At 40.6% G+C, this 72,089-nt stretch overlaps 4 protein-coding genes and 1 non-coding gene across 12 annotated transcripts; 3 read left to right on the top strand and 2 right to left on the bottom strand.

Annotated features, from left to right (window-relative positions):
* Nucleotides 1–1,314: 1,314 nt before the first annotated feature.
* On the top strand, nucleotides 1,315–13,259 carry LOC124111609 (growth/differentiation factor 8). Its single transcript, XM_046471377.2, has 3 exons — nucleotides 1,315–2,406; nucleotides 8,310–8,849; nucleotides 10,982–13,259. The coding sequence occupies exons 1-3, from the start codon at nucleotides 1,686–1,688 to the stop codon at nucleotides 11,188–11,190; spliced, it is 1,470 nt and encodes a 489-aa protein (XP_046327333.2). The 5' UTR covers nucleotides 1,315–1,685; the 3' UTR covers nucleotides 11,191–13,259.
* A 3,175-nt stretch (nucleotides 13,260–16,434) lies between these two features.
* Nucleotides 16,435–24,566, bottom strand: LOC124111608 (actin-binding protein IPP-like). Its single transcript, XM_046471376.2, has 7 exons — nucleotides 24,453–24,566; nucleotides 23,184–23,587; nucleotides 22,740–22,868; nucleotides 22,015–22,190; nucleotides 20,251–20,959; nucleotides 18,992–19,215; nucleotides 16,435–17,796 (listed from the first exon to the last, which is right to left on the bottom strand). Exons 2-7 carry the CDS (start codon nucleotides 23,527–23,529, stop codon nucleotides 17,572–17,574), a joined length of 1,809 nt encoding a protein of 602 aa, XP_046327332.2. The 5' UTR covers nucleotides 23,530–23,587; nucleotides 24,453–24,566; the 3' UTR covers nucleotides 16,435–17,571.
* Nucleotides 24,567–25,491: 925 nt separating this feature from the next.
* On the top strand, nucleotides 25,492–30,216 carry LOC124111607 (scavenger receptor class F member 1-like). Of its 2 annotated transcripts, none has more exons than XM_046471374.2 (6): nucleotides 25,492–25,588; nucleotides 25,838–25,999; nucleotides 26,436–26,573; nucleotides 27,215–27,352; nucleotides 28,117–28,248; nucleotides 29,693–30,216. In XM_046471374.2, exons 1-6 carry the CDS (start codon nucleotides 25,522–25,524, stop codon nucleotides 29,833–29,835), a joined length of 780 nt encoding a protein of 259 aa, XP_046327330.2. In that variant the 5' UTR covers nucleotides 25,492–25,521; the 3' UTR covers nucleotides 29,836–30,216. The 2 variants fall into 2 exon arrangements, with proteins under 2 accessions (XP_046327330.2, XP_046327331.2); XM_046471375.2 differs by having other exon boundaries at nucleotides 25,506–25,582.
* Nucleotides 30,217–32,375: 2,159 nt separating this feature from the next.
* LOC124111620 lies at nucleotides 32,376–32,514 on the top strand. Its single transcript, XR_006857501.1, has one exon. It is a non-coding gene; the product is annotated as a U4 spliceosomal RNA (small nuclear RNA).
* Nucleotides 32,515–39,594: 7,080 nt separating this feature from the next.
* Nucleotides 39,595–64,633, bottom strand: LOC124111606. Of its 7 annotated transcripts, none has more exons than XM_046471373.2 (3): nucleotides 64,538–64,633; nucleotides 41,083–41,335; nucleotides 39,595–40,202 (listed from the first exon to the last, which is right to left on the bottom strand). In XM_046471373.2, exons 2-3 carry the CDS (start codon nucleotides 41,296–41,298, stop codon nucleotides 39,882–39,884), a joined length of 537 nt encoding a protein of 178 aa, XP_046327329.2. In that variant the 5' UTR covers nucleotides 41,299–41,335; nucleotides 64,538–64,633; the 3' UTR covers nucleotides 39,595–39,881. The 7 variants fall into 7 exon arrangements, with proteins under 7 accessions (XP_046327329.2, XP_046327327.2, XP_046327328.2 ...); XM_046471371.2 differs by lacking the exon at nucleotides 64,538–64,633 and adding an exon at nucleotides 64,354–64,527; XM_046471372.2 differs by lacking the exon at nucleotides 64,538–64,633 and adding an exon at nucleotides 64,288–64,527.
* Nucleotides 64,634–72,089: the final 7,456 nt, after the last annotated feature.

The raw sequence follows: 72,089 nt of genomic DNA on the forward strand, positions 1-72,089 counted from the left end.
ATTGTCTGGTCCAGACTCGATTATATACAGGTCGCCGTCATATGGCTGGAATAATGCTGTGTACGGCGTTAAACAACAAACAAACAATAATTACCGAAACCTCAACCCACTGTGTGAACGTCACCCGTGTTGGTAAATACAAGCGCTATTGTGTTTTATCGGGCAAGGTGAGCTATAGAGCCATTGGTTGTGTTTCGGTATGTTGTTATGATCGACAGTCTATCGGATTTCACAAGTTGTAGAGCTGCGCAGCAATGAGTTCAGACTTGCGATTCATCAGCACTACACACGGTGACCCAGCATGATGACATCTGGATCATTACATAGTTCTGCGTTCTCGTTTGTGTCTTGTCTTTTCATCGAGTTTCTTGCTTTTTTGGTCGATAGAAAATCATGAATGGCGTCACAAATAAAAAGTTTCAGATATTAAGATGTCACTTTTGCGAACAACCAAAGACAGCAATTCACGCTTGACTGTCAGCTTTCAGCACGATGGGTATGAACATCGGGGTGACAATGAAGGCAGCTCCGGTGAAAGATTAAGACACCACAACAAAGGTTTTCAATGAACAACCATATGTTTGCCAAATATCATTAGTTCAAGAGGATGAAAAGAATTTGTCCTTGGAAACTGAATGGACCCCTAAAATAGAGTTGCATCATAGAAATGGGTGTGACCCAAAATCTGAAACAAGATTGGACGGTTCAAAATCCCACGGTGAATACGAGCAATACCCCAGGTCTCTGTTCTATTTTCACATCATCGTGTGTGTATTGGTTCAATGGGTAATACGTGACATTGACGGACCTTTAGGTAACTTAAAAGCACATGCGACCTATCAGTTGGTTGTGAAATATTACAGGGCTACAAACACTGCTTTGGTCTTGTATAGATACTGGCAAGCTATATAATTGTTTAGGAGAAATGAAAACATGCTGTCCTATTACATACGATTTATTTTGATTGGTTGTTAATGCTCCTTCAGCTAAAACACTAGCACAGCGTTTTGAAATCTAGTATATTATAACAGTAATATTTTGTGGTAACTGCCGAGAATTATGATTGAAGAACTTTCATAATTGGGGTAGCTTACACTCTTTCCTGAAATTGTGTTGTATCTATATACATTAGTTAACACGTCAAACAAATATGCTGAAACAACACTTTCAATTTATTTTTATAACATCTTATTACTGTCAGATTCTGATAGCCAAGTCTAATCTAATCAGGCGTCATGTTTTAAACTGTTCTAATCATGCAAACACATGCTTAACGATAAGCGCCGTTCACCCTGCAAAGGCCTTTTTTGTACTTTTCCCTTAAAAACATTTCTAATGACTGACTCTTGTCAATAATAATGCTTCCTCTGACGCTTATAAATCTTGTTTTGAGGGCTAATAGCCTGGGTCACACCCTGAGTGTGTCTACTCCATTCAACACGCTGCGTTCAATAGGGACAACTGTGTGAGTCACAAGTGTTGCCGACGTATATTGTGCTCTGTACATTCCTATTGGTCAGGTGCGTAGCAAACTTGGAGTTTGAACCCAAAGGTCCTACTTTTTACGCTCCGTGAACCCGGACCTAATCCGCTCCAACTGCAGTGAAGCACGGAGTGGAAAAGATACAGGTTTACCGGTACCGCCGGCCAGACTGTTAAGTATAGTGTATTGGCAAGTCGTGAAAATGCTGTGTGTGTATTTCATCGTTGTAGCAACGATAGGCATCTCTGCAGAAACCGAAGATGACAGAACGCCACCCCTCAACGTCAACACATCAGCGTTTACACAGCAGATTCGGACCGTTTCTGAACAGAACATTTCAAGCACTTCAGAAGCTGCTATAGAAATGTCAACGTCAGCAACGCCAACAGCTGCCACGAACACGGCACCGACTGACGATTACCGCAAAACTAAAAAACCTTTAAGTAAAGGCATTGACTGGAAGGATGATCTCGGTTCAGATTTGTTTAATACAAACTCGAAATCAAAACGGAAAATGATTAAGAAGCTAACAAGAGAAAGGGAACGTGAGGATCGAAGGCAAAAACGGAAACAAAAGGCGGAAGATAAACGCCTGTATATGGCCAGAAAAAGGCTTAAACATGTTTCTAAAGAAGCGGAGAGCAAGTATGCCATAAGAGACAGAACAATGGATTCTAACAGGCCAATCAAGAAAACATGTGTTGAGTGTGAAAAGAGGTTGAAGAGAGAAAAACTTGAACAGATGAGACGAGAGTCTTTAAAGAAGCAGATTACAGAGAAACTTCGACTTGACCTCAGTCGACCTGTACAAGTACCAGTTCTGAGTCGGGAGATTCTTCGCCATGGAATCATGGATGACGAATCTGTTAAGGACGATGACATATACGCCACGACAACCGACATCATCATCTTCGGGGTTGACAGTAAGTTGAATGTTTCTTCGTTTGTAGATTTATACTCTGTTGGATCACACATATTGCAAGGGGTTCGGCGGAACACTAACTACCGTGCCGTCACCAATAGCATTTCTGAAAGCATTGAATGCGGAAATATCAAGCAGGACTCGTCCGGCCCGGTATAAGTAAGACAGTCGAAAAAAAATGTTTGTTGTCAGCCTCCCCATAAGTAGAAATGAAACTCATACACACAAGTATTTATCAGAGTGCAGCCTTAAGTTTAAGAAGCTATTTGTAAATATAGTTAAGTACTTATGAAGTTTCTGACTTTAATGTTCCTGGTTTGGATTTTGTTGAGCATTCTGGGGTGTTTTTCTTAAGAAAAGCAACTGATACCTCCAGTCCAAACCCAGGTTTAACGCAGGTGGTCACGGAATGCATTACTCAAGCTGATGTATAAGTTGCCTATAAATCTAAACATGTAGATTGTAACACTTGACTTGCCCGTGGACAAGTAAACGTTGTATATTTTTAATTCCCACACGCCTGGAAAGAGCTTTCTGTTTATTTTGTGATTATCGAAATGAGTGATGTTAAACTGCGTGTAGGGACGCGAAACACGCACGGGTTGTGTGCCTTTCGTACCCGCCTATCAAAGTAGTGTGACGCTTAAGGTGAATATCAACTGCATGTTACATGAACTTGCTTCATTTGTTGCAAAGTGAATGAGTATCGTCACTGTAAGCAATATCGCAATCACGACATAAAATAATGCGCTACTTACATTTCGAAAGATTTCCGCTATTAATCCCTGCTTCAAATTTTTCCATGGTTAGGGTAACCTAACCCTAACCCTTATATAACCCTATAATACTTCTAGCCAGGGGTTATTTTATGGTTTAAAAACAATTCGAGCCAGGGATTAATGCGGAAATTTTACCATACATTGGACCCATCTATAGAATAGAACCCGGATTTTCACCCAAACCACTGCGCTACAGTTTACTGAGATAGTTAAATAGGTAATTAAGTGAAACAATTACACTCAGACGTCCTCAACAGTCATAGTAAGTGAGAAACATCGCGGGATGGTAATAAAGAAGAATTTATTTAATCAGATCAAAATGAAAACCTTGTCATCCGTTTATTTCTTGAGTTTACATGGTTTTAACTTTTGAATAAAATTGTGAACAAATGATTATATCGACACCGGATATAACATATATACTTATACATCCATACACTCGCCTAATCGTAAATCAAATGAATTCAAACATGCGACAACATGCCGTTCTTTTGTCCTTGTATGAATGGTCAATCCACATGACTCTCCTCTCGAAAAAAGAATCAACAGACGGTATTCTTCCTTTGTGAAGACGCTGAGTGACAGAGGGCTGACCCCAAGCCCCACGAGCTGTGCACGTGTTCAGCATTTGGTCAAATGTTCGCCGTGACCTACATGCTGATGCAATATCATTTCAAATTGCATGAGCAGTTTGAATGTGATTTTAAAGCAGGTTATTAAAAAGAAATGTTCAATATTTTAAAATTTCAAGACTCGTCAGATTTGTTTTGTGCAGTATATAGCGCACTGCAATTTAGTAGAAAAGCTAACCACCCAAAGAATTTGGTTACACAAGCTAAAGCTGATCATTTAATTCGTACACGTTTTGATGATACAGGCAGAACACCAACATTCACACAAGACATGGGGTCGCCTAAACCAAGATTTGTCACCAGGGGCCATGCTTGCCGTAAAAGGTGACAATGCTTGTCGTAAGAGGCGACTAACGGGATACGGTGGTCAGGCTCGCTGACTTGGTTCATGCATGTCATCGTATCTCAATTGCGTGGATGCTGCTGATGTCAATCACTGGTCAAGATTCGATTATTAACAGACCGCCGTCTTATAGCTGGAATATTGCTGAGTGCGGTGTTAAACAACAAACAAACAAACACAAGGGGCGAGAATATTATATAGCGTGAAGATTTCCCACGTGGGCTTGTACTCTTACTAGCCCTTTTTAATATGATAAAGTCAAACAGTTGTTCAAGCAATTCATCTGTGAGTGAGAGAGTTAAAATTTCGTCGGCATTATTTCAACCATATGGCGACCAATTCGACTGTGACAAGTAATCACACAAATATCACCTAAGAGAGTGGTGAATCACAAATAATGTTAATAATTGAAGGTGAAAGCCACCTGAGAAAAAAACAGTACCCATTCAGTGAAACCTCGCCAATCAGGACTTTTATGGTTCACTGTAATATCTTCCGGATTAACGAAGCAAGGATACGGAATAATAATGTAAGTATATATATATATATATATATATATATATATATATATATATATATATATATATATTACTCAAAAAAAGTTAGGGAACATCTGATTCTTTCATTTTACGATTCATGTCATGACAGATTAACTATAGTATTATTAAAGAATCAGGTGGTCTTTAACTTCCTTTGTGTAGAAATGTAGATGCCCATTGATGTCAGTATCGTCGGAAAAGTAAGTGAGAGGGTTACATCATAATTAAAACGTCGCTTCGGCAATATTTCGACCATATGACGACGTGTTTTCAGCACTAAATAGGTTTAGTAGGATTACTTAGCATTCTGTTGGACTTCGCTAGCCTGTTAGTCCCATGTCACGCCAAATACCCGGGTTCGATTCTCCATATGGGTAGAATGTGTGACGCCGTCCCCAACAGTGATATTGCTGGAATATTGCTACAGTAGTGTGTATAAACCGTACCCATTGACTTTTTTAACAAGCCAGCATGTTGTCCATTAGCCCTTTGTAAGTTTGACGAAACATGGGTCAATTGGCTAATGTCAATTAGTAACGCTGAAAAACCGACGTCCTCTATCCACGCGTATACAGAGAATGGTGTATATACATGCAACTGTCATTCGAGGGTGAAATGGAATTTTACGCAAGCTTAACGCTGTACTACAACAAATAATCGCATCAGTAAAGTGAGTCAGCCTATTGTACTTTTCATCCTGGAGTGTATTTATGTATCCCACGATTAATTCATGGCTTATTTCAATCAAAGGGTTTTCCCAAGTGATCCCTACCATGGTTTAAGATTGACCCTGAAAACGTTCACGACATGAAGGTTTTCCAACATTTAGGCCAAGGTCTGACATACATCACAGTGCCATCACATCTATGATCTGACTTGTCAAACATTATTGAGCCCACTTATCTTACGGGCGTTAAATATTAAATATTAGTGCCATTTTATTTAACTGTTGTCAAACCCGGAGCTCGCACCTTTTACTATTGACATTAACTGTAGTGCCCACGTGCTTGGCTACTGTCAAACATTTATAGGGCCCACGCGTCTGACTGGTCATTGTCATTGAAGGGCGTAACTTCTGACTGATGTCAAACATTGTAAGGCCAGCACCTTTCCTTTAGAAATAGTACGCCTTTTACTTAAAAGATCCCTTTTTATTTTTGTTTCTATACGTATATCGAAACAGAATGGGGCAGATAGATGCAAGTCTCAACAAATGTACGTGTGTATTCTTACCGACCATGCATGCTGTGATACAGCAGTTGTTTCGGACGGGCAGGTGCCACGTATTGTATAAACATCGGTAGGACTTTGTGTCTCATTCCATGGTGCAAATATCGTAAACAGCAGACTTTTGCCCCGAAGCTAAAATATCATCGTCGCAAACAACAGCGTAAGCCTCTTAATCGTAAAATAATGCGAGGTTTGCAGTTTATGTTACGAGGTATCTGATACAAAACACGTAGTCTTGTTTTATCTGTCATGTCAAGGATTTTCCGCGTGTAGAGATTGGTAAGAAGATAGTTTTTTTGTGATAATCATCTCGATCCGACGTTGATAGTTGACTTTCCATCTGGTTTTAGTTATTTCCATGCGTTTTCAGACACATGGCTATTTATTTTGTCTGGCATCATGATACAAGGTCACCAGATGCACCTCGGTGCATTCGAACTGAGTTCCGAATCTTCTTGAATATTAGGACAATTATAGAAAAAATAGTTCTTGATCATGATCCGCCCGCACAATCACAACCCCCTTTGTATTTATGATAGAAGGGTTTACATTTGCCCGAAGTTGGACATTTTCAATTTAAAATGTTGTTACCAAATCCGACGTTTTACATCTGCTAATGACTTTTCAATCGGGGACGAAAGTTCAAACCTTTACTCTGTCTGGACGAGAGGTTAAGAGAAGAAAGTCAGTCGTGTATATATCTGTTGCTGTCAAACTAAAATCAGTCAATTAGTATATTACCTAAATATTTCTGTCATTTTATATGTTGAATGAAAAATCTGTCAATTTATTTGACAGATTTACTGAAAATTATGATAACGAGTTGCAATCGCCTAGATGTTGAATTTCATCACCCAAGAACTTATAACTTGACCTTTTACTCTTTGACTTTGACCCGGAGAGAGGAGGGTCGGTGGTTCGAAACCCTGGTCGGTTCGGAGTCAGTCTACCGTGTCTGAGTGGGGTATCCAGGGTAATACACCCCCTCCACCCCCTTAACTTTGATAAAAACGAAGCTGGAGATTTAAATCACGATGATCCGTTGACCGGCATTGAATGTCATTCGATTTGATGACGCCATGAGCTTATTAAGTATAAATCAGGTATTATTATATTATTGGCCTCGTAGTATCACATTGACTATCTAAAATGTCTTTTATGGATTAAATTATGGGCATACCTTTCAAGTCGGCACATAAGTGAAACCAGGTGTCGTGTTGAATAGGTTGAAGGCGTCTGCTACAATCAAACCTGTCGTCTGTATATCATGTGAAGAAGCACGTGCTGCACGCGTGTCACATCACCCTCAGATGACCTACATTGGCATGCACTGAAAACATACGAAAGCCTAATAGTGCCACTTTGGTAGCATATATGTAATTATTATCTCGTTATTTTAATTATTTGTTTATTTTATCGAAATTCCGAGTTTTTCTTGTCATTTTGATTATATTTTCGTAATTTCGATTATTTTCTCGTTACTTGGATTAGTTTCTTGTTATGTCAAGTTTATTTTTAAAAATCGAAATTTCGAGAACATAATATTGAAATAACGAGAAATTTCGAATTAAAACCAAACAAAATGCTACCAAAGTGGCACCATTAGGCTTTCGTAATAACACATCATGGTGATTGAAATGTGCACTTTATGTTAATTGCTAGCTGGAAGAATTCAACACGCTGTACTTCAGTCTTCAATTTTCGCTCGCCTTACACCATAGTAACGTGGGGGAATGATATGTTACAGTATTCAGCGAGGGGGCATCTTCCCGAGGCAAGGGAGTTATCTGATTGTAAAAGTCCAGTTGCCACTATAGTCAGTTAACTCACTTGGCGAAGATGGCGAGGCAGTCGTACTGCAAGTTTATGTCATTCGTCCGCAAGGGAATGATACTGTATAACTATCTGATGCTGTTTTGTTTTGGTTTTGTTTGGTTGTTGTTTGACACCTTACGCAGCAATATTCCATCTATATGACGGCGGTCTATAAATATTCGAGTCTAGACCAGACATTCCAGTGACTGACATTACGAGCATTGATCTACTCAACATTGAGATACGAATACATGCAACAATCAAGTCATCACCCGATCCTGTTAGTCGCCTCTTACGACAAGCATGGGTTGCTGAAGACCAATTCTAACCCGGATCTTCACGGGTCTATCAGACGCTGTGTAGTGTTAATACACTGTTAATCAGTTTTCTATGCTGTTAATTAGTTCGGAATGTTGCAATGTTTGACTGACAATATATATATATTTTTTACATATACTGGGTTTAATCTTTGTTAAACACCGGCATTGTATTCTTTCGGCGATCGTTATAATAAATCAGTTCACATGAATACAATTATTCTGAAAAGATTGAATTTGCCTTTTCAGTTACAAGAAAATGCAGATACCGGAAGTCAACTGGATGTTTCAAGTTCAATCTCCGAAATAAGATAGCGGGTCAGGTGACTTCTGCAGAACTTTTGATCTACAAACTCCATGATCCGAATGATGGCCAGCAATCATTCATTTTGTCAGAACTGGAACGACCAAAATTCCGAAAACACATGCCGAGGAACATCGTGACTCGAATGGACACGGACATTACCGAGGGATGGTTGACATTTCGACTGGACAAAACTGTTCAGAAATGGGCTGAAAATTTCCACACAAATGATGGTATCGCAATAAGGTGCAAAACGTGCGCGCGCAACTCCCACAAGCAGTTGTACAGCGCCAAAGAAGGCTATAAGCCGGTCCTCATCGTTCACATTAAGCCATCGCCGAAACGTCGCCCGCGGAGGAGTGTTGATTGTGACGGCACCCGGTGCTGCAAGCACAACTTTTGGGTTAAATTTAGTGACATTGATCTGATCCACATCCTTCAGCCAGAGGGCGTATGGGCTAATTACTGCACGGGCCCGTGTGATTGTGAGTACAGTCATCAGTGTGTCTCCCCCCTGCCAAATCACTCATTCAATGTCATATGTGTTGAGGGGCGGTCGGGTAGCCTAGTGGTTAAAGCGTTCGCTCGTCACGCCGAAGACCCGGGTTCGATTCCCGACATGGGTACATTGTGTGAAGCCCATTTCTGGTGTCCCCTGCCGTGATATTGCTGGAATATTGCTAAAAGCGGCGTAAAACCATACTCACTCACTCACTCATATGTGTTGCCTAGTGCAGTGCAAACCTCTTTATTGATGACTGCACAGTGTAGCTTCTTATTCTCGACTACATAGCATACCTGTCTCAATACTGATTATCATATATCCATTTGTTGCTGACTGTATCATGTAGCCCTCTTATTGCTGACTGTACCATATAGACCTCATTGCAGCCCACACCATATAGCCCTCACATTGCTGACTGTACCATATAGACCTCTTATTGCTGACCACACCATATAGACCTCTTATTGTTGCCAACACCATATAGACCTCATTGCTGCCCACACCATAAAGCCCTCATATTGCTGACTGTATCATATAGACCTCTTATTGCTGACCACACGATATAGCCCTTATATTGCTGACTGTACCATATAGCCCTCTTATTGCTGACCACACGATATAGCCCTCATATTGCTGACTGTACCATATAGACCTCTTATTGCTGACCACACCATATAACCCTCATATTGCTGACTGTACCATATAGCCCTCTTATTACTGACTGTACCATATAGCCCTCTTATTGCTGACCACACCATATAGCCCTCATATTGCTGACTGTACCATATAGCCCTCTTATTGCTGACTATACCATATAGCCCTCATTGCTGCCCACGCCATATAGCCCTCATATTGCTGACTGTACCATATAGCCCTCTTATTGCCGACCACACCATATAGCCCTCATTGCTGCCCACACCATATGACCCTCTTATTGCTGACTGTACCATATAGCCCTCTTATTGCTGACTGCACCATATAGCCCTCTTATTGCTGACCACACCATATAGCCCTCATTGTTGACTGTACTATATAGACCTCATTGCTGCCCACACCATATGGCCCTCATATTGCTGACTGTACCATATAGACCTCTTATTGCTGACCACACCATATAGACCTCTTATTGTTGCCCACACCATATAGACCTCATTGCTTCCCAAACCATAAAGCCCTCATATTGCTGACTGTATCATATAGACCTCTTATTCCTGACCACACCATATAGCCCTTATATTGCTGACTGTACCATATAGACCTCTTATTGCTGACCACACCATATAGCCCTCATATTGCTGACTGTACCATATAGACATCTTATTGCTGACCACATCATATAGCCCTCTTATTGCTGACCACACGATATAGCCCTCATATTGCTGACTGTACCATATAGCCCTCTTATTGCTGCCCACACCATATAGCCCTCATATTGCTGACTGTACCATATAGCCCTCTTATTGCCGACCACACCATATAGCCCTCATTGCTGCCCACACCATATGACCCTCTTATTGCTGACTGTACCATATAGCCCTCTTATTGCTGACTGTACCATATAGCCCTCTTATTGCTGACCACACCACATAGCCCTCATTGCTGACTGTACTATATAGCCCTCATTGCTGCCCACACCATATAGCCCTCATATTGCTGACTGCACCATATAGCCCTCTTATTGCTGACTGAACTATATAGCCCTCTTATTGCTGACCACACCATATAACCCTCTTATTGCTGACTGTACCATATAGCCCTCTTATTGCTGACTGTACCATATAACCCTCTTATTGCTGACTGTACCATATAGCCCTCTTATTGCTGACCACACCATATAACCCTCTTATTGCTGACTGTACCATATGATATAGCCCTCTTATTGCTGACCACACCATATAACCCTCTTATTGCTGACTGTACTATATAGCCCACTTATTGCTGACTGTATCATGCAGCCCTGTGCATAGGTAGTGTAAAGCACTGTATTGGTGCCAGTTATTGATATTGCGAGTTGTCATCAATGTATTGCGTATAGCGATTGGCAATGGATCCATACACCAACCACTCGTTGCACCATTAGCAAATATTCATTTGTCTCGTCTTCTGTTTCAGTGATGACCACGGGTCACTTCAACCACACAGGCTTGCTACAAAGTGTTCGGTGGAGTGACGCTGCCAACGACACCATACGGAACGCCATTACACCCTGCTGTGGCGCCGTCCGACTCAGCACAATGTCACTGCTCTATGTCGACGACAACCAGGACATTCAACAGTCAAACGTTCCCAATCTTGGCGTGGAAGAATGTGGGTGCTTGTAACGCGGAACATTGACCTTGACCTTGACCTTGACCTACTATACTGCCGTTGCAATGCCTACTTTTTGTTTTGTATGCCTGAGTAAGACGTACATGTTGTTCATTCCTAGATACCATTGCTTAGTAAAGTGCTTTAAATGTTCCAATTGCTTTAAAGCGTCTCCTTTTTGATATTGCGCTTATCATAACCAACCCTAATAACGCATATGGGTGTAAACAACGCATTTACGTTATGCTTCATCAACCAAAAATCCCTCATGTTGTTGAATTTATTAACTTTGTCCACATGCAAGACAGTAAGGGACATCGGTTTTATCTTTCAAAAATAAATTCAACAATACAGTCCAACCAAGATGTGGACAAATACATTTCGCATGAACATGATGAAGACCAATAACATGGAAGCTTGTGAGCTGCCGGAGTTAGAGGTAACGGGCGTGGAAGGAGTTATTTCTGGTATGGGGACGGGTGGCCAATTGGTTAAAGCGCTCAATCATCGCGCAGAAGATCCCGGTTCGTTTCCCAGCATGGGTATAATGTGTGTAGCCCATTGCTGGTGTCCCCTTACCCGGATGGCGTCAAACCTTAATCAGTCACTCGTGGTACGGTGGGGTATAGGAGGGTATGTCGTCAGTATACGGTGGATTTTGATTGGTGTTTCCAGTTTGATTCAATAATTTTGTCTAGGTACGATTTGAATTTATACCCTCCTCTGAATCTCCATGTCAAGTCATATCAGTTTTGGTATAACAATAAAAATTAGTTTGGCACATATGTGAACGGGACACATTAACTTGATAGTTGCCGTTATTTATATATTGTTATAAATAAAACTGCTGAGTAAACAGAATCTACGTTCTACGAACTGTTGTTTGTTTATAAGGTGGCATCCTACTCACACATACCTGAAAGCATATGACCTCGAAAACATATGCAGTGTTTCGATAGTACTTTTTATGTTTTTTGTTTTTCTTATATATCACTCGTTAACAATCACTCAAACCTGGTGTAGTGGTGAGTTTAACATCTTGGGTCGGAACATGCATGAAAACAATGTGTGATATATGTTATTGTTAAATAGAGTTTTCAGACTCGGCGGTGATAAAAGAACCTGTCACTGGAGAATATATTTTTTTCGTTCTACTTTCCTGATTTTTACGGTAGGTGGATCTGTAAACCAATTAATAAAAAAACACCCGCCTAAAACGGATTAAGTCGGTTCTAGTTACAATATAGTCGGTGGGTATTAAGAACAATCAATGTCATGACGGCCAAGATCCTGAACAATTACTTAAACATTCTGTCGTGACGAGTTATAGAGCCTTGTTCCACCACCTCATCTTGGAGTATTGTATGTCTGTTTTATAAGTACCGATGGTCATAGCGCTAATATTGGTTTGTCGAACAAGACCGTGGTATCGGATAACTACAAGTACGTTTACATACACGCGCGTAGTTAAGACAGCTAATCTCAGTAAACCCATGTTTTCTAGTTTTCTAATACAGTGAAACCGCATTAAAGGGCAGCTAATTTTCTGCGTAGTTCTAGATTTTGTAATTATTCCCTAATTATTAAACAAAGACAATGTCTATTCATGACCCTCCCTGAAGTGACAAGATGCAAAAGCACTTTTATTAAAACATTTAACAATTATTTTTGTATGACCCTCCACTGGAGACTTATATTTCTGGGTGACCCTCACGTGATTCCCTCTGACACAACAGCCCATTTTACAAATGACCGGTCCCTTATGCGTTATAACGAGGTTTTACTGTTAGTCGCAGATTGTTCGCATACTCTGTGTTTTGAAAAGACAGGCTTGTTGACTGATGTCTTCTTCAGCTTTACTCTCCATGTTCTGCCTGTATAATTGTGGTATTTATGTGACCCGCCATTACAATGCAAATAAAACAATGCAAGTCTCACACGAGCCCTTATACCGGACATATTTTTACTGAAAGTAATTTGAAACTTGAAATGTACACATGTAGCCTCAAAGGCACGTTGTTTGAAGACGGTAGTGTAATTTTTTAATTAAGTGCTAATTTTCTCAATAAAATTTGCAACTATATAATGTGTTCACTTGTGCGTGTGTGTGAATGGGAGAGAGAGAGAGTTGGGTTTAACGCCGTTTTGAACAGTATTCAAGTGATGAAGGTGAAACCACGAGGACGGGTATGGTGCTGGCAAACCTAGAAACATAATCGGGGCGAATTGGGATTCGAACCCACGATCAGCGTGACTAAGGGACACAACTCTGCACAAGCTCTACCGCTAGTTTGGCAGGATACAAATATTGGAATACTTGATTCACAATATGATACAAACTTTTTTGCGGAGATACACTGAAAATATCTTTCAGACAAATCATATTGACGAATTTGAACCAAAATTTAGCTCGTTGACAAACAGCTGATGTATGGTCATGTCTTGACTGTAGGACCCCATCGCGGCTCTCGGCAAGGACGCCCCGGGCTAACGGCACAGTGCTTAACAGGGTATGAACAAATCCCACAAATGACACATATAACTGTCAGTCTTGTGTCGATGTGATCTCTTCTCTAGCAGAAAACGCTCTCCAAACCATTACCAAATACGAGTAATGGTTCACGCTTAGTGACATATTTTCGTATGTATGCCCTAACATTCCAGTTATATTATCACGACAGCCTCTAAATAATCGTCTATTATGCAAAGGTATGGTTTGGGGGTTCATGTCATCGGGGCCATGTGTGATTTGATTTTCACAAGAGGGCGGGGCTCCCCAAGACACTTGTGTCATCTTTTTTTCCATTTTCAATTTATGTTAACTTAACACAAAGTAGATCAAATTAGTTTTAGGCAGTGGTTAGCAATAAAGCATGCCGGACGTAAATCTGAGCCTACCAGTCAGGATACACACAAATTGCGTTCGATTTCAAAACCCCGTGTTGACCACGGTGTAACCCAAGTTAACTTTATGACGTCATACATCGGTTGACCAAAGATGCCACACTGAACCCCTGGAAAGCTGTACGCTGGTTAGGTGTGACGTCATCGTTAAAGCTAATTAGTTTCATTTATTGATTCAGTCATGCTTGTTTGTTGTTTGCACTCAGCAATATTCAAGCTATATGGTGGTGGCCTGTAAATAATCGAGTCTGGATCAGACAATCCAGTGATCGATATTGTGAGCATCGGACACCCTATCAACCAAGATTGACCACCCGATCCACTCATTATGACAAGGACAGGTTCTACCACCTATATTAACAAGGATGATACGGTCATAAATAAAAGCATTTAATTGAATATTATTAACTAGACATTGATATAACACACCCTTGAAAATCACAACTGTGAAACGGACAGAGTAACTTAAAGAGATCACCTTTGGACTGTTCTTCAGACTGTCTTCCATATATACATGTATGTGTATATATATACTCTCAATAGAGCCAATAATTCATCTTCGATGATGATTTTGCATCTCTTTTTGATGCTATAGCGTTATTTTGAACTTTCTTGTTAATTTTCATGCACTAAACAAAAGGTACAATGGCAGTGTTGTCAAGCAATATAACCTCTCATAGATGTGTGTTATAGCAATACACATGGCTGTTGTGTTTCTCCCCCTGCAGCCATTTTGTAAGTTATAGTTGGTTGACACCAGTTACCTCAAATTGAATCCATTTAACCCTGGTTGCCAGAAATGTGGTAACCTCAGCTGACTCAAAGCCACGAACTGTAACAAACACATGTCGGTGGTTTCTCACAAGCAGAGGGTAGTGGGGACCCATTTTGCCCTGGTGTCTCCATGTCTTAAGTACACTAGATGCCACATTAACATGAGTGCACAGATCTCGGAGAAGGTTATCCAGAATAGTTTATTTCGTGGCTGTATTTCAAAACTTGGTTTTGATTTTCTTCTGTCTAGACATCAAACCATGAAGACAGCTCTAGGCAGGTCATGAATGTTCATGATATAGTCAGATTAGACCGATAACACTCAGCACATGATCTCAACAAACAAGATTAAGTCAGCAAACATTAGTCTGGACTAGCTTGAAATATCATGGTGTCACATACAGTGAGTGAGTGAATTGGGTTTAACTCTGCTGTATGGTGAGGTGAGGTGAAATGGGGTTTAAGGTTGCGTCCAAGATTATTGCACTTATATAGTGAGGTGCGTGCATGTGTGTGTGTGGCTGTTTGTACTTGTCTGGACTAACACTGATTTTATAGTGCTAGTCCACTGAGATATCATTTAACATGAATACCCAACTCAGACACAGTGTAATGAATCTGAGCTGACCTGTGTTTTAGCCCCTTAATGCCTAGTGCCAACAAGTACCATCTTTTAGCATCTTTTGGTATGACAAGGCCAGGCATCGAACCCCGGGCCTAACACTCTCCTGGTGGACGCTCTATTACTAGACCACGGAGGCAGTCAACACCGCTTTGAACAGTATTCCAATTACATCACAGCATGTCAGCTTGATGTGGGAGGAAAGCCTGAAGCGAGGCAGGTCTTAGATGTTTACCACTTTGGTGAAACCCACGACAAACCTAGAAACACAATCAGACAAACCGGGATTCAATCCAAATGATCTATAGTTTTTGGTGTACCTAAGGGATGCACCTCTGCACAGTGAATTGAGGAACCTCCGACAACTTAGCCCCTGTGCCCCCTATGACACGCAGGGCGTACTAAGGACTAGTGCAAGTGGACCAGCAGGGGCGGTCGGGTAGCCTGGTGGTTAAAGCATTCGCTCGTAACGCCAAAGACCCGGGTTCGATTCCTGACATGGGTACAATGTGTGAAGCCCATTTCTGGTGTCCCCCGCCGTGATATTGCTGGAATATTGCTAAAAGCGGTGTAAAACCATACTCACTCACTCACTCACTAGTGGACCAGCAGCTGCCATTAAAGTGTGACGGCCAGGTCACAAGCCGTTCCTACCTTTTGGTCATCTATGTAAGAAGGGCACCTCCATACAATTTGATTTGCATGACGTTCAACATGTTCCTTCAATAAAACAGAAATTCATACCTTATAAAAAAAAAGACTGCTTCTCCCACTTGTACATTTACCCATTTACCCATTATTAATAATGTATTTAATTCAATCAAACAGCATATTAGAAAATCATAGCTCATTTAACAGTTCCTAAAACACAAAACATTGAAAGATCAGTAGATTCGTAATAACCTGTGAACATGTTTTGTTTCCTATCATAAACACTCAAACAACTCACACCAACAAGTTACTTCACAAGCATTTTAATCATTTCATTGAATATCAACATTATCCACATAACCGCGATTTGCAATAAACCCAAAGGCTTCCTGAAAATAGATACTTGCATTGACTTGAGATTAACGCACAGGACAAACACCAACACAATGACACTGTGAACAATGCATAAACATGAAGAAGAAAGGATAGGAAGGTCAGGATGTATCAACAATGCTTCTGTAGATGAAACACACCCTTAGTTGTAACACTAGATTCTACCAGAGAATAATTGTAATTTTCCTGTCAAAATGAACAAGATATCATTATTAATAAACAAGAAAATGCATTTAAGAAATATGGAAACTAATAAATTAAAAAAACTTACATGGAAATAATCCACACAAAGAAAGACTGGAGTTTTCACAATATTATTGATGTCATGACATTTTAACTATAGTAATATGAAAGAATCTGGTGTTCCTTAACTTCATTTGAGTAGTATGTATGTAACCTCCAAGCTTTCAGCCTCCTGGCCTTCATCGAGTAAACTCTTTTGGCTTTATAATACATTACTAGAGATGCTTGTTCCAACATTGCTGTATTCCTACTAACTGAATTCCTAGTAATATCACAGATTGAAAAACACAGTTCAAGCACCGGAACTCAATCAATGCCTGCCTCACAGACAACCCTGTTTGTTTCAAGCCACTCGTCCATTTCAACTCTGATGAACAATCTGCAATGACTCATGTGCTGATTGTGAGCTATCATCCACTCAAAGGGAGGGAGTTGTCTTAAACACAGATTTGAACAGTATTCCAGTTATATCACGGCATGTCAGCTTAATGTGCGAAGAAAGCCTGAACTGATGCCACTTTGGTGAAACCCACGAGCACGGGTATGGTGCAACAAACCTAGAAACATAATTGGAGTGAACCGGGATTTGAACCCAAAATCATAGGTTTCTGGCATACCTGAAGGGACGCAACTCTGCACAACAAATTGTGGCGACTAAGATGACTGGGCCACCCGTGGCCCCATTACAATCAGACCAACATCACCACTGCCCATCCGTTCACCATGTCAATTGTGAGTCGATTTACAATTCCACCTATATCACCATGGCCCATCTCTTTGGTCTGACTCAGATGTTGATTGTGAGTCATCAAACAACCACAACACCCGCCTCACACCTGCTTATTGCCATGCTGGTCAGTTTGACCCATGTGTCTGTTGCAGGGTTGTAGCGCTCCATGAGGTCAAGGGTGGCAGGGGCAGAGTGGTCAAGTGTGTACGTCCGGCCACCTATTGCATAGATTTGACCATTGACAGCTGCAACGCCGGCGCCAGCCCTCCTCACAGACATCGGCGCCACTTCCTCCCACATGTCCTGTGACACAAAGAAACATGATAAATGTACATAATGCATGTACAATGTGTTTACTACTGTTTTAAAGGAACAAATAACCAGCTGCAATGTTTATAGTACATTATTTTCACATTAATTCAGGCAAAGAATTTGGAATTGGAGCTTATCCTCTGGAATAAGTATATTAACTACACAGTTTCTTTTCACCACCTTATTTGTTCATCATTACTAGGACTCATGTTCATGATGTTGAATATGAAATATTTTTTGGGTCACTGTTAGGAGCCGAACTATTTATAATTAGTTCTACAAGACATTTTTCAGGATGTCCACATTGTCCAGGAACAATGATGTTTTTGGATAAAAGAGAAGGCTTAATTATACTTTCCAACTATTTTCCATGTTTTCGGGAACAATTTCTAGTTGCCCCCAACATGCAGAATATCGAGTCCCTCATTCATATTGTACATTTCTATCAATAACCATCATTATGATAAATCTATTTGAAGTAAACAGTATACATACAGTAGTCAACATGTCTGACATCTTCAGAAACTGAGGCTTGACTGTACCACCTACTGTTGTCAGCATTGCTGGTCTAAATGAAGTTTGTTTGTTTGTTGTTTAATGCCGCACTCAGCAATATTCCGGCAGTCAGTAAATAATCGAGTCTGGACCAGACAATCCAGTGATTGTTCCCTGATTAGCAGACCACATAGAAGCCGTGTAAATAGTACCAAATACCCCATCTACTCAGACAGCTTATATATAAGCATAGTACGCATCATGCTCATGGTACTAAACTATGCACATGTTGTGTTTGTATAACCTATCAAAGGGACACAACTCTTGATGAACTCTAGCCAATACACAAGAAATGTATCTCTTTCAAACAGATCTAAGATTTTAGACATGACATAAGCATGATAAGATGGTTATTGATTAACATGAATATCACCCACTATTCATTTTGCATAACTACATCTCAATTTGTTTCACAGCTATTGGCTATTAGTCTATTAAATACCCAACTTTTTGCACAGTACCACATATTTATCATGATCATATATCCATATGCATGATAGGCGACTAGGATCCTCATCCTCGTCACAGTACATACAACAACAAACACATGACAAACAGTTGTTTTTTGTGTTTTCTTTAAAACTAAGAAAACTGTAAATACATATATTAACCAAAACCAGTCAAAACTCACATTTTCAATGGAATATTTTTCCACTGATGCAAGAGACCCATGGTTCTCATTCCACCCCCCTACTGCATAGATGTAGTTGTCGATGGCGGCGACGCCGACGTAGCCGCGTGACATGTGCATGTCACTGAGTCTCTGCCACTCCTTGGTTACAGGGTTGTAGCTCTCCATGTGCCGTAACTCTGTACTACCCATGTCACTCAGACCACCTATCACATAGATTAGACCTGGAACAGAAACATAGGCAATTTGTCAGGGCACTCAGACCTCCTATCACATAGATTAGACCTGGAACAGAAACACAGACCAGGTTGCCATGTCCCTCAGACCATCTATCACATAGATTAGACCTGGAACAGATACACAGACCAGGTTGCCATGTCCCTCAGACCATCTATCACATAGATTAGACCTAGAACAGAAACATAGGCAGTTTGTCAGGGCACTCAGACCTCTTATCACATAGATTAGACCTGGAAGAGAAACACAGACCAGGTTGCCATGTCCCTCAGACCATCTATCACAGAGATTAGACCTGGAACAGAAACACAGACCAGGTTGCCATGTCCCTCAGACCATCTATCACATAGATTAGACCTGGAACAGAAACACAGACCAGGTTGCCATGTCCCTCAGACCATCTATCACATAGATTAGACCTGGAACGGAAACTTAGGCAGTTTGTCAGGGCACTCAGACCTCCTATCACATAGATTAGACCTGGAACAGAAACACAGGCCAGTTTGCCATGTCCCTCAGACCATCTATCACATAGATTAGACCTGGAACAGAAACACAGACCAGGTTGCCATGTCCCTCAGACCTCCTATCACATAGATTAGACCTGGAACAGAAACACAGGCCAGTTTGTCATGTCACTCAGACCATCTATCACATAGATTAGACCTGGAACAGAAGCAAAGGCTCAGACCACCTATCACCTCACTCAAACTAATGGCACATAGAACACATAGATCATAATGGCATTGGAAGTTACACATTAATCATATTCATGACATAATCATGATGAAGTCATGAAGACGATAATCCTCAAATCACAAACACTTTTATAATAATGATATACTGGTATCATCTTGAATATTATACTGCCAAGTGCCTAATGATGTGCAATACAACATGTATAATAAATGTGTTTACTTTATTGCTAACAATCATAAGTATCTTATTATTCCTCAAAACAAATCACGGTTTTCATTAGCATTGTCAGCATAACAGAATATCCAATATTTTCTCCTACTAACCTTCATGTTCTACCACCCCCATTGCGAACCTTGGCACTTCTAGCTGGCCAATAATCACCCAGGCATCTGTCTGAAAGTCATATCTCTCTATCGTGTTCCCAATCTCCGATCCTATCCAACCACCAAATGCAAACAGGTATTTCTTGTACGAACACACTCCCAAGCCACACCGAGGGTAGTTCAAATTTGGCAGCGCTGACCACTTATTTATTGCTGGATCATAACACTCAACACTGTCGTTGATCAGAGCATCGTTCTCGCCCCCAATGACATAAATCCTTCTGTCCAGCACTGTCACACCATGACCACTGCGTGCATTCTTCATACACGGTATACCATGCCACAGATGGTGGAATGTGTCGTACCGCTCACCAGAGACCAGCGTCTCAATGTCACTCCAACGAGAATCCTTTCCTCGGGTGTAACCACCTATAACGAAAATATTTTTCCTTGCACTTTTCCTGGGCTGGAGCATGTGAGGGTGTGTTCTGGAGAGTTTAAGCTCTACGTAGAGTTTACGATCCATCTTGTAGTCCTGTAGAAGTTTCTGCAGCGCTATCTTCAGGCTGATATCCTGGCATCTATCAATGCAAGCATCTAGACTCTGTTGAGGTATTATGGGAAATCGGACGGGTGCCATGACATCAAACACTTGCCTCTTCCGAACTGCAAGGTCATGGTGAATCCACTTCATAGCTGCATTAAATACCTGGAATAGTTCAAGAAAAGATGATGTTCTAACAATCTCTCGTAGTAATCAGGGAATGTTTTTCACATTGAGAAAAGTCAAACCTCATTTTCAATGCATAATAGGCACCCCTTCTACACAGCATTATCCTGTAAAACAAATGTGCAAAATACAAAAGAGTGACAGAGCATCATGGAGTATGGTGAGTAAGTTTGATTCAATGCATCAGGTTTAGACACAGCCACCAGTCCATTTGTCCAAGACTAGTGAAAATTCAGAAGGACCTTTCTGTCTTTCTTGCTTTCTACCTGTGAAGATTATGGATTAGAATTGGTCTTAAGCAACCCATGCTTGTCGTCAGAGGCGGTTAGTGGCATCAGGTTGTCAGACTCGCCAACTTGGTTGATGCATGTCATCGTATCCCATTTGCGTAGATCGAAGCTCATGTTGTCAATCACTGGATTGTCTCATCCAGACTTGATTACTTACAGACCACCATCATATAGCTAGAATATTGCTAAGTATGGCGTTAAACAACAAACAAACAAACACACATTTAGATAATTTACATGAACCTCTACCAGGTAGTCCGAAATGAGTTCCAGATTTTTTTAGATTTGACCAACAGTATCTAACCGTGTGCATCTTTGAACTGTATTTCGGGGATGTTCAGTTATATCATGGCTTGTCAGCTAATTTTGGAGGAAAGCTTAAAGTGAAGTAGGTCTTGGACACTTCCCAAGTTGGTGAAACCAGCAAGCATGGGTATGGTGCTGACAAACCATGAAACTTGATCACAGCAAATATGTGATTCAAACCAACGATCGCGGGTTTCAGGTGCAGGCAAGGGAATTGTAGTGCCGTAGACAACTGGGCCACTCAAGAATACAGAAGCTGCAGAGAGTCACATTTAGATATGCTTGGTACGGCAACACAGTCCAATACTCCTGAGGCTGTAAAACCTGATATGTTTTCTGACACTTTGACAGCAGAGGATTGGAATAACTCAATAATGACATCATGATGATGATGATGATGATGATGATGATGATGATGATGATGATGCACATACTGACCTGAAGTTCCTGTTCAACCCTGAGTTTTTCACTGGAGAGGAAATGTATCAGCACATCTTTGGGCAGTGTCAGGAACTCTTCCTCTCGAGAAACTTGCATAAAGTGTCCCTGAATGTAATTTTCTGCCTCATTTCTCACATCCAGGCACTGGTGGGCATCGGCAAACAGGTAGATACCTGCAAAATACATGGCAAACTGGCATCTGAATATCCAGTAAGCTCAAGCCTGTAAAGAAGTTCTCTTCTTTAATGACCAACAGCAATTATATACTACTCAAAAGAAGTTAAAGAACACCCACATTTTCCTTAAGACTACAGTAAATCTGTCTTGGCTGGTGGGTATTGCAACACACAGTCTTTCAATTGCGGGTGTTCTTTAACTTGTTTTGAGTAGTATACTCTAAATACCCACCCAAATATGCCAAATGGTATATTGTTAATCATGGTAATGAAATTCATGATTTGTTAGGTTGACAAAATAATACAAAATGTTTATAACATTGATATTGACTTTTTCATAAGTGTCTTCGTGAGCATGACAGGAGCTTTTTTGTTTGTAAACAGAGAAAACATGGACTGAAGACCAGAGTGTCAGAATCCTCATACCTTTTGTCATGAATAGAAAAATCATTATGCAGGGTTGTTTCCACTGATGAAATTGCCTCAGAATAGATGTTTTCAACTTATCAAGTGAATGTCTGAAATAACTCTGGTACTAGGACTGACCGAGAGAGTTGTCTGGCTGGAGCTGAGTCTTGAGGAACTCACTGCATGCCATGACGACGTCCACCAGCCCCAGCATGTCACACACACCCAGCAGGTCCTGGCAGTTCTCAGACGTCACCTCCACCTGACCTGGAACACAAACATAGGCTCGGATCCTGCATACCTGACACTATCGACATGGAAACATGGTACCAAATCAAACTCTCTGCAACACATGCATGTACATTTTGTCAATTTATTTTAAAGTTGGTAATCATACAAGAGAATGTCCCATCAAAAGTTGACAAAATCATGAAAATGTCCTAATGCCATTTGTTTCTTGCAAAATCACATTCAATTACTGGCACACCAGTGGTTGAAAGAGTGAGCAAACATCCATTGTCTCATTTCTTCAGATACAAAACTTAAATACATTACAAAGTAAAGAGAATGATATTTCCTCACCTGAGTAGATGAAACTCAGGGCAGTTTCAAAGATTTCTGCTTCTGTGTCCTGCAATGTTATCTCACTCTTGCTCTGTTCTTGCATCCCGGATGAAAACATGGCTCGGAAGTAGGGGCTAGCAGCAGCTAGCATGTGTCGATGTGCCCTGAAGCTCTTACCCGCGACAGTGATGGTTACGTCACAGAACAAAGTCTCCCTCCACAGATCACACAGGCCATGGAGCAACATTTCAGCATAGCAGGGAGCTGTCGGGGAGATTTTGGATGGAGTGTTGTCACTGCTTGTGTCTCGAGATACTGTTAAAGCTCTTGTGATTCGGCTGAGAAAGTCAAAGCTTGATGCCATCTTGAATGTTCACATTGAACAAAGTTCTTGGAAGTTTTTCTACTTTCTTGGACTGAAACTAAGTATTGTTTGATTCATGATATCATAAGACAACAGTCTAATTCTTTACAAGCAAGTCCTAATCTGGGTCAAGAAAATGTCTTTCAGTCTCAATCTGTTTATGTTAGCCCAGATGTCCCAGGCACCATATATGAGTGTACTAAATGTCAATCCAAGTAGAATAAACAGCCCAAACGACATATTGTCTGTATCCTGATCAGCATATAATATCTTGAAAATTAGTACATATATTTATTCCAAGATGAGGAAAAGATCTAAACAATAATTGCTTATCATGCTTATGTTGCACACCCATTCATAGGTGATATTGTTTTTAATTTTGATGTAAATGGTATTTGAAATAGTTGTTGGAATACAGGGTAAAATGCAATAGTCGCTAAGACTCACATGTTCTGAACTGAAATATCCCAAACGAGTTGTTTACACACCATTTGAGGTATGACACTTAGATTTTAATATTATACAATTGTTTGCGGATATCCCCGACCTGACGATTTTGCAGCTAATAATGAAAGATTAGATAAAATTATACCGGCGAATGCCTCCCGTAGATTGATACAATCATCCACGAGTGTATGAAATAGTTAGCAGGTTACACTAGCCTGCACCATGACAAGCAGGTCTTCATAACTGCAAAAGCCATTAACATTGATGATCATTCAATGATTCACTGACATTGAGATTGGTCTGATATGATGTGCATTTAGTTACGGGTAAGCTTGGCTAGTCGTTTACAGCTACGTGACGTGAAGGTTGTCTTCAGTAGGTTTTCTCAATGCAAAGAAACATCGGGAATATGAATCTTCATCCGCGAAACCGTGCATAAGAGGAAACACCAAACTGATCAAGAAAGATCTTCTTACGTGTTTGGCAGTCGTTGATGGTCTGCATATACACAGGAGATTTTAATGTTGACAACTCGCAAGGTTTATTGATGCTTGTCACTATTTCTAAACTCTTCATAACAGCGAACGATATGTTCTTATGACCGGTGATCTACTCTTCCAGTTAAATCATTAGTCATAAAAGATGCGCAAGCGCTTTGCAGGCATAAGACTTCTATAAAATCGGTGCATGGAGCTAGGTAAACTATTTCCGGTTATGATATTCTTGAAAACCGCATAAGCAAAGAAACGAAACTAGCACATTTTCTGTCATATTTCCTTTAAAAAACTGTCGGTGTCGGATATTCATTGTGTGATTGTACTAGTAGACAAAAAGAAACTCAGTACATTTATGAAACGTTAAATCAACCAGGTAGTTTGGATGTTATTTACTTGATTATTATCAGTTGTCTATCATTTGATAGATTAACGGTAGGGGGGATCAACTAATAGGTTAATAAATGTGTCGTTATGAAAATGGAATAGCACTTTGTGAGGATCTTCAAACCATGAATTTTGGGTCATGACATTATCGCGATGTGAAAATATGTTTCCTCGCGTACATAATTCCCTATATTTTTTAAATTAATAATAGTATTTTGTTTGTTGTTTAACCCCGCGTGCGCCCGTACCTACGTTCCAGATCTGCTACGTACGCCGGAGGCGGCATGTACATATTTGAATCTGGACCAGACAAACCTGTGGTTGATATTATGAGCAACGTCCCATGACTTTGGGGTACGATGACACGCTGTCAACCATGTCACCCAACATGACCACCCTGATCCACATAGTAGAGTACAGGTAGCATCTTGCAGCAAGCATGACTATAGACTAAATTGCTAGGGACTACATTGCAATTCCCAGTGAGAATTGATATGTAGATACACACGCTCGTCATTCCCTATAGTTTTACGTAAATAAAAGAATGAAAGGACAGTTTATCATTTGTTTAATCATTGTACTATCATGAAGTTCGGGAAAACACTGCACAAATAAGCTCTAAACAGTGTAAGGAGTTTTCCAACGTCACGTGACGTAAAGAAACATGGCGGGCATTGATAAATTTATTTTTTGGATTGTTTTGATATTTGTTTCAATCAGTATAGGTAGAGGTATGATTTTCTTTCTCTTAATATGAATCACTGGTCATATTCAGACTCGATTATGTACTGGTTGGTGAGGTCCCCATGACAGATGAAAATAAACATATCCATTAACTTACAGCTTCACATGGCCATGGGACAGGATATGAAAACACTCGCTTTTACGCTTGTTCTTTCTTTTCTTATTTGCTCATTGACCATAAATCCAATTTATTCACCAATCCGAAAATAAATACAATTAATTTTTTATTCATTTAGGAAACGAGCCTACTCATGGGTCGTCATCCCAATGTGACGCAAGCAAAGATCCGCTAATCCCTACCGCCCCTGATGACACATGTGAATGGATGGGAGACATTGATACATGTGAAAAGACACAGCAATGCCCGAAAGGATTTCAAGGAGATGATTGTGATAAACGTAAAACATTAATTCTGAATCCATCATAATTTTATATATGTATAAGTAGTTACCAAAAAGAATTATAACAAATATAACATTGTTGAAGCATTGAGGACGTGTTTTTTAACAATATTGGGAAAGCACACTTGACAAGTTGATGTCTACCTGTATGGAAATAAGTTTCTCAGCGTTTATCAAACATAATAACAGCTTTGCCCGGGGTGTCAGACATTAGGTGTGTCATCAAACAAACACAAAAAAAACGCCTTTATATTTTTTATAGCAAAGTATGGTCTGCCTGCACTCAGAATTTCACGTCATGCCTGTTGCAGAAGTCACATGTTTGCAGCTAGAGTCTTGTACACTGGTTGACTCTCGAATGAGACGTTTATGTGATGTTTAATAAATGGGAAATCGGCCTCTATATTCTAACAAGCACATGGCTATTTTGCAGCCTGCGAGTTCGGCTCGTGGGGTTCTCGCTGTTCGTTTCCCTGTGGTCAGTGTAAAGAGGGCGACGTGTGTAACAACGTCAACGGCCTCTGCCCCTCGGGTTGCGCTGATGGCTGGATTGGAAAATATTGCAATAAAGGTGAGTTTAAGTTGTTGTTTTTATGTCAGTTATCAAGTTTGGACTGACAAACCCTTCTTCCATACCCTATACTTTTTGCAAAATCAAATAAAATAAAAAGAAGTATAGAAGCTCTGGCAGACATTTGTTAAAATAACCGCCTCTGTGGCCTAGTGGGTAGAGGTCTGCCCTGAGAGCCGAAGGTCAATGGTTCGATCCCTGGAGGCATCTTTGAAAACTTACGTTAAGCAGCATGGTGGTTCAGTGGGCTTACACTATAAAACTGAGTTTAGTTGGGACTAGTGCAAGCACAAAGGTCGCTCTGTAAGTGCAGTGATCTTGAATATGAAAGCGATGTTAAACCCCTTTCCACCACCCCATTTGTAAAAAATGAGTTTTTGCCTTCTGCCTGTCATATTAAGGGACAAATAAATGTGTAAAACAAGAAATTGAATGGGAGTTAACAATCAATCACAATCAAATCAAACCATATGCTAAATTATCCACTAATATTCCTGTTGGGTGCTTTCCAGGTGCAGAAGACATGAATAATTACTTGAGATACTTCCAGTTCTTGCTTCATGCTTAGACCTTCATGCTTGTTATTGGTAGCTATTTGTTATTTTGAATGGTGTCATAACTGTTATTATCTCACTATCCAGTGTGTGACAGCGGCATGTGGGGCAGTGGCTGTAAAACACCATGTGGTCACTGTGCGTCTAGTGACGTATGTGACCCCACATCAGGAAAGTGTCCAGGGAAGTGCTCAAATGGCTGGGTTGGAAAAAACTGCAACACAAGTAAGTCGATCCATTGAAACACAAGTACTGTACTGTCGCTCCTGTGGGCCCTTGTCTCTTCGTTTGATACTTGTTTGTTCGTTTGTAGTTTTACACAGCATTCGATATTCAAGCTATATAACGGATTCTGTAAACAATCCAATCTGGACCAATCAAGTGATTGACATCACGAGCATCGATCACATATGCTGATATGATCACATGCAGTCAACCAAGACACACAGCATGTCCATTGGATCCTTATAACCGCCTCTGACCATAAGCAAAGGTTGCTTGGGACCTATATTCTGGCAACCAGAGTTGACAATTAAGATTCAGCCTGAGTTAACCAGTGTCAATCAAGGTTAACCGAGGGCTGTACCCGAAGTAAAACACATAAAAAGCAACCTTAGATATGATTCAAAATGTCTGCCAGAAGGCGAAACACACCAGCCATGTGTGTTGCTATTGCACCAACTATGAGAGGCCAACACGTGTTTTATTCCATGACAGAGCTGCCACTGTACCTTTTCTATTTAGTGCATGTAAAACGTCAAAAAAGGTTCAAAATAATGCGTAGGACATAGAACAGGTGCACTCTACTTAAACCGAATCACCCACATAGGAACACTAGCTTCAGGGAGATGACGTGATCTGGACGCGAAAAGTCATGCGATAGTCACCAAGTTTCTCTCTTTATTTCCGTAGTTGATGTTGATGTGTTCCTAATTGTGATATATGCATTTCATATTTGATCATATGGTGAATATTCTTATGTTTTTCAGAATGTATTCATGGTCTGTGGGGTGAAGATTGCACAGTTATGTGCGGGATGTGCAAAAAAACCTGCAGCCATGTTAACGGGGTGTGCGAGGGAGGTTGTCACAGAGGGTTTTATGGCGACCGCTGTCAGTATGGTCAGTGAATTACCCGATTGAAAACAGTGCATGGAAAGATATATATGATGTTTCCGCTTGAAATGATAATCGGTACACTGTAACATTTTCAATCCTGTTTTGTTTTCGAACATGCAAAATAGGGTTATTCCGAAATTATATCATTCAATTACCAGTAGTGTATATTCACCTGGAGGTAAGCCGTTTTTATAAGATGAGTGTTGCCTGGTGCATGGCGTAAATAGAAGTTGTGAGTTGTTCTTTTTGTATATTTAAGTCGTGCCAGGATCCGTTGATCGTGAGTTCAAATCCCGGGACCTGTAGAATAGGTCTTCAGCAACCCGTGCTTGGCGTAAAAGGCGACTGTGCTTGTCGTACAAGGCGACTAACGGGATCGGGTGGTCAGGCTCGCTGACTCGGTTGATGCATGTCATCGATCCCGATCGCGTGGATCGATGCTCATGATGTCAATCACTGGATTGTCTGTTCCAGACTCGATTATTTACAGACCGACGTCATATAGCTGGAATATTGATGAGTGCGGCGTTAAACAACAAACAAACAAATCAAATCCCGGAGTCGTCCTGATAATAATTATGGGTCTATCAGCACCATTCTCGTACCTGTTGATTTCATTAAACTTAAAGTGGTAAACATCTCTGATGTCACGTGATAGTGCTGTCGAAGTCAGTGTTAAAGTATAGGGCTTACGTCGTATCAGCGCGCTTTGTAGAACCGGTCCCTCAGCTTTCTCCCACGTGAAGGGTGCAACGCCGTGATATTACTCAAGGACTGTTCAAAGCTGCGTTAGGCCGCCTCCGTGGTCTAGTAGTAAAGCGTCTACTCAGAGAGCGGAAGGCCGGTGGTTCTATCCCCGGCCGCGTCATACCAAAAGACTTTAAAATATGGTACTTGTTGTTACCCTTTTATGCATGTTATCTCAGTGTGCTAGCACAATAAAATCGGCATTAGTCCGAACTAGCAGAACACACACACACACACACACACACACATCGCTATATAAGTGCAATAATCTTATAATCTTGAACGCGACGCTAACCCCCACCTCATCTCAAAGTGGCGTTCAACAGGACTGGTTCGCCCACTCTCACTCACTCAGATATAGTCGTTGCTCTAATGAACATTTAAAGGGAATTGTACGAAACGGTAACTAAACTGCTGAGCAAAAGAAAGTATACCCTTAAAAAACTGGATTTGACCAAAAATATAACACCCGTACCAAATACGTCAGCATCGAATAACCAATTCTGGGCCCCGTTCCATAAAGCGATCTTAACGCTACAATGATCGTAAGCCTATGTTAAAGTATGGGACTTACGATCACCTTAGTGCTAAGATCGCTTTGAGGAACGGGGCCCTGGTTTGTTTCATGTTCAGGCACCATCAAACATGGGTGTAGAATGTATTTACCCGACCGTTTATGTGTTCATGTATTGCTTTTTAGCGTGTGAAACTGGAACCTACGGTGTAAACTGCGAAGGCCGCTGTGCGAATTGTCGTCACAGACAGTGTAACAACGTTCTTGGAAACTGTATCATTGGCTGCAACAAGGGTTGGACGGGAATCAAGTGTGACAAGCGGTCGTAGGTGGACGCCTGAGAAGTAACCTGCAGAAAGAAAGACGCCACCACATGCACTCACAACTGAGATCCAGAAATGATCTTACACAATTCGGGACATTAATTTGTTCACATGTAATTTTTATTCCAACATTATTAACATTTTGATGCAGCAGACCTTCAGAAAGAAAGACGCCAACACATGCACTCAGAACTGAGACCCAGAAATGATCTTACACAATTCACGGACATTTTATCATATTGGTCATACTCATCAAACGTTTTTAGACATTATTTTGTTCAATGTAATTTTTATTACAATTATGACAAGTTGCCTTTATTTGTTCTCAATTAGTCAATTGCTGTAATAACGTGTATAAAAATTACATATTTAGTCGTTCAACATAAAGGTATATTGCTTATGTTATAGATGTTTCTTCTATGTATTTTGTATAATTTGGTTAACATTTTGATGACTCATTAGCTACGTGAGTTGGCAGTCAGAAACATTTAGCTTTGATTGGCGTAAACTGATCGTTCCTATTTTTCATTTTTTGGGGCCATACTAAATTAATAATATGATTTTCCCCTCCCTAACAAACACCCTTTTTCACATCGTTTTATTGTTCACAGCTACCCACAAATCGCAGCGTGTTATACGAAATACACTCTCCACAAACATTCATGCTTCATGTGAATCAAATCCTTCCACAGACATGTACACAGATGCCTCGACAATTTTGTTTAAACAAACCCCCACCTTCATTTGTTTAAATTATATTTTTGATGAAAATCTAAGAAGTCATTTATTGTGGTCTTAGTGGAAGCTATCGAAGGTAGTTTCTAATATTGATTGTGATGAGTACTCACTAACTACAATGTGGCGAATCGTCCCAAGATTATCAACCCTATAACACTATCATTCTAAGGTTGTTGGGTTCGACAAGCCTACTGACAAGTTAGGCTGTTAGTACCAGTGAGAGGTATTTGAAAATATATCACAGAAAATACTTAAGGATACAGGTTAGATACATTCCGATATGCCAGTACTCAATTGGATAAATTATATAATTTAATAACGGTAGGGCCATTTATTGACGTTTTTCTCATGATGTTTTAATTGATGACTAAAGATTGTTTTTTTGTGTCATTGTTGACTGATTATGCTTATGAATATGAATTGAAAACGAAAAGGGATGTCTTTCAATGCACAAAAGGCTAACATATTTACTCTCTTTCTTAGCATACATATTTTACTAAGACCCTGGCAAGACAAATAAGTTTGAATGGAGTTGGCATCATTAACTTGGATGAAGTCACGTCGGATGTTGTGAAAGTTCATTCTAATTCGAAGTATTTGTAACAAAACCTTTGTGACACTGCTAAAAGTACAAGTACAACTATTTTACTGATATCAAAGCTTTATCTAGAAAGAAATACTAAATTTGCAAAGAATTTAATGTTCGGTTTTATATATAGGTCCATCGATCGCTGATTATAATCGTTTAACTGTTTTTATAGTAGCTTTAGTTACAATATCACTTAAAACATATAACAGAATTCTTCAATTGGTGTATGTAGCAGATTTTGTTAAGAAACGCTAATATGAAAATAATTTGATTACCCGTGTTTATAATCAATAACGCATGGATATTGTTAGACTAACATCTAGTCTCTGAAATGAACATATTTTACAGAAAAAAACAGTTGTTAAATTAGAATTTTAAAATATAATAAAAAAGAGCCCAGAGACTTCCTTCAGTAATCTATCTTGCCAAACATTATAGATTTGCATGGGCTGTTTTGGATATTTTTGCTTCAGGGTCTGTATGACAGACTAGGATATTGTTTGCGGTTTTCTTCTGTAAGCACTATGCACGACTATTTGGTTAAGGTTTCATTTAGGAGTTTTAGTCAAGAATTGCTGCAGGTGATGCAAGAACAAAGTAGACGGCATAGCTTTCTCAAAGAGTCCGCGTCCGCTTCCTGGGAACAGATGTCACTTTTATGATCTGTTATTTTGCACCTTTCCCTGAATAAACTACAGGCAGGGGCCCAGTCAAAGAAAAGTGCTTGTTGACCGATGATATGTCTTTTACCTTATTATTGTCAAGCACATGAACTTGTTCATATGGGTTTAAGGTCGGGCGGGTGATATTCTTAATGTCATTGGAAATTTACCGATCCTTCTACTTTTTTCACCCCCACGTGCTCGAAGAGACCAATAGCCTACTGTTGCGACGAGCAAACGAGTGAAGATACCAGTTTATCCCCAAACAGGAAGTGACACGGAGCGGAAATTGCGTTATGTCTAAATTTAGCACAGACTCATTTTGGCTTAGCTTATGGCTTATTAAAGGGGCTGGCGCCAAAACGCTTAGGCCTTAGTATGTTTGATACAATTCACAAACCTAACAATATAGTAAATATATTATATTTTATAAACACAATCAATTTTTTTATAAGTTAGATTTATATTTTGTACGTTTCTTTTAAATTTAAATTTCATAACTTTATTTTTAACAAACTATATTACATAGACCATGAAATATTTATCCTATTAACATTAGCTTTGCGCAGTGGCGGTACCATAGCCAATGAGGTTCATCCGAGGCGTGGTTATTGCTAGTTGAAAACTAATCCCAATACCCCGCGCTGACGCCCTTCACTGGGCGGCATGCGCAATTTTTGAAGGCCCCTACGGGGGCAGTTCTATCCTCAAATGAAAGTTAGACTCGACAACCCATTCTAAGAAGGATTATCGTAGAATGTTAACCAAACGCTAAAATGATCGTGTGTAATAACATCTCGATATTTGCATTTTAACAGTGCTGATTGGTCATTCGAAGTCAGTGCTTTTGTGTTGAGAAAAGTACGATTTGATGTCATCCATTATTTATGGTCACGATATGGCTGAAATATTGCCGATGTGACTTTAAGTATTAACTCACTCACCCATTGTTTATGACGTCACTAATTGACGTCTTTTGAACAACAGACTGCCTTCAGTCAAGTTTCTCCGAAGGCTTCACATTTCAAAATTTGTATACATTTTCTCTCTTAAAATGTCAGTGAGTAACATATAGAATAACCAACGCCAAAATCGGAATTATGGAGTACCTCTTCCTTGTGAACGAATGCTGCAAGTCCCTCGCCAAAGGCTCGACATTGACCACACATTAACTCAGAAACTCCTCGTGTCTCCTCGGTTATTGTCTCATTAATTAACCCACTCAATAATAAGTTGGTTATTGTCTAATGAATTAACCCACTCAATATTAAGTTGGTTATTGTCTAATGAATTAACCCACTCAATATTAAGTTGGTTATTGTCTAATGAATTAACCCACTCAATATTAAGTTGGTTATTGTCTAATGAATTAACCCACTCAATATTAAGTTGGTTATTGTCTAATGAATTAACCCACTCAATATTAAGTTGGTTATTGTCCAATGGATTAACCCACTCAATATTAAGTTGGTTATTGTCTAATGAATAAACATACTCAATAATAAGTTGGTTATTGTCTCATTAATTAACCCACTCAATAATAAGTTAGTTATTGTCTAATGAATTAACCCACTCAATATTAAGTTGGTTATTGTCTAATGGATTAACCCACTCAATATTAAGTTGGTTATTGTCTAATGAATAAACATACTCAATAATAAGTTGGTTATTGTCTCATTAATTAACCCACTCAATAATAAGTTGGTTATTGTCTAATGAATTAACCCACTCAATATTAAGTTGGTTATTGTCTAATAAATTAACCCACTCAATATTAAGTTGGTTATTGTCTAATGAATTAACCCACTCAATATTAAGTTGGTTATTGTCTAATGAATTAACCCACTCCATATTAAGTTGGTTATTGTCTAATGAATTAACCCACTCAATATTAAGTTGGTTATTGTCTAATGAATTAACCCACTCAATATTAAGTTGGTTATTGTCTAATGGATTAACCCACTCAATATTAAGTTGGTTATTGTCTCATTAATTAACCCACTCAATAATAAGTTAGTTATTGTCTAATGAATAAACATACTCAATAATAAGTTGGTTATTGTCTCATTAATTAACCCACTCAATAATAAGTTGGTTATTGTCTAATGAATTAACCCACTCAATATTAAGTTGGTTATTGTCTAATGGATTAACCCACTCCATATTAAGTTGGTTATTGTCTAATGGATTAACCCACTCCATATTAAGTTGGTTATTGTCTAATGGATTAACCCACTCAATATTAAGTTGGTTATTGTCTAATGGATTAACCCACTCAATATTAAGTTGGTTATTGTCTTATGAATAAACATACTCAATATTAAGTTGGTTATTGGCTAATGAATAAACATACTCAATATTAAGTGATTAGGGTTTTAAAGCCGGCGTGTCAGGTTAATGTGGCAGGAAATCTCGAAGTGAGGCAGACCTCAGACGTTTACCACTAGGGTGAGACCCACGAGCATGGGTATGGTGCTGACAAACCTACAAACATAATCGGGGCTAACCGCAACATTAAGAGTTGAAAGAAGACAATTATTTTAGGTTCGGCGATTTTGGGGGATGGAAACTCCGAGTGCACAAAACACGAGCACTGTAGTTGAAAGAAGACAATTATTTTAGGTTCGGCTATTTCTTTGGGTGGAAAACCTCCGAGTGCACAAAACACGAGCACTGTTTGAAATAAGTATTTCATGGCATGCACGTTTACACGTGCTTCGGAATAAGTATTATGTTTGCGTCATCGTGTGTAGAAGTAAGGAATGTTCCAGTCATAATTCCTGGAGTGATGTTAATTCTTTGTTGGCGTGAAAGAAAGATGCGCCCATAAAATCTGATACTTCCCCTTGATGGTTTCGTTCTTCGGTCACAACCTACCGGTGGCATTATTAATCCAAATAGATTTCCCCCAAGTCAAACCCTCTTTTAATTTCTGTCGTATCTGGCAACTAATATCTTAACGCGAGAATATTTACAGTACCTTTTCCGTAAATAAATCGCTATACCTCCTTACTGCACATGACGCCAATGTGAGAACTCTTTACAAAAAGGTATGTTTTTTGTTGTTTAAGCCGCACTCTGTACTCTTATGCCTCAAAGTGAGATTGGCCAGCCAGAGAGCAGGGCTACTAAACCCATATGGGTCCGTATACCGGCAACTAAAGACACCTAACTAATAATATTCCATGTATGTGACGGCACTGTAAATAATCGAATCTTGACCAGACAAACCAGTGATTGATATGAGCAGCGAGGAAACCATGACAAGCAAATCCCGGAGCCTGATCACCCGATTTATTAGGTCGCTTGTACGACCGCCATAGGTTACCTTTGACTTTATTCAAAACCCGGACCGGACGGGGTGTGGAAAGTGGTAGTATTCACATATGCTTCAGTATATTTCGTAGCGAGGATATACAGACCAGCTCACAGCCAGACCAATCAGAAAGTCCGTAGTGATACAGATTCTGCCATTTTGTCCGACAACTTCAAACCTGTCCGACTTTTAAACATACATGTATATTCGACAACGTCACACAGAGACGTCAGTATCTCCGGAAATCATTTTTAGAAGTATTCAAATTGTGGCTTTTTAAATACCTAGATATTTTGATGACTGATTCGTTCCAATTGTTGGAGGCGAGGTTAACTCCAATCCAGGGATAGGTTCATTCTTTTTACGAAATTGATATGGATCACGATGAACTACCTTTTAACCCCCTACTGTGTTAATAAAACTACATCTATCGTGAACAGTTGGAGTGTCTCTGGTACGACAGGCACTATATAACCCTACCACCACCTATTCCCGATAATACCACCTGGCATATAGAACATAAACTAATATTGTGTTCAAACGTACCACCCTCACGTTCCCATAAGATGTTTATCAGATACACCCTGGTCTTTCAACCCCCCTTACATACTCCCAACTTGATTAGATTTTTATGATAAACAGAATTACGCATCACTGTAGAAAGGACACTTCATATAAGCATAATCTATTCAGCATTATTTCTTTAATCTTAGAACAACACTGATTATTATAGCATTTTGCGAACCGTGTTGTGCGTGAGTGAATGAATACTGTACTAATATCTCATCTGTATCAGTGTAAACATTGGTGTCCGACAATTAGTGGTTGACCATCCGCCAAAGCACGAGATCACAAACTATAACAGTATTTTCCCTCTTATCTGAAGCAATGTCGTAAAAGTGATGTTTAAATTGTAAAGTGAAAATACATGTACTTCCATAAAGCACGAAGCCAAGAATACACTTGTCATTAATGACAGTTCCAAAGCAACCGAGCATTGCCGAGAAACGTGATGTTTTGTTGTTAACGTAATATGATCATGATAACAGTGATGTATGATACGATTATTGCTCATTACTTGAATAACTGCTTCAACGTCCCTGTGTTTTTTATTGAAGGTAGTCTACGTGTTACCCTGCACGTTGACGGGCTCTGTTTACAGTCAGGTAGCGTATACTCCGCCAGTCCTTAAGTAGACGCGCTGACGCCATCTGATGGACTGTCTAAGTGAAACCTTGTTTCTCTCTCCAGATATCATCCGATCATGTGGGGTGACGTTTCACACCGAATCGGTTACAGACAAACATGTCTCTAAATTGCGTAAAGCGAATTGTTTTGCAAGCTGCAGTCCATGTGTCAGTTAACATTATTAAACGCCCAGGTTTCTGTATAATCTATACACAGATATGGAGCCAGACGTTTTAGCGGAAATACACTGTCAGGCAAAAGAAAGTATAAGCCATATTTGATGGTGGCTAAAAAGTAAACAGACAGGAAACGGTGATTTGATGGTGATATACTAGTAAATGATACGGGTATAATAGTTCGGTTTCGGAGACTGTTACGGCCTAGTAAAGTTTTGATAATGTTTGTTATTTCTGGGTCAAAACCCTTTTTCTAGTGTATACTTTTGTGTTCGGCAAATTATATTCTTATATATTATTTGAATATTCATTTCACACATGACGTATTTTTTTCATTTGTCTTACAGTAAGGTGTTGCCTGTCGCCAATTTATTTTGGGATGAACATGGAGTATGAAAGTGCCCATTCCTTTAAAGAAAGTATCAACATTAAAATCAGATCTTAGTGCTTTTTTTAGCGGTAACGAGAACTAATATCTGATTTTAATGAGACTACAACACCACTGACTTAATAATACAAGAGTGTTTCAACTTGACGATATTGCAGAAAATATGAAAGGTCACGTCATCAAAATTGAAGGCCTTTTTGTTATTTCAACATATTTAATGTTTTTAATGTCCATTAAACGGATAAAATATTAATCTAAATGTAAACAGTAATGACGTCTGAAGGTTTGACGCAGCTGTTTACTTCAGAGTAAAAAAATATCAGACAGAAAATATGAAAAAATGCATACCGTTGCAATATGTTTGCGTGGACAGCTTAAAGTGCGCTTGTACCAACTTACATGAGTGAATGAGTATGCAAGTTTTTCATCAATGTAACGACGAGGAATGGGATTCACAATGAACCCAGTTCGGCGTGACGCCGGTCGCATTAACCACCACATTGCCTCACAACCATTACCAAATAAAACAAATCACTTAGGTATGTTATATTTTAATGCATGGTTTATTGATTTCGATATTCTTGAAATCTGACACAGGAAATATATAGCCCTGTGACAGATCTACAGGGAACAGACATATCGCATACATGTGGTAAACAATCACGTATTGCACATAAGTCTAATGGTATTATTATTAAGGCATCTGTACATTTTTAAATGAAACACCGTTCATCAGTTTAGGTGGCTGAATACCTGGAATAGCCAGTTATCTTTGTAAAGGGAGTACACAGTTAACAACACAATGACGTTGACTTCGTAATAACGCTTCATAAACACTTCTTGCATGCACGCTATATGACATTATATGACCCGTATAGCTCCACAAAGTTATCGGCATGTGTATTTACTGTCCTCCAACAACGGGGGTATCAAATATGGCACATCAGTTTCAATTGGACTAAAATTATCATAGTCTCGTCGCCATGAAGTATCTAGTTCTCGTCCAGTCATCGAACAACACGTTCTCGTCCAATCATCGACCATCTAGTTTATTGTTTAATCATGGAACAACTCGATATACTGTGATATAGTTCCCGTCCAATCTTCCAGCAACCACTTCAGCTCCAACATCTGGTTCACTTCTAATCATCGATGGGGCTGTGGGGTAGCCTAGTGGATAAAGCGTTTGCTCCATGGGTACAATGTGTGAAGCACATTTCTGCTGTCCCCCGCCGTGATATTGCTGGAATATTGCTAAAAGCGGCGTAAAACCTACTCACTCTAATCATCGAGCATGTATTAATTCTCGTCTCGTCATCGAGTGTCTGCCGTTCGTTAAATCACCAATAACTTTTAGCTAGGGATGTGAATGAATGGTAAACGAATATGACGTTAAACGACACCTCATTGGTAAATAACACATCCTACGCCACTAATAGGTGTTCTATCATCCATCAAACCTAAAATGCCTGAACATTCGCGTAAACAAACCGCCGATCATTAAACTGATGCTAGTCCTCACGATAATGCGACCATCTGCAGCCATCTTGTCTGTAGACAGTAGAATCAGGTACGACTATACCTAAATAATAATATTTGTTTCAGTGACCTGATTGAAACTTACAGGGACAGCAAATTTGCCGGGGCGGACCGCCTCTTTAACTTTGAAGGATACTGTTTCAGTTTGATGTCACACGGTACATTATTTCATACCCTAACTCACCGCCTATAGTACAAGAAACCAGTCCTCGGAGTCGTGCGAGCGCCGCCGTGGTCTAGTGGATAGAGGGGGATGTCGGTGGTTCGATCATACCCCGGCCGTAGACTAACATATAGTCTCTGAAATGAACATATCATAAAGAAACAACAGTTGTTCAGTTATCTTAATAAAAATCTAATAAAAAGGGAGCCCAGTGATTCTCTTCATTTTCAGATACTGCAGTAATCTAGACTTGCCAAACATTATAGACTTGCATGGGCTGTAGTTGATATAAATGTATCAGGGTCTGTAAGACAGACTAACCCCGGCCGCTTCATACCTTGATGGTACTTGTTGTGTTACCCTGCCTGGCGCTCAGCATTAAGGGGATAAAACATGGACTTGTTGGCTAGGGAGCTAGTACTGAGACTGTGTAGGGTATGGTATCTCAGTGGGCACAATAAAACCGTCATTAGTCCGGACAAAGACGTATAGAGATACAAGTGTATACGTCTTTGGTCGGACTAGTACATCGAACCCGGGCCCTCAGCGTTAAAAAATAGCCTACCGCCCTAGAAACACAGGAAAAGTCTTTTAGTTGTGCATCATCGTTATTTTGCGGGTACAGATTTATCCCAAAGTAAAACTATCATGCAGACCTTATATGACGAAACAGGTGGTTCCTATTGGCGGCATACATAACACGGTGAAATTCTGACAACAGATAACACACATAAAATTCGGGCGCTCAGCAATGCTCTGGATCGGATGATAGTTACAAACCTGTGTGTATCGCATATGGCACCATGGCTAATGTCCGTTATCTTTCTCCATTAGATAACAGAAGCAGTATATGTTTGAGGCTATTCTCATATGAACTTGTTACAGGGTATTATGTAATGCAACCAACAGACGCTGTACTAAACAACATTCCGTGCATTTGTAGAGAGTCAAACAAGGGCACCAGTACCCGAATGATTCAGCAGCTGTAGAATGAAATGGACACTTGTTTCCCGTAGCAGCCCAGACGAGCCTGCAGACCACGTGCTGATTCATTCAGTCGTACAGAGATCACTTACAGCGACATAACAACCCAAGGCAAACACATCAGGGCTAGCTGCCACGTTGAAGTTGCATGAATCGTATTGAGGAACCAGTGGGGGTAAAGTCTGCGTTTTGCCTTGTATAAAGTTATGTCATCCCGAATGTCCAGTCGTAGAAGCATATGTTGGCTTTAGTAACCCATGTCACATTAGTTCATGCTCCCCGAAAACAACTCATAATTATCACTGTTCGTCAAACCAATTCTTTGCTCCCGCGTCTTCTCGCCAACGCTGCGAGATCTCGCGATGTCCTCATAGAACATGTTCGAGGTCTAAATGTGTCATCATCTTCTTCGGTCTCGTCAACGTCGTTTAACAAGGTCACACTAGATGATGGACGAACGACAAAGTTATCCAACAGATAATCGTCCATGTCGTGAAAATGAACATGATGTTTAGATTGGTGTTGATTCGATGTTTGCTCTTCTGTCTTCGGTCTCTGAAGGGAATGGATGGTATCTTGTATATTAAAGAACTGTCTCTTCAGCAGGATGTCATGTTGGCGAAGAAGGATCTGCAACAGGACATTGTATAAATGAGAAGGACCTGGAATTATGGACAATTGAGGGAATACTGAAAATAATACAGTTGTTTGGTACGGCACAACTCGCTGTGCACCTTCGGGCGCTCGTATAACATATGTGTTAGCATTAAATGGCCCTAGTAAGTCAGACCCGTGAAGATCCGGGTTAGAATAGGCCTTCAGCAATACATGCTTGTCGTAAGTCATCGGGAGGTCAGGCTCGCTAACTTGGTTGATGCATGTCATCGTATCCCAATTGCGTAGATCTATCTTCATGATATCAATCACTGGATTGTCCGGTCAAGAATCGATTACTTATTGACAGTCATATAGCTGGAATATGGTTGAATGTGGCGTTAAACAACAAACAAACAATCAAACAAACCCTACAAAGTCAGTATCATTACCGAGGCCCTGGGTTTCACCTGGTACACGTGTACGAGCTGCGTTATTTTGAGCTTTCCTCCATAAAAAAACCTGACACATCGTGAAAAAGCTGAAATACTGTTCAAAGATGTGTTAAACCCAACTCACTCACTAACTGGCATGAAAGCATGACTTAATGCAGGATGTTTCAATACAATTTCAAACTATAATATATTACTCAATTGATATTTTCATATGACTTCAGTTAATCGTGACAAAATAGGTAAAATGATGTAAAACAACATAAAAACCAATTGCAATATACTAAAATAAACTTTTGCTTTGTCAAACCGCATATCGGGGTTGAGAATACAAAGATATTCGCCTTGACCCTTGTTCCCTTCGACTTATTTTAATTAATGCTTTATTCCCACGCCACGAAATAACTAATGTTGTTCAAGGTGGCGTTATATCCAACACATTCACAAACACAAACTCAGTTTACCAGCTCCTGCTTGACCCACAGCATAGCTTGCATGAGGTCATCCAGGCGATCTCCCAAACCTTCTTTCTGCACATGCGCCTGACTGATCTTCCGGGTCCTGCCGTTGAGAGTTGTCTCCCTGCACACCCTCTCGTATCTCTTAGGTAGCTTCACTTGCCCAGGGAGACTGGAATGTCGAATAGGGATGATTCCCGTGTTGATGTCGATATCGTCCATCAGAGTATCCGGGGCCTCGGCCTGCTCCGAGATCAACCTGTGGCAGACAGGGTAGTAGTGTTCAACACGGTCGCAACTGGTGTGATAAGAGGAGGTCATTTATACCCTTAACTCATTGGAACTTGATAACCCGGCAATAACTAGATAACTTGATTAGATAAGACTGCGTCACAAATTTCATACCGTGTTTCAATTAGACGGTTAAGAAAGTCAACCGACGTATACGTGCTCATCCCTCATACAGACCCTGAAACAAAAGTATACAATACTTTGGCAAGTCTAGATTTCTTCAGTGTAGCGCTGTAATTGTACGTCATTGTTTCGGCTTGATTGAGTACATTTATTTAGGAAGTTCACGTAGTCTCTAGACCCGTGAAGATCCGGGTACAGAAGATGTCTTCAGCAACCCAGAGACGACTAGAAGGATGGACATACCAACAATCTTACAGAAGGATGGACATCCCAACAATCTTACAGAAGGATAGACATCCCAACAATCTTACAGAAGGATGGACATACCAACAATCTTACAGAAGGATGGACATACCAACAATCTTACAGGATGGACATACCAACAATTTTACAGAAGGATGGACATACCAACAATCTTACAGGATGGACATACCAACAATTTTACAGAAGGATGGACATACCAACAATTTTACAGGATGGACATACCAACAATCTTACAGGATGGACATACCAACAATTTTACAGAAGGATGGACATACCAACAATCTTACAGGATGGACATACCAACAATTTTACAGAAGGATGGACATACCAACAATCTTACAGGATGGACATACCAACAATTTTACAGAAGGATGGACATACCAACAATCTTACAGGATGGACATACCAACAATTTTACAGGATGGACATACCAACAACTTTATAGAAGGATGGACATACCAACAATCTTACAGGATGGACATACCAACAATTTTACAGGATGGACATACCAACAATCTTACAGGATGGACATACCAACAATTTTACAGGATGGATATACCAACAATCTTACAGAAGGATGGATATACCAACAATCTTATAGAAGGATGGACATACCAACAATCTTACAGGATGGACATACCAACAATTGTACAGAAGGATGGATATACCAACAATCTTACAGGATGGACATACCAACAATTGTACAGAAGGATGGATATACCAACAATCTTACAGAAGGGTGGATATACCAACCATTTTAAAATACGGACATACAAGTGAACATATGAATAGAAATCCCGAAACATTTAGACATGCTTACCCGCTGGTTTCAACAAGATATACGTTGTAGACAAGAACTGAACTGTACATTAGTCTCCAAATGTAACGTATACACAGCCTTGCGGAGTCCCTCGCGTAGTCATCAGGTGCAACAAACTGCTAATGTATCCATTGTATGGCAACATGCCCCACCGTACCTTTTGCCCTGTAGCTTTAACTCATATCTTGATAAACCAGGTTCACTGATATCCTACGTTAACGGGTCCTATTTCTTTTTTCGAGGGTACTGACCCTGGTGTCTACAGACCACTGCGTGCATTCATGTCTCTTTACAAACAATCTATTCTGCACTTTCAGTGAAACATGTCGGTCCAAAAGAATGAGTGTTGCTTCTCGCGTACCAAGGGAACTACAAGGTGTAATAGGTGTCTTCGAACATAAAGTCAATTAGGTTTGTATAGTGGCGTTTCACCTGGTACACGTGTACAAGCTGCGTTATTTTGAGCTTTCCCCCATAACAAAAAAACCCTGACACATCGTGAAAATACTGTAATACTGTTTAAAGATGTGTTACACCCAATGTGTTTAGTCGCGGCCCGGTTCTGTATTAATACTGCACATGACCACCGTGACTGTCGTTTTGTTTGTTTGTTGTTTACCACAACGCTCAGCCATATGATGGCGGCCCGTAGATAATCTGGACCAGACAATTCAGTGATTGACATCATGAGCATCGATCTACGCAAATTGGATGCGATGTCGGGTGGCATGCATCAACCAAGTCACTTAGGTCTGACCTCACGGGTATCACATATAATAGCTACGGCCGTTTGTAAACAGTGGTTTGTCATATAGACCCAAGTTGCATGTCGCTGAAATGAGTGAATATAGTTTTGAGCCGCTTTACTAATATCCCGGTCGGGAACAGCAACAACGAGTTTTACATCTTGCATGCATCTATTTTGGGAATCGAACCCGAGACTACTCCAAAGGTAAACTTCAACGCTACGAAATTGCCCCCACACTTCGTTGAAAATTTGCTGAAGAGCAAAAACAAATGTGCATACCCACTTGTGATTTATCTTTAGCACAATGAAAAAAATCACCAGCGTAAAATGCCAACTGACAACCGCTATAAGAACGCGACCTTGTAACCCTCCCGGAATACTATGACCCCCACTCCATGCACTGTGTTATACAATGTTGTACATGCTCCGAGAAGATGACTCATGCTGCACGCTCTCATATACTTGCAGGCCGTCATATGTTGCAAGGGCTTCTCATCCAAAGAATGTCAAGTAATAGACCGCTATTCAGTGAAAGAATCCACACGTCTTCACTCGAAAAGATATCCCCTTGCACATTAATCCACGCCATTGCATAAGATGGTTCAAAGGCTTGGGAAACGCGCGTTGTAGGGCATGCTTGGCGGTTTGGGTCACGTGATAATAAATCACGTGACCAGACATGACTCCCTGTCTGTCGTTTTAAACCCTTTTTATCTGGACTATTTTAATTAAAGATATGTTAACACATTATATATCAAGCCGTAATAGATCGTTGCATTTCCCTGACAACTGAATGATGGATTATGAAACTTTACTTATATTCACAGCTGTAACGAAAGCATTTCAAAGAAGTGCTATAAACTGTTCACATGATCAGAATCTGAATAATCTATGCGTATAATGGTGATAAAGTATCATCGCTTATGAGCTTATTATTCACATTTTATCTCTGACTCACCTAAATAATACATCTGCACCATATCTGCACCGTGCCTTTTGACAGGCTTTCAACGAATGTGCATTTAACGAATGAAAGTGTGAATGTAACGGGATAGGGCTGAACCAGCATCGCTTTGAATAGGACTGCAACAGCCTTTCGTGCTACCGTAGCTGGATGATGATCGGCTAGGCAGCAGTGAGTGAGTGAGTGAGCGAGCGAGCGTGGGTGGGTGAGTGAGGATGCACGCTGTTTAAGCAACATGTCAGTTGCAACACCATGTGCCAGCTTCGAGGAAATCCACAAGTAAGGCATGCTGAGGACAAGACGTTTACCATTTTTGTTGTAGGGTTGATTGATAAATTCAAAGCCTCACACAGAATTAATTGCACGATAATGAAATATGTTGTTGTTGACATTACATGATGTCATAGAGGTATATCCGCACAAAAACTGAAGTCAATTGAGCACATTGTTTCGCTGTAAAAAGTGAACGTGCAGTGATTAAGTACTTGCAGAAAAAAGGGTTTTACACCAAAAGCAGTCAATGAAGGTCTGAGTGCAACACTAGCAGGGGAGGGGAACCATTGGTCCGAGTCGTGACATAGGAATATCAATGGACCGGCACGTGGTAGTACCAATCGACCTTGATAAAGAACTACCAATGGACTGTTACATCGAACTACCAGTGGAACGTGACGAAGAAGCACCACTGGACAGTGACCTAGAACTACCAGCTCGACTCAAAATTATTCAGTAAAAAAACACCCACGGTGGTACAAGAGAAAAGTTATCAGTTTCAGCAGAACAATTAAATATAAAGCAAGACGGCAGGATAAGCAATATGACATGAATATACACAAATAATGGACTTTTAATTTTTTAGGAATTTTAATTAGCATGGAAGGTATTATTTGAAGTATAAGCTCAGAGTGTACATGTCGTAAAAAACATGACTCTTCAACGGTGAGTGTTTGTGTGATACGGCCAGGTTGCCAGGCATAATATACGTGTGTATAGTTGGCGACGATGGTTGACCCCAAACTGCACACGCCATGTTTTTAAGACGTATTGCGGCTTTTAATCTTCCATACTTGATATCTGTAACCGTGCCATGAACATTGCTGACCTCGTCATTCTGGGTCACAGTCTTGACAGCCATGCACGTTCATCTCGCCTCAACAGAAAGGCTCCACACACGGCAACGCTGTGTGGCGACATCAGTACAGGATTCCGCTGTGTGAATGGTTTTTGTAAGTAAGTGACAGCAGATTTGTAAACAATCCCTGGTACATATTACAGAAGTTTGTGTTGCAAATAAATGTTTTATTAAGGGCTCCATAGCTCAGACCTTCCCCGGGAGTGGGAGAAATGGTTTAGCCTGACCGTATTGTATTGCACGTCAACGCAGCTTATACATGTGGGTTGGATTTTACAAACTTGAATATTTTTACTTGAATAAATACCATCGTCGCGACATTTCGGTTAAGATATGTAGACTACACGCTTGGGGAATGTGTTGTACAGAAAAGCAATACTGAGATCTTCCGAAATTATCACCGACAAATATTAGATATGTATATTATTTTTTGGTATTGTTTAACGCCGCACTCAGCAGTAGTTCAGCTACATGTAAATCGAGTCTGGACCAGACAGTCCCGTGACTGACATCATGAGCATCGATCTACGCAATTAGGATATGGAAACATGCATCAAACCAAGTCAGCGAGCCTGGCGGTAGTCTACGACGAGCATGGGTTGCTGAAGACCAATTCTAACCTGGTCCTCAAGGGGTTAGGATATATACTATATAAATATTACCTAGCTATTAGGATTTGAAATTAATTTTGCAAATTATTTGCAGTTTCGTGTTGTTGTTTTAATTACATGATGAAAGGTATTATTTTGTAATGATACATGAATGGTTTTATTTTGTTATGATGCATGACAGGTATTATTTTGTAAGTGACATGTAACTAGATTGGTAAACCGTTAATCAGGTCGATAAACTGTTTTATCATATGCAAACATACATCACAGAATAAATAATTAGCCATTTTCCGGATCGCTCCGTGGTCTAGTTGATAGAGCGTCTGTCCGAAGATGTCAAGGTCAGTGGTTCGATCCCCGTTCGTGTCATTCCAAAAGTCGTTAGAAGATGGTACTTGCTGTTACCTTGCCTGGTACTCGGCATGAAGGGGATAAAACAAGGACTGGTCGGTTCGCAGTCAATATACTGTCTCTGAGTTGGATATCAATGTCACACACACACACATCCACACACGCGCGCGCAGGTCGCTATATAAGTGCAATAATCTTAAACGCGACGTTGAACCCCGTTTCACCTCACCTCATTAGTCAGAAGTATATTACTTTTTAACTTGTCACTGAATCGGAGGATTGGATAGATAAGCAGTCGTAAACATGTTTCCGCAGTAAAATATATATTTTATAATAAACAAACTAACAATCCTGTTTTATTTACCTATCAATCTGCCTGTACAGCATGAAAAACATCCATCACAGTACAACACAGAACAACACAGTACAACAGTAGTGGCAGGTGCGTGGCGGCACACATGGCTGAAATAGACATCTGACTGTCAACTAAGTCGTGCCTATTTCACTGAAATTGATGTGGTGGGCCCCTCGCTGACAGCTGGTGCCGCCTAATGACATATATGCCATGTAGATGGACGATAGGTAAAACTGTGTCTACCGTACACATGCGGCTTTAGAGGTGTTCTGTAAAATCACACTTCACCACAATTACATAACACACCCTTTCCCCATTACACATAAATCTCAAATCCACACTTTTACTTGTCAAGTTACTCATTTTGGAGACCCGTGAAGATCTGGGATATAATTATCTTCCCGAGGCAAGTGCGTTACCTGACTATAAAAATCCAGTTTTCACCCTTGCCGAACTAGGCTGGAATTACGATTTATGTCCCTCCTGTTCACCAATAAAATTCCATCTCTCTTATCACATGCATTTGCTTCAAACAAAATGGCGGCGCCCAGTCAAGACGATCTGATCGATAATCAAGATCTTTATTCACATTTGTAATAAAACAGGTCTTACCCCGCGAAGTGAATTAGATCACTTGAGCACCTTGATTACGAACATGAACAGATTTGCGAAATAGCTTTCGACGCCAAACTGGCGGTACACATGCTTTGCAAATACTGCAGTCGATCGAAATATGCACGTTGAAATCCATGTTGTTTACAAACCGGATGTTTAGTTCGTTACGCGATTTTGATTGGACTATACATTGACTCGTTACTCCAACCAAAATGTAATGCCGGAATTCAATCCAAGTTTGGCAAGGATGGAAAGTAGACATTTATGGTCAGTTAACTCCCGTGCCTCGGGAAGATGGGATAGAATGGGTCCTCAGCAACCCATGCTTGTCGTAAAAGGCTACTGTGCTTGACATAATCGGGTGATGACGCGATCGGGTGGGCAGGCTCGCTAACTTGGTTGATACATGTCATCGTATCCCAGTTGCTAGGATCAATGTTAACTGGATTTTCTGGTCCCGACTCGATTATATACAGACCATATTTTCAATATTGCTGAGTGTTGCTTTAAACAACAAACATACAAACAAACAAACTCATTATGTAATATAAGTGTATTATAAGCACTCTGCATATCAGTGATAAAGTTGACCTTGACCTAATGACCTTCTCTCCGAGGACGATAGACGTACATTCATCTTTATGACTACATACCATATAGATTTCGAGCATTCTGTCGCACTGATGAGCCAGGTGCGCACATCATCCATCATGGCTGCTGTATATAGTATGTACTTGCCGGAGCAATGCATTCAATTTGGAACTCGTAGGCAGTGACAGGAACCGCGAGCTGACATAATATTAATCAGTGTTAATTTGAGGCTATCTGTCGAATGTATGCTAAAAACTGCCTATTGGACAAAGAACCACATATGACTAGTTCTCCAGTGTTGGGCCTCCTTATTTCTGTATATGTTACACACGTAAGTGGTAATTAATTCTAACATACTGTCCGGGGGAGAAACATGTATGCGTCATCTGGAACTAACTATGAACCAATCTCCTATCATGATATACTTCTGGAAACTATTTCAGTAGTTTCTTAATTTCTAAAAGTGAAACATATCAATCATCAGGTAAGGAACGAGTCCTCATATAATACAAGTTAAATGAAAGGAATGGCATTATCTTAAGAGTATGCGTAAAGACTTACATGTCGATATTCGAGTATCGATATAAATGGTCTAAGAGTGATTTGTAGAACAAATACATCGCATGCTCTCGAACCCTAACGCCAATCGTTGAGGTAACAAATCAAACGAAAGACCACACCAAAGAGAAGGAGATTTGATTTACTACGTTGATAAATAATATGGGAATGGCAGTACTAACATAACGGTGTTGTGAATGTCAACGGAAACTATGGGTATCTGTGCTTATATATATACTGACGAATTTCTATCTAGGTGGCCGTATTATGCGTCAACAACAGTATAAAACACAGGGACTAACACATGTTGTTATCAAAATGACTTCAACAGTGCATGGTATATGGCTTGTTACATGTAACCGTGATATACGCTCTATGATACACACATGTGATACACGCTCTGTAACACACAGCTGTTACATACGACTTGTTAAATGCAACCGTGATACACAATCTGTTATATACGCATGTGATATACGCTCTGTAACACACAGCTGTGATTTACACTCTGTAAAAAAACAGAATACTGTCTGTAACACACGACTGCACAGGATATATTTATGATCTGTAATATGCAGTTGTATTATAGGTTTTCTTAATACGCAACTGTCATGTATAATGTAACAAATGTTATATTTGGGATAACACTTTCTTAGTAAATTACAGATTCTCGTACTTTTGGGGAGTTAAGTCCCGTCCGGCATTGTGTATTCATGTCATGTACGATGTCTGTAACAAACGTGTGATAAACGTTATGTAATATGAAGCCATGATATACGACATGTAATATACATAAGGCCAGTTACACGCAAACGACATATGCGGCCTGTAACACGCAGCTGTGACATAATAATACACGCATCCGTAGTATTCGACCTTTAACATACACGACATACGGCCGGTGACACGCAATCGGCCGGTGTCACGCAACCGTGATATACGGCTTATAACATACAAGAGATTCGGCCTGTGACACGCAACCGTGATATACGGCCTGTAACATACGCGACATACGGCCGGTGACACGCAACCGTGATATACGGCCTGTAACATACACGACATACGGCCTGTGACACGCAAACGTGATATACGGCCTGTAATATACGCGACATACGGCCGGTGACACGCAACCGTGATATACGGCCTGTAACATGCACGACATACGGCCTGTGACACGCAGCCGTGATATACGGCCTGTAACATACACGACATACGGCCTGTGACACGCAAACGTGATATACGGCCTGTAACATACGCGACATACGGCCTGTGACACACAACCGTGATATACGGCCTGTAACATACACGACATACGGCCTGTGAAACGCAAACGTGATATACGGCCTGTAACATACGCGACATACGGCCTGTGACACACAACCGTGATATACGGCCTGTAACATACACGACATACGGCCTGTGACACGCAATCGGCCGGTGACACGCAACCGTGATATACGGCCTGTAACATTCACGACATACGGCCTGTGACACGCAACCGTGATATACGGCTTATAACATACACGACATACGGCCTGTGACACGCAACCGTGATATTCGGCCTGTAACATACACGACATACGGCCTGTGACACGCAGCCGTGATATACGGCTTATAACATACACGACATACGGCCGGTGACACGCAACCGTGATATACGGCCTGTAACATACACGACATACGGCCTGTGACACTCAACCGTGATATTCGGCCTGTAACATACACGACGTACGGCCGGTGACACGCAACCATGATATACGACCTCTAACATACACGACATACGGCCTGTGACACGCAGCCGTGATGTACGGCCTGTAACATACACGACATACGGCCGGTGACACGCAAACGTGATATACGGCCTGTAACATACACGACATACGGCCTGTGACAGGCATACGTAGTATTCGGCCTATAACATACACGACATACGGCCTGTGACACGCAACCGTGATATACGGCCTGTAACATACGCGACATACGGCCGGTGACACGCAACCGTGATATACGGCCTGTAACATACACGACATACGGCCTGTGACACGCAACCGTGATATACGGCTCATAACATACACGACATACGGCCTGTGACACGCAAACGTGATATACGGCCTGTAACATACGCGACATACGGCCGGTGACACGCAACCGTGATATACGGCCTGTAACATATACGACATACGGCCTGTGACACGCAACCGTGATATACAGCCTGTAACATACACGACATACGGCCTGTGACATGCAACCGTGATATACGGCCTGTAACACGCAACCGTGATAAACGGCCTGTAACATACACGACATACGGCCTGTGACACGCAACCGTGATCTTCGGCCTGTAACATACACGACATACGGCCGATGACACGCAACCGTGATATACAGCCTGTAACATACACGACATACGGCCTGTGACATGCAACCGTGATATACGGCCTGTAACACGCAACCGTGATAAACGGCCTGTAACATACACGACATACGGCCTGTGACACGCAACCGTGATCTTCGGCCTGTAACATACCCGACATACGGCCTGTGACACGCATACGCAGTATTCGGCCTGTAACATACACGACATACGGCCTGTGACACGCAACCGTGATATACGGCCTGTAACATACATAAAATGCCACCAGTGGTGGTTTCTATGCGAATGAAACTGAAACTGATATACAGGCTGTAACAAGCAGGCGGGATATGCGATCGACCTGTAACACGAACCGTGATATACGGCCTAAAGCATCCACTGTGACATCGCCCTGTAACTCGCAACTGCGATGTGTGGGCTGTTACACGCAGCTGTGATATAGGCATGTAACTGACAAACAAAGTGTATTCGGTGAATGTGATAAATAGGAGGTATTAACACTAGGATCAAAAAGCCGGTGCAGTAATCCTTCATATATTAGAGCTTGCTACGATGTTATTTAGTAGATAAAGGTGATATTTATGGGTCATGGGGAGATTGATGGCCGGCGTTCGTTTTTGGGGAGCGTGTTGTCAGTTCTTGTATTTCGATAAACAAACTGATAGTGAGGGGTTGTTGTGCGGCAAGGCAAGGTGCTGTTATTAAATTAACTTATTAATATTGAGTATTAAGAAATCAAAACATGTAGAATAAAGATATAAATGTATATTTTGAAAACATAATAACGTTGGTATGAACGTATATGATATATTGGTTTGACGAAGAAGCTGTTATATATTGTGATATGTCAAATATACGTCAAAACGTTGAATAATATTGGATTTTGTTATTGAAATTTATCATGTTACTGATAAGGAATCTAATATTATTCACTGAATAAATAGGCGATATAGATATGAGATCATGAACATGTAAGATTAGAAATACTAAGCTGATATTAAACAGTTTAAACATTCAGTATGCGGTTTCGTAGAACTCATTATATGTTGGTAATGATAAATTGGATAAAAATCTGAATTAATTAAATATATAGTATAGGAAAATATATGTAAAAAAACGTACCTTGTTATATTCGCTGAATAAAAACCGAATGGTATTTATTCACGTCGGAATCCGCGTCTATGTGTTAACGGTTGTTGAGCGGAAGGTGTACAGTAAACATGAAAAGCGTTCAACCAAATGAAAATGATTATTTCCTTGTAATGATGTGTCCTGAAATTATTACCTGCGGAGATGATTGTTTCTCACCTGTCAAGGTATGGGTGTGACATCCTCATCTCAGGTGTAAACAGGATCCGAGTGAAATATCATCTGACAAGACCACAAACCCCGTCTGTCGCACAACACCCAAGGGGCATAACCCATAACCTACTGAAAAAACACCACGCTCGACTAACCACAATTATTTCACAAATAAAAAAAATACACTCTCAGTGATAAGTTGCACTGGATGTATATCCGCCAGGTAGGTAAGCTGGCCTTTTGATCTAACCGCGGTGGCATTTTAGTTCAGGTGGAAATACGAGTAAAGGACAATTTTCAAGTGACCTTTTGGATATGTTAAAACACTAACCTACGACGAAGGATGTCACGTTGGGTGTACCTCGGCGCCCCGGGCTAAATGCTACACTAACAAATGTGGGTCTGTCAGTGATTTCTATAGTCAGTACTTTGACTTACTGCTTATAAACACCTGTAAATTTGACCCGAGTCCCTCAAGGAATAATGGGTCAGTTCCGAATGCTGTGAAAAAATCTTAATAGCACAATATTGTCAATAACTCCCCAATGGCAAATTCAAAATGATTGCATTCCTTTAGTGTTTGTCACTGTGGCTTATACAAATAGACCATCACTGTATTATTTTCACGTTAGATGGTATGACTTGACGTTTTGTATGGCAGTGTCAAGGGCGTGTATTAGTCATAACAGTTTGTGTGACGGGGTGTATTTTATATAAAGGGGCATCCGTGATCGCACGGATTAAAGCTGTAATTCTCATGTTCAAACAAGTGAAGCATATGCCCATTGCAGGTGTTAGGTTCACAAAGCTTTAATGTGGCCCCTTCATACATAGTCTGAAGGGAGAAGACTCGTTAATACTGCCCTATATTTTTTTATGATTGAGATGAGGGCCACACCATGCAGAGGGCACGTTTAGCTGAAGGTACGGTTATAGTTATACTGCCGTAACAAATTGACTTATTTTTCCGTAACATAAGGTTACAACTTCGAGGCTTGAACTTTTGTCGATGAGGGTTGATATTTTATATCACAAGACACTCCGGGGAGATTCTATTTATCTTTAAAACATTCCAACTTTTGTCAGTTCGTCAGCAGTAAATAACCAGTTTCATGAGTGTAGACAGTACTGGTACCCAGTTTCAGCAAAATCTTTATCTCCAAGGCTCGCATTTAGGTAGACCTGCACATCAGAACTGCCAACTCTGGAGATATAGAGAATCTCACCCTCGTGTCTTTTGATATCAAATATATCAACACGAGTTGATAAAAGTGGAAAAATTCCGAGGCTTGCCGAGGATTTTTGCCACTTTTATCAACGAGTGTTGATATATTTGATATCAAAAGACACGAGGGTGAGATTTTATTTATCATCCAACATCATTCTTCCAACTTTTTCAATTTGTAGACAGTAATTAGCAGTGTCTTCGGTGTAAAAAGTACTGCTAACAGCTTCAGTAGCTGAGCCATTAGTGATGTCATTTGATTGTGACGTCATGGTAACCAGTGACGTCACAATGGTCTGCAAAGCATTGTGATGTAATTTCATTGCAGCGATATCTACAGTGTAGATATCGCTTGATCTAATCCAAGCGATATCTCCTGTGGGAGCCAGTTTTGGATGATAAATAGTGGATACAGTTTCAGTGGCAGAGGGATTAATGATGTAATTTGATTCTGACGTCATGGAAACCAATGACGCAACAGTGGTCTGTAAAACATTGTGATGCAATTTCATTGTATCGATATCTTCTAAGAATCGCTTGATCGTACCCAATATCTGCTGTGGTAGCAAGTTTTGTATGACGAATTAGTATTTATACTAATCATTAACATTTGATTATATTTCATATTCAAAAGAAGTGTTGTGTTTCAGATATGAACATTGATCTCGCCAAACGGGTAACAAGTGCGGACCAATGCCGATTTGTAGTGCTACCCCACTTAAGCACAGTATACAGAATCCGAGCCGACACGCGCACGCACGCACGCACGCACGCACGCACGCACGCACGCACGCACAAACACACACACACACACACACACACACACACACACACGTGGATGCACGTCGCTATGTAAGTGCAATAATCTTGAACGTGACGTTAAACCCAACACCTCACCTCACCTCACCTCACCTCCGTTATGCTTCAAAGAATTGAACTTAAACGGTTGTGTTTTGTCTTGCCCGACATATACAGTAGATCACATGAAAGAACATATGTTTCCCTGATGTCAACATCAAACAGTCATCGTTAATACTTCACAAACAAATGTTAATATTGACACACAATGGACATCACACTGAACATATTGAAGGGATCGGAAACAAACGATAGAGTGGCGTTAATATTACGTCTAAGGTAGGGGGTCTAACATCAGGATTGAGTAATATGGCTTTCCGTTAATTGATAACTTTTTGTATTGCTGTCAGTATTGGATGGCAATGCATATAGACCTGTGATTCGTTCACAGCAAGCTACGTCCCCGTGATCAATGCGAACACTAAAGTCGTGCATGCAGGGGGTGGAATCAAAGGCTGTTTACATTGGGTGTCGGGTTGGGCGTGGTGAAGTCTCGGGCAATTTAGCAGAACATTATTCTTCTTATGTACAAGAATATAAACTATGTAGTGGTCATCTGATACCGTCAGGAGTTTGTGTTTCTGTTTTGATTCAGCAATATAGCGCCGTGTTCTTTATAAATATAAATATATACATAAATGTTCTAAGTGGCACCAGCTTATTAACATAGGTGCTATTTATGTTTTGCTCGGTGAAGTGTCTTGGATAATGGGTATTCCAAAGCAACACGACACCGCACCGCACCGCACCGCACCGCACCGCACCGCACCGACGCATTTCATCGCATAGTATAGCATCGCACTTTTCCGCACCGCTTCGAAACGGAAAGTACCATGTGACAATGTTTGTTTATTTGTTTCAGTAATAATCCAGCTATATGACGGAGGTCTATAAATAATCGAGTCTGGACCAGGAAAACCAGTGATTGACATCATGAGCATCGATCTACGCAGTTGGGATACGATGACATGTATCAACCAAGTCAGTGAGCCTGACCACCTGATCCTGTTAGTCGCCTCTTGCGACCTAGCATGGGTTGCTGAAGATCCATTCTAACACGGATCTTCACGGTTTCATATGACAATGAGCCGCTCTACATCGCATCACAGCGTACCACACTAAGAGAACCCGGAGTTTAGGTTTTTCCCCACTGAATCAGCACCTACAAAAATATATATCATATATATATCCCCAAAGCCATGCTGTCAGATGATGGTTGTCATGTTAACAGACCGTTAATCTTGATGGTGCTGACGGGATAACACCGACTCATTAGTACAGAACAAAATATTGAGTGAGTGAGTGAGTTTGGTTTTACGCCGCTTTTAGCAATATTCCAGCAATATCACGGCGGGGGACACCAGAAATGGGCTTCACACATTGTACCCATGTCGGGAATCGAACCCGGGTCTTCGGCGTGACGAGCGAACGCTTTAACCTCTAGGCTACCCGACCGCCCCTAGAACAAAACAGAGGTTTATTACACTCAGAACGCATTAGCGATTTAAAAGAGTGAGATAGTTTGATTTTACGACACTATTAGCAAAATTCCAGCAGGATGCATACACACAGAGTGTGGGAGGCTTGATTTTCGCCGCTTTAAGAAATATTCCAGCAATATCACGGCGGGGGAGACCAGAAATGGGCTTCACATATTGTACCCATGTCGGGAACGAAAAGGGGCATTCGGCGTGACGATTGAACGCTTTAACCACTAAGCCACCCCACATATACATAGAAGCAAATATATGGAGTATTAATGTTTGTGTTTTTTTTGTGGTTGTTTGTTTGTTTTTTGTTGTTTTGTTTTTGTTGTTGTTTGTTTTGGGTTTTTTTGGTTGAAATAGCTAGTTTTTAGTTTCGCACACTTCATCATGTCCCACATGTGCACGCCTTGCCCTCACATCGCACTGACCTCGGCTGACCCAGCGTGGAGTGCTGTTTTACTAATAATCGGTATAAGCCACAGCAGGACACGGCAGTAATTATGAGGTTATGGTTTCCGTAGGTTACTGCATATAATCAATAACACAGTAGAGTCTCCATGCAGCCTTCACCAGACTCCGGTCACAACATAGTCCTAGTCGTGTAACAAAACTGTACATAGAAAACAACAGTAAATAATAATAGTGAGTTTGTAAATCAAATAATAAATATTCCATATGAAATAGTTTCTTTGTTTATTTTGTGGTTCCATAACGCCGCGCTCAGCAATATTCCAGCTATATGACAGTGCATGGTCTGCAAATAATCTAGCCTGGACCAAGCAATCCAATGGTTAACATCATGACCATCGATCTACGCGATTGGGATACGATGCCATTCATCAACCAAGTCAGCGAGCCTGACCACCTTGTCCCGTTAGTCTCCTCTCACGTCAAGCGGGCTGCTGAAGACCTATTCTAACCCAGATCTTCACGGGTACGAAATGGTACTAAAACAACATAAATATTACCAACTAAGAAGTAATCTACAACACTAGATTTCATAATAAAATAGACGTTGTTTTATAAACACTGGACGTATAATGATAAAAATGGACGTGATATTCCAACACAAGACTTGACACTACGGATCGACCATTTGGTCTGAAAGGGTTGGGCGGGGCGGTGGTGGTCGTGGTGGTAGGGATAGGGGGGTCAGTTTTCCTCAGGCATGTTCACCATGCTGGGTGTACTGAAAAAAAAGGATATGTCTTGAAAAAGTGATCCAAATCATATCCGTCTCTAATCAAAATTAAAGACCGTGAATATTTAATGACCGGTCCCTCACACCACAAGCAGTAAATAAGCATCATGGTAATCTAGGACATGGGTTCATATCTGTGATGTCATCACCGCTGACAGGATGTGAGGGGAAATGGTCCACGTTGATGAAGGAAGGACACTGAAGAAGGAAGTGATCTGGGATGAGTGACCTTGTCAGTTCCATTTTGCTAAGTGATTAACGGATAGCGTTCCCTTCGCAACCAACTGCTATTGACGTCGTATGTACGGGAATATTCGGTTTTGACGTACTTAAAATAATTCTTGGTGTTCATTTTGTTACTTCATGGCGCCTGTTCATAATTAAGTGAGTGTGTATAGTTGTACGCCGCTTTTAGCAATATTCCAGCAATATCACGGCGAGGGACACCAGAAATGAGCTTCACACATTGTACCCATGTCGGGAATTGAACCCGGGTCTTCGGCGTGACGAGCGAACGCTTTAACCACAAGGCTAGCCGACCGCTCCCTGTGAGCTCACAACGTATATTATAGCAAGGTTCAGTTGGAAGCATTCTCTAAGCTACCCGACCGCCCCTCATAATTAACTATAGAGATACATATGTAAGCATTATGTCATTATCTCCATTATCATCGTCGTCATCATCATCATCATCATCATCATCAACCCATCGCCATTATCATCATTCTCATCATAGTCATATGACTCTTTAAGATAGTATATGCATAGGTTCCTGTAAGACGGTCAACAACATATCTTCTCGTCATTTGTTATTGACAAACCAAGATTATGAAAACCGAACTTCATAACCTCCCTCGCTTACACAAACATTCAGTCCAGAATAATGTTCCCCATGATATAGCCATTACTTCATCCATATGTGAAATACCTACATTGCTTACTTAATAAGTTAAACATTTCCTGCAAATCTAAACTGGCTAAATATCAAACGCTGCAGGCGGGGTCCAATCGCACCAAACACCATTAACTAATCAGCGTCTTCAATAAAACCAACCTACCACCACGCTAGATTTAATTTTTTATACCGTTTAAATGTCAATTACTTTTGGCTACGATACTGACAAGGTTTTCAAGCCTCAGACGCCTGGGAGACATAAACTTTCAGGTTCCTTTGTGACTGGGAGCCGGTCTAGTTTGTTTAGCTGGACGCTACACTTGTCTTACTCCAAGCAACATCAACATGTTAAACATGACAGTTAGTGTTAATCTTAACACTTACCTACAAATGTGTTTATTTACCTGACTACAGCTTCCTAATTACACTGAAATTAAATACCTGTCGCGTATTATTCTGGGATATATCTCACAGATTAAAGCTGCTCAAATATTTGTGTGTGGCTTTCAAGTCAAGTTAAGTAGTGATGATTAATACCCGTGAGAGCACGAGCACCATTCCATGGTGACTGTCAGCTATCCATAGCACATGTCAGTTAAACTTGATGAACTTTTTTATGCTGTGTGTATGTCCATGTGCATCGTGTATATTCTGCATTCTGTAAATCCCCTTTGTGATTGCTCTTACATAAATCTGTTTGTCGTTATGGTGTTATTTAAAAGCAGAACTTATTCATAGTGGTTTTATAAGCGGTCGCCTGATCAGTGCCTGAGTAAGAGAGCAGGGTTCAACGCCGATTTGAACCGTGTTTCAGTTATAGTGAATGAGTTGGGTTTTACGCCGCTTTTAACAGTATTCCAGTCATATCACGGCGTGTCAGCTTAATGTGGGAGGAAAGCCCGAAGTGATGCAGGTCTCAGACGTTTACCAATTCGGTGAATCCCACGAGCACGGGTATGGTGCTGACAAACCTAGAAACATAATCGGGGCGAACCGGGATTCGAACCCTCAATCATAGGTTTCTGGCGTGCCTAACTCTGCACAGCGAATCGCGGCGCCTTAGACAACTGGGCCACCCGTGTCCCCTGTTTCAGTTATATCACAGCGTGTCGGCTTGGTTTGGAAGGATTTGTTTGTTTGCTGTTAAACGCCGCAATCAGCAATAGTCCTGCTTTATGACGGTGGTCTGTAAAAAATCGAGTCTGGGGCAGGCAATCCAGTGATTGACATCATGAGCATCGATCTTCGCAATTGGGATACGATGACATACATCAACAAAGTCACCGTGCTTGACCAACCGATCCCGTTAGTCGCCTCTTACAACAAGCGTGGGCTGCTGCATGAAGACCAATTCTATGGTTGGGGAGGGATGCCCAATTAAAGTACAAGTGAGGCATTCCTAGACATTTACCGGTTTGGTTATATCCACGAACACGGGTATGGTACCTTAGGATCATAATCAGGGGACAATCTAGGATACGAACCCACGATCACCGGATCCTGGCTCAGCTAAGTGAAGCAGCGAGCTTAGCCTTGACCCCCGTGCTCCCTGATTAAAGTGACTCATTGAAATGTTTTAAAAGAGCATGTCCATCTTATTATACTCAGATCTTAGTGCTCGCTCCCGATAAACAAAGCCAGCACTAAGATCTGATTTTGATGAGATTGAAGAAGAAGCAAAAACACTTATAAATAACTTCGTAATAAAGTTTGACAGGGGTAACTCGTCGTTAAGCAAAGTTACATCCCTTAGAAACCAGGATCCGCTAATTATGAATTATATACCCGGATTCTCCCCAATGATACGATGCTTGGTTTAAAACTATGGGTGTGGCTTCCGTGGCAAATATGCACGACTCTCTGCCACTCTGGACTCACACGCTGAGTGTACAAAACGTGTATGCCTGACACGACAATTGAACAAAGCGGCAAAGAACTCCAATCTTCTACAAAGTGCATTAACTATCCCCTATACCAAAATATATTTTGACGCCATGTATACAAAGTCACAAACTGAAAGCCGGTAAATGCGATTTGATGAACTGTCACTTCATATACATCTGTACGCATTCCAGGACGCCGAGATAATCTTGGATAGGAAGTGTAAATTCAAGATGATGGATGAGAGACTTTTCAGGCTTTCTAGGCACTAATGGAATTACGCGGACAGCGAGATTTAATGAGATCCAACGAGATTTAACGACATCACGAATGGGCGTTCCCAGGCGATAGTGTTGCTTTTTATGTGATCGATGTTGTAAGACTAGTTTAGACACAGTTGTATGACACATGATGTGATAATACCGTTACACACAGCGTCTTCGCCGTCATTTTCATAGGGGGCGAAATCGAGATTAACTTTGGCGCCATCTTGAATAACATTGTTTTGAATCTGGTGGTAATAATTCAGTTCGATTGCCGTCAAAGCCAGGCTGTTTTATTACGTCATAAAACTACTGTATTCAAGGGGTTCAGCTAAGCATAGGTAAAAAACTAGGACGGTTTTACAACACGTAGTTTACCGTCAAATATAATGACAGTGTACTTTATAAAGTGTCCGTCGCACAGTCTTTCTCAACCGTATTTCCTGCTGTCGGCATCGTATCTGAGAAAGCTTTCATGCAATCTCGTCACTGACATAACAGGAAACGTCAACAGTATCGGTGCCTGAGGCAATCAATAGTGTAGCTGGGTCGTCGTTTACATCATTAGAGAACATCTTAAGTCAAAATCATCTACTGTAACATCTTCAGTCAACACCATTTACTGTAACATCTTTACTCAACATCATCTACTGTAACATCTTTACTCAACATCATCTACTGTAACATCTTTACTCAACATCATCTACTGTAAAATCTTTACTCAACATCATCTACCATAACATCTTCAGTCAACATTATCTACTGTTACATCTTTAGTCAACATTATGTAATCTATGTAACATCTTCAGTCAACACCATCTACTGTAACATCTTTACTCAACACCGTCTACTGTAACATCTTAAGTCAAAATCATCTACTGTAACATCTTCAGTCAACACCATCTACTGTAACATCTTTACTCAACATCATCTACTGTAACATCTTTACTCAACATCATCTACTGTAACATCTTTACTCAACATCATCTACTGTAACATCTTTAGTCAACACCTTCTACTGTAACATCTTTAGTCAACACCATCTACTGTAACATCTTTACTCAACATCATCTACTGTAACATCTTTACTCAACATCATCTACTGTAACATCTTTACTCAACATCATCTACTGTAACATCTTTAGTCAACACCTTCTACTGTAACATCTTTAGTCAACACCATCTACTGTAACATCTTTACTCAACATCATCTACTGTAACATCTTTAGTTAACACCATCTAATGAACCAACACGCATCGTCATCGCAGTTTGTCGATTCATACAATCAGCTAATTTCAGCAATCAGCCATCAGCCATCTTCTCTCCAGCCTGCCCTACATGTTTCTCCTGATGGATGTAATAACTATCTGTGGTGATACAGCCGCATCCCCATCCCAGTATCATTATGGGATCACATTCTAAAACGGCGCCAGTGCATAAGAAATCTGATCTCACATTAAAAATGGAGCAATCAACAAACCCATTAGAATAATTCAAACGTAATTTACTGTTCTAATCAAATTTTCAAGTCGACATTCAAGACTTGCACTTTATGAATGAAGATAACGATGATGGAGATGAAAGACTGTTTCACACCGAGCTACTCCGTGATTCACCGAGTTATTGCAGTCATCCCAGGCCAGTGTTGTAACGCTTGACGCGGCTGAGCGACAGTAACTCCTGGACAAACAGGGGTTCATGCTTCGCTAGTTATTGGTTATTGCAATAAATATTGATCCACTACAGCTCTGTTTTACTTCACTACACAATGATTGAGTCTTTTCTTTGGTGAAAATTAACACTTTATGCATGGTGTACCATAAATGTTTACATAATTCATTCACAGAATATCATGTTTTAGATATGCATTGTCAAATTTTAAGATCGGCATTTCAAGGGTCTGGTTACAGATCTGTCGGTGAATGCGTGCTGCTTCTCTAATGGAAACGGAGCATAAAACACACGAGAACGTGTTCCTGATACGCCTTATACACTCGCCAAAACACGATGTATTGTAACCAGTGTCTGTTTCATTGGGATACCCGGAGGCTGGCACGTGCAGGAGAAAATCTGTCAGTAGTACTCGTTTGTTGATGAAGGTCTTCTGACCACGCTGATTCGTAAACAGCATTGTCCAAGTCTACATTGTAGACTATTAACTATTAATTCCTATAGTCTGAGACATTAAAGCATCTGATAACAATCCATATAAGGCGCGTGCACCTGTAATAATGAGTTCACGCGATGAATACGTCATTTTTTACGTAATGTACCACCATTGTTGACGTAATGCAAACATAATTGCTGACATGTTTATGACGTCACACTCACAGTGACGTCACAGCGTATATTAGCATACCGGTATGTCCTCAATGGGTATAGACTATCATACGGACATATGTGTCATACTGATTTTGCGAATCGTGTGTCAGAATTCTTGTATTTCCCGAGCGAGGGTGATACATGAATTGTTCCACGAGATTTGTAAAATCAGTATGGCACACATGTGGGTGTAATAATTTCTTTATTACCCATTATTTCTTTATCCCTTTGAGCTCCCCTTACACTGATCACCGCTGTCCTAGAAAAACACAATTAGTCGAATACGTCAGCAATCTTCAGCTTTGACGTCGTTTCTAGTGTGACGTCATTCCGATCTTACGTCACAATAGATTCGAATGACGTCAACAATGCCGTCCGGGTGAGGAAAACAATACACTGGTGCGCGAGAAGTGATTTTTGCTCGAGTCAACATACGATTTTTATGTACTCGGTTATTTCTAACCCTATGGGTAATATAACACACTGCTACGTCTTCACTATCATGTATGTGATTCTGATAATCAAGAGATTGTTACTTTCTTGTGTGTATCAGATTGTAGTTCACCACTTTCACTCGTTTCGCACAAATATTCTTACACGTGTTCCGCAAAATCTGTAATATATATGTATGCAGATGAAATCTACACCTCGTACTAGTTAATGCGGTAAAGCCCATATACATGTAGATGATATCGATCCCTCGTGCCTTTCAAAAACTACTTTTTGCATCGCATCAGCACCATCTTAATATCCTTTGGTCGTAATATAAGACAAACATAGGTATATATATATACATGCATCAAATATCATTTCTATGAAGGGGCGGTGGGGGAGCCTAGTAGTTACAGCGTTCGCTCGTCACGCCCAAGGCCCGGGTTCAATTCCCCACGTAGGTACAATGAGTGAGGAAAATGAGGCCATTTCTGGTGTTCCCCGCCGTGATATTGCTGGAATATTGCTAAAAGCGGCGTAAAACCATACTCACTCACTCATCTCTACTAAAAACGCAAATTAATTCTTGATTAATTCCCTAACGTCTTGACACATGCAAACAGTCAACGTACCAGGAATATTTCAACACAGGCTCTAAACCGTTGTCGACAACCTGTACTCATTTAACCGTGTGAAACACGTCACCAAACAATAGTGTTGAAGCATATTTCAAATTCTCACATTCCCTTGTCATTAGTTTTCAGTGTATCAGCACTAACTTGCTTACCTACGCTGCGTCCACGGACATTTGAACATCGTCTACACCAAGCGTCGTGTCCGCGAAGTATGTAGGGTTAACTCTTGCTAGGAAATCGATCGTTTGAAGCATAATGAAGTCATGGTTCAGCATGTGATTGATTGAACTTGCTTTTACACCGACGGTTACAGTCAAATATACAAACACAATTCAGTCAGTGATGTGTTTGTAGGTACATAGTCTTTGTTGACAACGACTTGTATATCTACCGTGAACAACGTGTGAACGCTCGCTGCCTTCAGTTAACTGATCAATGACTTTTGAGAAGGTGAAGTGTTCACTGAAAAGATGTAAACATTTCCCATTCGCCTCTTTACAAATGTATCTGTACGGGGGGTCTTATTAATGGGAGAAATAGAGAATTACACACCCGAGTAACGGGTTTCTAGATAAAAGATATGAATATTATATACATTAATACATATAACACATAAATAATGGTTTCCCTTTATCCAACTGTTGTAATATTGGTTATTACCAGATCAAAAATCTCACACTTAACATTTCACTATTAAATGGGTTACAAAGCAAATTTAGACATAAGCAATGACTCGATTAATATTTCTGTAACACATACCCAATACATACATTAATGCATGTGCTCTGCACGTGTAAACGCGCTATGGGTGGCTCTGAACAAAGCTGTCATGCACGGGACGCACGTGTCGTGATCTAATAATAACCACACGAGACATGCTGCATCGTAATTCTGACAACATATCACTCTTACCCCGTTCCAAGATGTCCCCAGGGGTACGCAACCCAATCCGGAACGCTCCCTCAAAGAAGCACGCACCTTTTTGTACAATCCATTCCTTCACGTCTTGCGCTACTCAATACTCTCGCCCCTGTCTGTACGGGAGGCAGCGGTTTGCCATGACTGGACACCACTGCAGGACTGTAACTCTTTCTAAGTACAGCTGTGTCTATCTGATGTCCCACATAGCATTAAGCCTGGCCAATAATTAAGCTAGTCTTACCCTGTAATCGTTTCCGTATCGCGGCTAAGGCAGGAGGGAAAAGCGACGACTTGTTGGTCGAGCAACACACCGCCGACTGTCGGATGCGTTTCAGTATAACATACGATTTGCCGAGTCACTAATGCCTTTTTATTTTGCGGAACGAAACAAGTGTATTATCAGCCATATTAATTTTTTTATATTACAGAGTAGAGGCGGTGGAAGTAAGTGTTGTCTAATTCGAAACTGTGGAAGTTGGTTTTGAGTACGAAACAAGGAAATAATAAAATAAGGCCAATATTTTTTCAGTACGAGCTATGATGTATAACTGACTGAAACTGATTTTACAGCTGGAAATGACATGTAGTATATGTAGTGATGTGAACTGTATAAATAACGGACATGTTGAGGCTAACAGGCACATTTCCTTTGTCACAGAAACAATAACAGTTTTGGGATGACTATTTCGTATATATACATCACAGGGTTACATGTTACTGCGTAAGAGGCGACTAACGGGATCGGGTGGTCAGGCTCGCTGAAGTTGAAGCATGTTATTGATTCCAATTGCGTGGATCGATGCTCATGATATCAATCACTGGGTTGTCTGGTTCAGACTCGATTATTTACAGACCGCCGTCATATAACTGGAATATTGCTGAGTGCGGCGTAAAACAACAAACCAAACCAAACCAAAACTTACCGCGAGTAAACCCCTGATGTTCATATATAAATCTGTATACACAGTGCAAACACTTTCGTCGATAATATGATCATATTCATAGATTAATACATCCTTACGTGAGTGTATAATCTTTGCACCTCATTTTTATGCAATGAACGAGCTTCAAAACGTGTGCCGGAGGTGGGAATCAAACCATGTTTTTTGGCGGGGCCAACGAACGCACGAACCACTAGACTACACAACCACTCGGCAAATGCCAGGAATACAAATGCTGATCTTGAACAGAAAGAGTGAGTGACTTTGGTTTTACGCCGCTTTTAGCAATATTCCAGCAATATCACGGCGGGGGACACCAGAAATGGGCTTCACACATTGTACCCATGTCGGGAATCGAACCCGGGTCTTCGGCGTGACGAGCGAACGCTTTAACCACTAGGCTAACCGACCGCCCCTTGAACAGAAAGAATAAGCTACGAGATAGAGTAATAAGTGCCGTCCCCAAGTACGTATGTGCAAGATCAGTGAACATAGTTGCATGTCATATATGATCTAAACTGTTTACTGTAAACTGTCTAAAATGAAAACATACGATTACATAAACATCTGATACTTTATTACACCAACTATAGGTTTGTAAGTCTTTGAAGTGATGTAGACACATGCGAACAAAAAGTAGCTACCGAACGGCCATTTTATAAGCAGCTTGGGTGAAGGCTTTGTGTAACAAAACCCAGGGCGATACAATGTTTATTTAATTAATTGTATGCATGTTTATTACTCAAAGGGTTAGAAATAACCGAGTTCATAAAATTCGTACGTGCACTTGTGTAAATATCACTTCTCGCGCACCAGTGTATTGTTTTCGTCATCCGAACGGCATTGTTGACGTCATTCGAATCTATTGTGACGTAAGATCGGAATGACGTCACACTAGAAACGAAGTCAAAGTTGAAGATTGTTGTCATTCGAAAAATTGTGGTTTTCTGGGACACCGGTTGTGCATTTTTCGCAGGGAAGCTCACAAGGATAATAAATAAGGGGTAATAAAGAAATTATTACACTCGCATGTGTGTCATACTTATTTTACGAAACTCGTGTAAGATTTCACGTATGAGCCTCGCACTCGCTCGGGAAATACAAAAATTCTGACACTCGTTTCGTAATATCAGTATGACATAGATGCTCGTATAATGATGTGTATATATGTAAACTATACGTTTAATCAGGATGTTGTAATGCTGGTGTCTGCAGAAAATGAATTCCATTGTGACATTTGTAGGTCACGTGTTATTAAAGGTCTTCCAGCTTCTTGGTATAACTCGATGAGTACCTTTAACCATGACATTCAAAATATGAAAAGTGATCTTTACCAATTTTACCATACTTGTGGACAATGAGTCAGAATGAGTAATTTGTAATATGCTATCTCCCGCTGCCCGCAATATATCCAATTACATTTTTTTATTAAATCAACCTCGTGATCAGAATTTCTCCATGCTCTGATTGGTTCAAAAGAGTTCAAATCGTCTCCAAGGCAAGTAACGTCGGAGATTGGGTGCGATGTGCAATTCAGATGACAGCCTATCGTGATTAAGGGGCCTTTTCGAAGCATTCTGTCAATAAAAAAAGACAGACATTTACTTTTAAGACCTCCTTGCACTAACTATATTGCTTTTCAACGTGAGATTGTTTTTTAATACGATCATATGAAACCAACATCACTCGAAAACTAGTCATGATATCCGAAAAGTAAACAAACCCGGTTTAAGTACACAAACAAATACAACCTGTGTTGGGGAACGTATAACAGGGAAATGAATACTCGTGAATATCATGAGGTTTGCCAGTGATAAAAAAATATTATTTTGTGTTTACGTGATTTCACCTCAAGATGTTACTGTTTAACATGATGTCGGTAAAGCAGGGGTCACGGTCTCCAGTTTCACCATCACCCTGTTATATCTATTGGGAATCAGCACTTCTGCTCGCATTATAGTGAACGCTGCCAAAACGGCTGCATGGAGCCTTAAAATAGTTGTTAGCAGCAGCAACAGGTTATGGGAGATATTAGATGCGGGAGAAGAAGTATATTTAAGTATCCACACACGATGTTGTCTGGATTGGGCTCATTCACAGCCAGTTACACCAGACCAGCCTTCAAGGTGTAGGTGAGGTGAAATTTGGTTTAACGTCGCGTCCAAGATTATTGCACTTATATAGTGACATGCATGCAGGGCTGCTTGTACTAGACCGGACTGATGCCGATTTATAGTGCTAGCCCACTGAGATACCATGCCGAAGTTTAACATGAATAACCCACTCGGACACAGTATACTGACTCCTTGCTTTAACCCCTTAATGCCGAGCGCCAGACAGGGTAACAACGAGTACCATCTTTTAACGTCTTTTGGTATGACGCGGCCGGGGATCGAACCCCGGACCTTCCGCTCTCCGGGCGGACGCTCTACCACTGGACCACGGAGGCGGTCTCTTCAAGGTGTACGTTTGACGAAATCTTAGTCTGTCATACAGACTCTGGTACAAATATATACAGCCCGTGCAAGTCTAGTATGTTTGGCAAGTCTAGATTACTGCTGTATCAGGATGAAGAGAGTCTCTGGGCTCCTTTTTATTATATTTTTTATTAAGATAAATTAATTGAACAACTGTTTTTCTTTCCGTAAGATATGTTCATTTCAGAGACTAGATGTCAGTCTAACGAAAGCTTAGCCTCTGAAAATATACAATTTTGATTTTAACAAGTAACTAATTTAAATTGAAAAGGAGCCCAAGTGAGATGGAAGAACCTGTAGAAATCTAGATTTGCTATATTTCGGGCTATATCACTACAGTATGGAAGGGGAAATAATAAGGTTAAGGACTGTGAGACAGATTTGGTGTATGTGTGTCCTACTTTAAGTAGTTTCATGGATTCTGGGGTAGACCTATTCGATTTACCTTTGCGTAATTACCCGTATCTATCACGTCTCTGGCGCCGGCTGGTCTTTCATCATTTAAAACGTGTATCGGCTAGGAGAGAAGTGGTGATGGAATGCATGGTGAGTGCTTTTATCAACAACTTCTGCGACTGTGTGTACATGATAAAGCCATTCTCGCTACGAGGAGATATAGACAAACATTATCTCGACGTTTTGAAACTGTGTGTAATTGTATTCAATGCTTTGAGTATATCTATTTTTATAATATATTTTTCTGCTGTACGAAGTCGGTTATTGAACGTAACTGTCATGCGGCAACAACTGTATTATTCGTTCGTTGGAATCACTGCACCCTTTTACGAATATTTTCAATACAATGTATGTTCGCTGATTGTATGATCACACCACATTATCTGACTACAGGTGTATCAATACCTCCCTATACCTAAATTGTTTGATAGGCATTACTAAGAAGTTGACGGGGGTGGTGAAAAATTAGACACAATTTATGGATAACAGCTTCTTTCATTACTGTAAAGGCGACGTTTCGGTACAGATCCTTATACCGTTGTCAAGCAAGCCTTCCATAAATTGTGTCTACTTTGTCCCTAAACTCAGCTTCTTGAAAAAAGACAGTTCAGTTATTGAAACTGCAATCGCTATTGTAGTGCTAAAATACATGCACATAAATTCTAGCTTCTCATAAAGACAAGAACATTCAACAAACAAATACTGAATTGTTGTGGCCTTATCAGCCATAGGACATTACTAACCGATTACATAGATGCCCCGGCTATGGCCGCTGTATCCGGAGGTGACTCAATTTCCGTTGTCGGAGGATATTCGCAATAAAACACTGGCGAATTATTTTGTTCTAAATTAAAAATATTTTGACATTTTCGAGCGTGGGAGGTAGTGTTTGTTTTGTTTTGTATCTAACTTCCTCATATGAAAGCTTGTCCCATTACCTCTTGTAGATCAGGGCCCAAGGCGATGTTAGCGCTAAGCGTTAACTCCCATACTTTAAGATAGCGTTACGATAATCGTAGCGGAAAGATTCCTTTGTGGAAAGGGGCCTAGTCAATCTCTTTAAAATCAGATCTTAGTTCTTGCTACCACTAAACAAAGATCTGAGGACATCCCATTTAGGGTCGTCAGACCGACCTTGCGCAGCTTCCTCGTGCTTTACGGCACTAATTTCAAATTGGCGACTATGCTTCGAAACATATTTTGACAAATTCTCGATTTAAAATTTGAAACTTGAACAAAAAAACATTCTGGAATGGGTGGTCTAAATTGTAAGGATTCAGTCGTTAAACCCGTAACTAACGTTCGGAATACCCCATGTTAAACTTTCGAGGTTGTATGATTAGAAATCACATTCCGACTGTCACTTTCATAATCTGGTAAGCGACGCTCTGATTGGTCGGACTGAAAGGTCGTTCTGACGTGACCCCTAACGGGATGTCCTCAGATCTTTGTTGAGCGGTAGCGAGAACTACGGTCTGAGTTTAATGAGATTGGGGGCCTAGTTGACATTCGGACAGAGAAGAACTGCACAACAACAATTGCATATCGTTACAGGTGAAGGAGTGAGTGAGTTGGTTTGACGCCGCTTTGATCAGTACGTCAGTCACACGAAGGTGCGTCAGCCAAATATGGGAAAAGTGCCTGAATTAATGCAGATCTTGAACGAATACCACTCAGTTAACCCACGAGCATCGACATAGAGGGGATAGGCAAATAATCATATAATCGGGAAAGATATATGGATGCCGAACCCACAATCAACGGATCCTGCACCGTTAAGGGACGCAACCCGTGCACCCTAGATGGAAGCTCGGGGAGGGATCGGTGTGATCTGTGATGTTAAAATGCGGTATGCACCTGATGACATACTCAGATTACACGTGAATGTGTTGATCAATGAGATGCTAACGTAAGTCTATGGCTTATTTCGTTGATTTCAACGCAGAAGTAAACATTCGCCTTCAATATTTGTTATGTCGTCCTTTATTGCAATCTATCAGTATTAAAGACGACCTGTTGTTTGACACATCCTGCTCGTTGTACGCTATAGAGTCGTGTAAGTCGAGCCCCAACTGCGTCAACTGAGCAAACAGAGGGAAGTCAAGGGCCATTCCTAGAGATACACCTATACGTGATATAACTGGAATTAAAGACACCGGGGAATTTGACTTGTCTTGACTGTGTAAATACTGAACTTAAAGATTTTGATAACACTTTTTACATTTTGTTTTGGGGGCGGTCGGGTAGCCTAGTGGTTAAAGCGTTCGCTCGTCACGCCGAAGACCCGGGTTCGAATCCCAACATGGGTACAATGTGTGAAGCCCATTTCTGGTGTCCCCCGCCGTGATATTGCTGGAATATTGCTAAAAGCGGCGTAAAACCGTACTCACTCACTCACATATTGTTTTGGCTGTTTGCGTTTCCGCTGTGTGACTGTTTAACCTGCGCGTGGGTTGATATCAGTACCTGCTGATAGCAGTGTTCAGAGTATAGGTCAGGCAATACCACTAGGTGCCGTCCCGAGATTCCTAACAGACATGGATAATGATCGCTGTATACATATAATAGAGAGTAATTCAGATATTGCATAAATCAACAACTGGATCATTCAAGCACTTGATCAAGCCACTGGAGCACTCAGAGGCTGGTTAATTGGGACACTTGATCATTCAGATGTTCGGTTTTTTAGACGTGATCAAGAGATCTGCTTTTAATAAAGTCAACTGAAGTTGAATCATTCAAACACTGGGCCATTCATAAGTTCTACTTATTGTTGAACTGTGAACCATTAATAAACTTGATCATTCACAGGCTGTACTGAATAAGTCCATGGGTGTATGGTAATTCTTTAAATAGGCAAGTCTACATAAGCGGACAGTACACTTTTATAGGTACAACTTGTTCTTATTATTTATATAATCTAGAAATTATGATTTATACTAATGATTATTGCCTTTGAGGCCTGTGCAAGTCTAATGTGCTTCCGTATGCCAGACAGACATTTTTTAACCTTGATCTCTTGGCTACTCAGACATTGGTAATTCGTCACGGTCACTCAGACATTTGTAATTCGTCACGGTCACTCGGACATTGGTAATTCGTCACGGTCACTCAGACATTGGTAATTCGTCACGGTCATTCAGACACTGGTAATTCGTCACGGTCACTCAGACATTGGTAATTCGTCACTCGGATACTAGTAATTCAGAAACGCCAACTTTACACAAAGAAAACAGATTACATGGTGTTCTCGCGCCAACCTCAATACATCAGTGAAAAATGTAACAGCAATGTATCCACAAGCCTGATAATGACTCCTAGTTTCTCCATTTATTACCCGACAGTGTCACATAATCTGTGACTAACCTGTGATCTCGCTATCGGCGTCCCTTCGGCACAGAAGGACTTCTGACCCTCCTGCCCTCCCTACCGTCGGACAAACCCGCTGGATGTCGGCCCTGAAACCACGGAGGCGTGTGCCCTCCGTGTTGCAACATCCAAGCCCAGCCGCCAGGTGCGCGATTGATGACTTCACGGCTCGGGTTATGTGATTAAACACATATACATTTCAAACGCCACTTTTATCGCGTCTACCTGTTCGCTAGAAGGAGATACTTGTGTGTTTATAATGTGTTCTCCTTCACAGGAGATTAAATTTGGGCGTGTTCAGAGTTCAGAGTTCAGAGTTTAGAGACGGGGGTAGACGTGGACGACAATACCACACAGTCGTGTCTGACGCTCAGTTTACCGCCCTGTTCCTACCCTCGCTACTATACCACCCTATAAACTATCGATAACTGTACTATACTACCACGGACCTTTATAGGTCATAGATACTTCTCAACATCTGATAAGACCCGTGAAGATCCGGAGTAGAACAGGTCTTCAGCAATCAATGCTTGCCGTAAAAAGCGACTGT

This window comes from Haliotis rufescens, unplaced genomic scaffold, assembly GCF_023055435.1.
Source record: "Haliotis rufescens isolate VD_foot unplaced genomic scaffold, xgHalRufe1.0.p SCAF_2, whole genome shotgun sequence".
Taxonomy (NCBI): domain Eukaryota; kingdom Metazoa; phylum Mollusca; class Gastropoda; order Lepetellida; family Haliotidae; genus Haliotis; species Haliotis rufescens.

What these genes read in the sequence shown, in the direction of transcription:
- LOC124111608 (XM_046471376.2), bottom strand. Translation starts at nt 23,529, where the DNA reads ATGGCATCAAGCTTTGACTTTCTCAGCCGAATCACAAGAGCTTTAACA. An exon ending in CCAGCCAGACAACTCTCTCG is followed by an intron (nt 22,191 to 22,739) that starts GTCAGTCCTAGT and finishes TGTATTTTGCAG; the next exon opens with GTATCTACCTGTTTGCCGAT. An exon ending in AAAAATATTCCATTGAAAAT is followed by an intron (nt 17,797 to 18,991) that starts GTGAGTTTTGAC and finishes TTTGTGTCACAG; the next exon opens with GACATGTGGGAGGAAGTGGC.
- LOC124111609 (XM_046471377.2), top strand. Translation starts at nt 1,686, where the DNA reads ATGCTGTGTGTGTATTTCATCGTTGTAGCAACGATAGGCATCTCTGCA. An exon ending in CATCATCTTCGGGGTTGACA is followed by an intron (nt 2,407 to 8,309) that starts GTAAGTTGAATG and finishes TTGCCTTTTCAG; the next exon opens with TTACAAGAAAATGCAGATAC. An exon ending in CTGCACGGGCCCGTGTGATT is followed by an intron (nt 8,850 to 10,981) that starts GTGAGTACAGTC and finishes CTTCTGTTTCAG; the next exon opens with TGATGACCACGGGTCACTTC.
- LOC124111606 (XM_046471367.2), bottom strand. Translation starts at nt 41,397, where the DNA reads ATGACCTCCTCTTATCACACCAGTTGCGACCGTGTTGAACACTACTAC. An exon ending in TGTGGGTCAAGCAGGAGCTG is followed by an intron (nt 40,203 to 41,082) that starts GTAAACTGAGTT and finishes GTCCTGTTGCAG; the next exon opens with ATCCTTCTTCGCCAACATGA.
- LOC124111607 (XM_046471374.2), top strand. Translation starts at nt 25,522, where the DNA reads ATGGCGGGCATTGATAAATTTATTTTTTGGATTGTTTTGATATTTGTT. An exon ending in AGGAGATGATTGTGATAAAC is followed by an intron (nt 26,000 to 26,435) that starts GTAAAACATTAA and finishes GCTATTTTGCAG; the next exon opens with CCTGCGAGTTCGGCTCGTGG. An exon ending in TGGAAAAAACTGCAACACAA is followed by an intron (nt 27,353 to 28,116) that starts GTAAGTCGATCC and finishes TATGTTTTTCAG; the next exon opens with AATGTATTCATGGTCTGTGG.